The sequence below is a fragment of the Ovis canadensis genome, chromosome 14 (genome assembly GCF_042477335.2).
Source record: "Ovis canadensis isolate MfBH-ARS-UI-01 breed Bighorn chromosome 14, ARS-UI_OviCan_v2, whole genome shotgun sequence".
NCBI lineage: Eukaryota > Metazoa > Chordata > Mammalia > Artiodactyla > Bovidae > Ovis > Ovis canadensis.
The window spans coordinates 14451805-14515408 of NC_091258.1; the positions used below are offsets into that span (position 1 = coordinate 14451805).

General features: G+C 53.8%; 1 protein-coding gene across 2 annotated transcripts; it reads left to right on the forward strand.

The window, feature by feature from the left end:
- Positions 1-16201: 16201 nt before the first annotated feature.
- On the forward strand, positions 16202-45631 carry VSTM2B (V-set and transmembrane domain containing 2B). 2 transcript variants are annotated; one of them, XM_069549542.1, is made up of 5 exons: positions 16202-17009; positions 17547-17731; positions 18675-18704; positions 19598-20039; positions 44935-45631. In XM_069549542.1, the coding sequence occupies exons 1-5, from the start codon at positions 16250-16252 to the stop codon at positions 45021-45023; spliced, it is 1506 nt and encodes a 501-aa protein (XP_069405643.1). In that variant the 5' UTR covers positions 16202-16249; the 3' UTR covers positions 45024-45631. The 2 variants fall into 2 exon arrangements, with proteins under 2 accessions (XP_069405643.1, XP_069405644.1); XM_069549543.1 differs by lacking the exon at positions 18675-18704 and having other exon boundaries at positions 16231-17009.
- The last annotated feature ends 17973 nt before the right edge of the window (positions 45632-63604 follow it).

Below are 63604 nucleotides of genomic sequence, written 5' to 3' on the forward strand. Positions count from 1 at the left end.
TTAAAGAAAAGCCATTTTCCTCACTAGTTTTATTTTGAATGAGCTAAGTGGTGCTAGTTTTTAAATCACGAGAGAAAACACACACACACTAAGTAGGTGACAATTTTCATTTTCAACAGTCATGATCAGGAACAACGCTACTAAAGGCTTCCACAGTGGTTCATATTCATTCACCTAAAAGCCAAACCCCAAACTTCTGTATTGAAGAATAAAAAAAGAAAATGACTTGGGCCATTTAGTGACTGTCTTGTGCATTCCACCAACCCTTCTCTGGAAAGTTATTCTGTACTGTACCCATTTTTCAGAATCATGAGGTGTACTGGGGCTGTTCAGCGGGACATGGAATAGCTTGGGGGAATAGTTTAAATTTAGACCCTCTGGCTCGGGACGTGAATCGAGCATAAAGAGGGGCTTGGCTTTTCCCTGCAAATGACCGTCCACCGACAAGAATATGAAATGCTCCAATACAAAATAATCAAATGGACAGCAAGCAGCGACCAGCATGCTGTGGGAGCCTTTAAAAATAAGGCTCATTGTTCCCCAACTGTCTATTAATAGCTTGAAAAGACATCTGCTCCTAATTTAGTCTTCTCAAATCAAGAAATCTTCCCTTCACTTCCCTCCAGGGCCCGGATGAAATCAATCAAGCAACGAAATTTATCAAGCACCAGGCACATTCTGGCCCAGAGCTCAGAATCAAGCCTGCAACCTAACCCGAGCCACCCAAAAGCCAGGTCTGCAGGGATCATGCACCCTTTCTCCAGACCAACATCCTTCACCCTGCACGCTCAAGCAGGGCAGAAACCACCAAAGGAGACCCCAGTGTTGGTGAGCCCCAGCCCCGTCAGTACCCAAGAGCCATCCGCTCCATCACCAGGGGTCAGCTATTGCACGAGATCCTGACTCCAAGCAAAGCTGGATTCTGTCAGCAACAGGCAGCTCTCTGCTTCTCAGGGCAACTCTTCTCATTCCTGAATATCTACAACCTAAAACCTTTTCCCACCCCGTAGGTATAATTCTGCTCTCAGGGGCCACAAATAGCAGGTCAGTTCATTTTGCTATGATAGTCCTTCAGCTACTTGAGTGATGTCTGCCTGGTACCTGAGTAGCAGGGGGTTGTTATGGACCCAGTGCTCAGACAGGACAACTGAGTTACAAAGCCGCAGGGTGGTTCTGCTTCATTTCAGGCAGTGCCCCGAGTGTTCGTGTGTCCCCCTTGCACATCCACTCCAGTTCTAGACCCACAGCTCACCTCCCCGGCACGTCATGCTCACGTCTACCCAGGGACGCTGCCAGCCCTTCTTTTCACACAGCGTGATTCCTCCGGTTACCACATAGCTCATTCCCATCTTTCAGGTCCCAGGTCCATAAGCAGCCTTCTCCAAGCTCCCTGCTAAAATGCACCCCACATGGTGCCCAGATACACCCTTCTTTCTTAATTCCTATATAGCAGTGAACACTGTCTTCTCTATTTTTCTTCCTTTTTACTCACGTGTTTATTATCTATCTCCCCCTCTAAACTGTAAGACCATGAATAAGCACAGGGTAAGAACTCAATACATGGTTGTCATCTGAATAAAGGAAACAGCTTTCTAGGCAGAAGCAGCAGCAGCTGGAGACAAGGAGCCCAGAGAAGCCGTAGGGTCTACTGATCCTGAGCACGAGCTTTAGAAGAGGAAAGACTCACTTTAGCGAGCTGGGTGGCCTTGGAAAAGTCACTTCGTCATCCTGAGCCTCAGCCTCTACATCTGCAAAATGAGGACAAGAACACAGACCTCCCGACGCCGCAAGTGAGGCAGTGTTTGGGGAGCATTTGGCAAGAGGATGGGTTCAGAACAGACCGTCCGCCTGTGGGACTATGGTGTGTGCTGGGGGCCGGGTGCCCAAGGAGCCAGGCCCCTTCAGGGGGACGAGGCGGGGCTGGTGGGCAGACAGGCAGCACGGTGCAGGAGCTGCAAGCCCGAGGGGCTGAGGGCAGAAGAGCCAGACATCAGGGCCGCCACTGAAGCCCCGACAGGAAGCCAGCCCCGACCCATCAGCTGTCCCCACCCTTCTCCTCCCACCCCTTGGAAGAGCCCGCTGAGGGCATCAGGCTCAGAGAAGGTGGCTAGAGGGATCGAGTCCCCAGCCGTCGCATCTCTGCTCACGGCCCCCGGTCGCGCAGTGGCCCCTTAGAAAAGAGGCAGGCGCAGCGTCAGCACCCCTTTCAGAAAGCTGATGGGCCTCCTCCTTGGCCAGCGTCGGCTCCCATGGGCAGGGCTGCAGAAAAACCAGAGGCTCTGGAGAAAAGGGCTCCCCGCGGGCTCCACCTCCAAGCTCCCAGCCCGAAGCCCCCCGCAGGGCCTGGGCCAGAGCCAGGGCACTTCCGCGGGCCGCCAGCCCCCCGGGACACAGCCAGGATTGTCCAGCCCGCCGCAGGCGTCGGCCGCAGCTGAGGGGACAAGGCCCGGCTGTTCCTGCAGACAAGCGGGCAGCTCTCTTCCCACATGACAAGGGAACCTGTGTCCCCGGGGGAGGAGACAAGCAGAGGGAAGGGGCCAGGGCAGACCCAGGTGGGGCCGTAAACACCCCTCCCTGGAGTCCCCCACGCCCGGAGCGGAGCCAGGGAGGGGAGGGCAGCACCGGTCCTGAGAAGCCCCCCAGCCTGCCACAAAAGGGGGACAGACGGCCTGCCAGCAGGGCCGAAAGACGGGGCTGTGAGCGTGCGCGCACGCGAGGGCTTCTAGAGATGGGCTCGTTTATGCTGAGCCTCATTCAAGACAGCAGCAGCTTCTATTTAATGAGTAGGTTTTAATCAAGGATAAAGACCTGGACAGATCCTGCCAGGACCCTTCCAGCAGGAACCGACAGAACACTGTGCATTACCTAGAGTGTAAACACGAGGGTAACAGCCGTGGAGTTGAGGAGGTAGGGGGTGCACCTCCTTCCAGGTGTGGCCGCACCAGAGGCTCCAGCGACGCCGTAGGACCAGCTGTGCGTCAGCTCTGGCTCCCGCCGAGGGAGGCGCCTCTGGCCATCTGCACAGCCTGCCATTCTGGAGACCAAGGAGCGCTGCCTTCCCGGTGACGCTGACCAGACATCCCTCCATCACACAGACATGTCATGCAGCCAGGGTCCTGTGCGTCCCCGGACCTGTTCCCGGGCTCAGGAGGCAGAGCTCTGATTGGCAAGGCCTGAGCCACACTTCTACCTCTGAAGCTGGGGAAAGAGGTCAGCTCCACTCGGCCAGTAAGGATGGGGTGTGCAGGAAGGGAAAGCTGCAGACTTTTCCCTTTAAACATCAGCCATCGGCTATAAATGTGAAGAGCACACCGTATCACCCTCCCCACATGAAGGGGGAGGGGTTGGGGGTACAACCTGCAAGAATCGAGAGAATGAGGCTAACGTGCAAAGGAAAAGCTCAGGGAAAACAGACCAGAGTCCTAACAAATTCATTTGAGTCCCTGGATCAAGCTCTGCCTGAAAGTCACACCAGATACATGAGCAAATAGATTTCTTGTTTGTGTTACGTAGTGTGAATTGTTTTTCTGTCACTTAGCAAGTGTAAATGCCTTAACGTCTCTCCCACCTAGAAGGTGAGCTCCAAGAGATCAGAAACCATATCTTTTCTATCTCTGTATACCTACCACCTGGCACAGGGTTTGGCATGGAGTAGGTACTTAAAGAGTACTTGTTGAATGAATGAGTTAATGTTACTAATGATGGTGAAATTTCTCACCGTCCTCCGCAAACTCTCAGAATTTGTGGAACATGTTCATTGGCCTCGTTGCACCTAAATATACAGCACCTTCCGCAGTCCCCATAGCATCTGTCAGACTCTGGTGGGGCAGCCGGCCTGGGCCCATTCTACAGGAAGATTGCAGGCTGAGGATATCGCCCAGCCTTCCTCAGGGACAGTCATTTGTCGGGTGCCGATTCAGCCTTCTTGGAGAAGCCCACTCACGACACTAGAGAGCCACCTTTAGGAAAGGTGATGTCTGGGCCTCCTCAGAGGGTATTCCCTCTCCAGGGTCTCCCTGCAGAGCCGCTGAGCACGTGGGACTCCTGCGAAGCAAGGCAGGCAAAGCCTCGGACATATTTAAGAGCGAGTTGGAAGTCGTTAGCTCCCATTTTAATTTAACAAGCCCAATTTTATAAATAAGACTGAATTTTCCCAGGCTATTATTTCTAATTATGCATTTACATCAATTCACATTATGCGGTTGATGAAATGTTAATACCAAAGGCAATTTTCTGCTGATGGGCGGCATGGAGAAGAGCTTTCTTCACATTACGAGTCAATATTTTTGGAAATAATTACCGAGTTGCTCACCAAAGTTTGCACTGACTAACGCAGTTGTTGCATCTACGTAGTCCCCAACTGGAGAGACTAAGAGGGAAATCCCCTGACAGGGAGCGAGGGGATGAGACCGAGGACTCAGGGAGCTGAGCCAGGGACCCAGAGCAGCTCCAAGGGCTGGCCGCTGCTGGCAACCAGGCTTCCCTTAGCTCCACTTGGAGAAGGAAATGGCAGCCCACTCCAGGACCCTTGCCTGGAAAATTCCATAGATGGAGGAGCCTGGTAGGCCACAGTCCACAGGATCGCAAAGAGTCCAGTGATTCACTGGCTCAGCTCTACCACGTACCAGACTAAATGGCTCCAGGACACAGACTTTTCATGTGCGCCACGGGAATGATCATAGCAACTCTCCCACAGGGTGTTAATGCCTCCATGCCTTCATTCATTTATTTGTCCAGGAGGAATCTATTGTAGATCTATTTGGTATTGGTACTCAATAAATGGTAAGGATGCTTATGAGGAGAAGAAGGAAACACTCTGGACCTCCTAACAGAGCAGGCTGGAGGTGCCTCTCACCCTAAGTGACAACACAGGGCCGGTGGAGCCCTGCAAGAAGGCCAGAGGACCAACACTCAGGCCCCGGCAGCTTCACACAGCTTCCTGCATAAGAGAGGCAAGCGCTGGGTTCCAGGGCTGCAGGGGGCTTCAGCATGGCACAGGGGCGGCGGGCCAGCTACTGAGACAGAGATGATCACCAGGACCACCCCAGACCAAGCTTGCGGAGGGAACGCACAAGCTTCAGGAGGACATCCTCCAAGTCCTCCGTGGCATCTATCCGGAAGCCCGTGCAGGCAAAGGACCACTTCCATCTGAGCTAGAGAAGCAGGCCTGGGACTAAGTTGTGAGGAGCCCAGCTCAGCAGCATGGGAAAGACGACCAGTGACAAGGAGACTGGGGGGGGGGGGGGGGCGGTGGCCAGGGCAGTGGGGGGAAGCCGAGATGGGACCTCGGAAAAGCCAAGGGAGCAAGCGCTTCCGGGAGAGGAGCGCGCCCAGCTCTGCCGACGTGTCCACGTAAGGACTAGACAGCGCTCCCGAGGCTGGAGAAGTCGGGCGCGCCGAGGTGTCACCGCTGGAGTGGTGGCGGTGAAGGAACAGGGTGGAGCCGTGCTGAGAAGGGCCGGCGACAGGGACACCGCGGACCGCCCCAAGGCCACCGCTTCCCAACCTCAGCACCTCCCCCGGCGATCTCTGGGCTCAGACACGCCTGCACAGAACAAGCGAGAGACCCCGGGAACCGAAAAGAGGAGAGAGCCAGGTTCAAGGATAACATTCTCACCTCAGCTTAAAATAGACAGAAGACGCAGCAGAGCCGCACCTCATGGAGACCTGCAGCCTCACCAGTGTCCCCACCGCGGGTCCAGGGTGCAGCCCAGTCCTGCGTCGGCATCTGCACAGTTGCAGAAAGCCCACCCCAGAGTGTCCTGCCTCTGGGGTCACTGGAGCTGGTGACGCCGCACACTGGGCCTGGAGCCAGCGTTAGCCTGCAGACCCTGAAGCATGTGTTTCTATAGTGAAATCAACAATTAAAAATTAGATTTCTCGTAAAATCCTGGGTTTCCAGCTTCATCTGAGACTGAAACAGCAGGCCTCTCAGGGTCTGCACCGAGCCATGCCCCCCAGGCAGGGTGTGACGGGGCGCTCTGTCCCCTGCCCCCCAGCATCTCGGAGACCAGCCCCACCCCTATGCACGTCGGCCCGGCCCACAGGCCTACGAGTCCACACGCGGGACCTTGGGCCTCCGAGAGAGACCTGAGACGCAGCACATGGGGAGAGGGCGCGCCTCCGAGAGACAGCTGGGGCTCAGCACATGGGGAGAGGGTACACCCGTGCTGTGCGGGCAGGGGGCGTCTCCCGGCCATTCCAAGCCAGTCCAAAGTCCCCTCCACTGCCCACCCCAGAGCAGCCAGGCAGAAGACAGGACAGCCCAGAGGAAGGGGGAGACGGTGACGCTGGCTCAGACCCACAGTCCCAGGAGAGCGCAAGGCCGCCAAAGAGAGGGCAAGGAGAGTTCTCTCTAGAAATGCAAATCAAAACCACAATGAGGTACCACTTCACACCAGTCAGAATGGCTGCGATCCAAAAGTCTACAAGCAATAAATGCTGGAGAGGGTGTGGAGAAAAGGGAACCCTCTTACACTGTTGGTGGGAATGCAAACTAGTACAGCCACTATGGAGAACAGTGTGGAGATTCCTTTAAAAATTGCAAATAGAACTACCTTATGACCCAGCAATCCCACTGCTGGGCATACACACCGAGGAAACCAGAATGGAAAGAGACACGTGTACACCAATGTTCATCGCAGCACTGTTTATAATAGCCAGGACATGGAAACAACCTAGATGTCCATCAGCAGATGAATGGATAAGAAAGCTGTGGTACATATACACAATGGAGTATTACTCAGCCGTTAAAAAGAATTCATTTGAGTCAGTTCTAATGATGTGGATGAAACTGGAGCCTATTATACAGAGTGAAGTAAGCCAGAAAGAAAAACACCAATACAGTATACTAACACATATATATGGAATTTAGAAAGATGGTAATGATAACCCTGTATGCGAGACAGCAAAAGAGACACAGGTGTATAGAACAGACTTTTGAACTCTGAGGGAGAGGGTGGGATGATGTGGGAGAATGGCATTGAAATATGTATACTATCATGTAAGGAACGAATCGCCAGTCTATGTTCGATACAGGATACAGGATGCTTGGGGCTGGTGCACGGGGATGATCCAGAGAGATGATACGGGGTGGGAGGTGGGAGGAGGGTTCAGGATTGGGAACTCATGTACACCTGTGGTGGATTCATGTCAATGTATGGCAAAACCAATACAGTATTGTAAAGCAAAATAAAGTAAAAATAAATTTTTTAAAAAAAAGAGAGAGGGCAGGGAAGAACCAGGGGACTGGCGAGGGGCAGAAGGAACGAGAGAAGTCGGGGGCCGGGGGGCCTCTCCACCAGCCCCCGCCCACAGCGTGCCTTCCCGCCTGTGTGTGCACACACGCTCCACATGCACACACCATTTACACACACCTACGCTGTCTGCTCACACCAGCTGCCGCTCATCCAAACATCGCCTGTGCACACACACGGACGTCACGCTGTCTATGCACAAGCACCCCACACACACAAGCACACTCAGCACACGCCCACCACCCATGTCCTGAGGGTGCAGCCTGGGACTCCAGTCCCTGGAGGCGGGGCCCAGGGGAGACTTGTGAGCTGAGGGGCTCTAGGACAGGAGAGGACCACAAGTGACAGAGCCGGCCCCCGGAAGGTGCCCCCCAGCCTGGAGGGCCAGGGCTGCAGGCAGGTGTGGGGAGAGCCACGGCCCCCTGTCACTGCCCGGTTACCCCAGGTGTGCCCTGCCACTCTCTCTTACTACAGGGCACCCACAGCTGTCACCGTTCACAGCTGCCACCGTTCACAGCTGCACCAGCCCCTCAAACTGGCCGCCCTGGTCTGTGTCCCGCCTCAGCTGGGCGGGCTCTGGAAGGCACAGCTGCTGCAGGAGCCCTCCACTTCAGAGAAGGCCACCTCGGCCGAGGCCGCGCTCTTGCGGGGCCAGACCTCCCCACCCCCACAAGGCAGCTGCGCACTTGCCCAGAAGCCCCAGGCTGGGCCATGCACACGGCAGGCACTCACTCAAGGCTTGCCAAGCCACCTCTCTTTAAGCACCATGGGACAAGATCGAGCCCTGACAAAAGTTCTCGTCCCTGCTCTCCACCCCAGGACGAGCAGGACTGGGGAGGATGGGGCCAAGGTGAGGGGCACAGGCCCGAGAGGCTCAGCATCTGGGATCGCCCCAACTCAGGCCTCTTCCCAGAGAATCTCATTTTCTCCAGTTTTTTCTTTTTTGGAAAAAAAATGACATTTTGAAACATTATTGTGAAAAATTAATTTAGGCCTGAAGCATCAAAGACATTTTGCAAACAAAACTAAGGCATCTATGTGTGGCCACTGCTTGAGCTGAAAACCCCCGGGGGCCTTGGCCAGCCCTCCGTCCCCAAGGGGAGAAGCAGCCGTACCCACCCGAAACCGCTCTCCTGGGAAAAGCACGGCCGGATTCCAGGGCCCGGGGAAGAGGAGACTAATCACACGCATGCAAAGGCATGGCAGCCGCTGGCTTCCAAGGCAGGGTGACCTTTTGTCAACTTCGGACAGGAACACAAATCTCCCTACCATCACGCTGGATCGGCCTTGATTGGATCAAAATCCCATCGGAAAACAGGGGGGAGGAAAGGCAATAAAACCTCCAGAATTGATATTAAACCACTGACATTTCACAAACCGAGCGGCGCTGGCAGCTGCCAGTCTAACAGCAGGAGGAACTCTGAAGGGGCAAGTCAGGCATGAAGGTCACGGCAGCGCAGAGCCTCTCTCAGGCCCAGGAGTCAGCACCCAGGGGGCTGGGGCCCAGACGGCAGGCTGCAGCAAGCCCCTGCCTGGCAGAGCTGCCCCTGAGCCCTGTCCGCGTGCCTGCCTGGTGCGCCCGAGCCGGGGACACCAGGGGGTCTCAGAGCCTCGCGGACCAGACGCTCTGCGGCTCTGAGGCCAAAGGTGACATGGTGCTCAGAACCTGTGCCTGGGCCCTACTGGACCTATTGTGGCCTCACATGGGGATGGGCCCATCCAGTGCTAGACTGGGAGAGACTACTGGACCTATTGTGGCCTCACATGGAGATGGCTCCATCCAGTGTTAGACTGGGAGAGACAAGAGGTCCTTCAAAAACAGCCTGGGACTAAAACTCTCCGGGAGCCTCCTACGGACCACAGCACCTCCCACTGTCCCCCAGGGCCCCACACGGATGCTCTGGGCAGAAACTTCTCGGTGGTGGCCAAGAAAGATGTGGAAGGATGCCACAACCTTAGGGGCCTAGAAACAGAGCCCAGCTGGCACTTCCTGAGTGGCTCCTGAAACCCAGAACTGCAGAGGACGTGGGGCCATAATCACCGTGAATCCCCACCCGTGACAGCTCACAAAGCTACACGGTCCAGGAGGTGGGGACCCCAGTGCGCTCTGACGGGGGGGCTGAGGCTTAGTGCACACGGCAGAGAAATGGCCATAGCTCCCAGCTTTGACCGTCCCATCGCTGCCTCCACTGCGCCCTGCCAGAGGCTCTGCACTCTGTGCCCACCTGAACTCCCTGACCACGTGATGCTGCCTCTTCAGAAGGCTGGCTGGTCAAAGACAGTGGGAGGGCACCAGAGATGCCTCTGGTCCCCAACAGCATCTCCAGGAGAACCATCACACAACATCTTGCCAAGGGGGAGACTCCCATGGGTCTGGAGCAAGCACTGGCACCACAGCCCTGACTCTCCGGCCAGCCCCTGGTCATTATTAGCCAGCTCCGTGTTTCCTAATCACCATCCTCTTCATTAAGGTGAAGAACACTCATGGGGAAATAACAGAGTTTTATCTCAAGCAGATTGATCCACTCAGATCCGTCTGCCCAAGCCTTGTAATTCTCCATAAAGTCAAAGCAATTTTTGGTTAAGTATACAGTCTGTCCTCTACTAAATTAAACTAATAAGATCCACTGGGAAATAAAACCCCAAGTGTATTGAGAATATTAAAGAACGCACAACTCTCCATGGATCTATAAGATTTACTCTGACAAATAATTGTGAACATAACACACACAGAGACTATAATGAAATCATTAGGGGACACAGAACACCACTTATCACTTCCCCCTGATAACACCACGCTTCCCAAGTGCCCAGGCTCAAGGAGAGCCAGTCCACACCCTGAAAGTTCCCATCCCACACTGTCACGTCACCAAAGTCAGCTAGGCACGCACTTTAAAATATGAACTGCTGCTGTTACTGCTATGCCCAGGTGCTGAGTGATCTGCTGTAAATACTCTCTTAGAATCAATCCTCCCATTGACCCTCTGCAGTCAGCAAAGCTGGTATTCCCTTTTTACAGATGGGAAAGCTGAGTTCCAAGAGGTCAAGGCAAGACCAGGACCTGAACCAAAGCGCTCCTGACTCCATAGCCCTAGATGCCACCTGCCTCTGCTTTGCTTAGTTTTGCGTTTGACTTACTTTCCCATCGAGCAATGGGTAGCGCAATCACCGGGCAGGATTTTGCTCTCATCTGCTCATCAGAGATGGAGTCGAGAGCCCCCTCAGCCTGCCCACCAACTCTGGCCTAGGACCATATGCATCAATCTCAGTGGAAGGTGGAAGAGAGAGAGCAGAGAGGGCAGGAATGAGAACCCACATTGCAGTTGGGGAACCTGAGGCTCACGGTCCCTCCCAACCAAGCCCAGAGGTCCAGGGATCCCAGCAGGTCAAGGACCCAGGAAGACAGGGTGAGGCCCTTAGCTGGGGACTCAGGCACCATAAGGCTCACCTGAAACCCGCACACTTTTGGGCCAGGTGTGGTGCTGTTTGTCAGAGCCAGCCACCAAGTGCAGAGGGACAGGAGAGGTCAGGGACAGGCGAGCTCTCGTCAAAAGGCCTCTCCTTGGAGCCGCGTCCAAACAAGGAGCCGTCTGCGGCCTTGCACTTGCTTCCAGGCTCCAGACCCGTCTCTGAGAACTCGCTTCCCTGCCCCCACCCCCCCCCACGCTGCCTTCAGGGTGGGGCCTCCTCCGTGTCCCCCCAAGCCCGAAGCGTTAGCCCGTCCTCCCCTCACCGCTCCCGGCTGACTCTGTCACTCTGGACTCCTCTCTGTCCCCGGATGCGGATGCGCGCCTCCGGCAGCACAGGCGTTTCTTCCCAGAGCTGGGCCCCCAGAACCCGGCCCCGCCTCTGTCAATCAAATTCCCACTCCACGCTCAGCGCGTTTGGAAACCTTCCGAGGTGGGGTCCACCTCTCTGCCGGGGCTGGGCTCACTCTGGGCTGGATCTGCACCCCATGGGCTCTGAGCCCCACTCTTCTGGGTATGGAAACCCTTACTGTGGCTCCAAGGCCCCCTGTGCCCCCACCTGCTGCCTCCTAGGCCACCTGAGCCCCTCACTGGCACCCCCTGCCCTCTACCAGGCCCCTGACCTTGACCTTGGCCTTGGCCCCCAGCACCCTTCCCCTCCTGGCCTTTGCCTGGCTGATGCTTCACGTCTTCCCCCACCATGAGGACCACCATGATGTGTGTCTGTGTGTGAGGGGTGGGCTGCGGGGTGCATGTTACACGTCGCTGACTGAGCCGATCAGGCTTAGCTTGTGTTTCCTCTTCGCGGGTGTGCCTCTGCTCCCTTCTGGAATGAACTGCAGCTTCTCTGTAGGCAGGTGCTGTGAGCACCCCAGCGTGGTGCCCGCAGATACACGCCGGTGAGATGCATGATGAGGTCCTCCAGACGTGTTGGCTGAGTGACTGTTTGAGGTGACACAGGCTCTGTCTGGAGTCTCTCCCCTTTGTCCACCTCTCCAGGCAGTCCCCAGCCTCAGCAGGCCTGTCTCTGACGAGCAGACTACCAGCCCCAGGCTCCAGGGGCCCAGCGTGGGGACGCTGATCCAACACGGATGGACCAGACCCGCGGGCCTCACAGCTCGTGGTCTCCTACTGCTGCGGGCCCAGCACAGGTGGACTGCACACCAGGCCCACTGTGGCATGCACATGAGCAAGGGCCAGCTCAGCTCCCCAGGAGGCCTGCCAGAGCAGAGGGCCCTCCCTTGCGTCTGTGCCATTCAGGGGCTGAAGCCCCAGGGTCTTCCTCCCGGGATGCAGGGCAACAGGAGCTGCCACCCCCACATCTCAGACACTCGATCCCCCATCACCCGGGACAGAGACCGCCGCGTGCAGGGAGGGCCCGCCTCTGCTGCCCACACTGCCCTCCGTCCGACACAGCTGGCCGGAGCTGTGCCCTCAGGGGACGTCCCCTGGGGCTGGACGTCTGGCCTTTATCCCCAATACTAGTGGCAAGTCAATGACTAAACCAGCCAAAAATGAAAGTCCCCGTAAATCTGATCTTTTCCTTTAAGCTGTTGGGTACACAGAGTGTGGCCAGGATTATTGATAGAAAAGTTTATGGATGGGCTGCATCTTAAAATGAAAACACATTACCCAAAATCAATGTTGCTGGATGTGGTTCCAGGAGGACAGGAAAGGTCAGCGGAGACAAGAATACCGAAACCAAAACTCCAAGAGGATGTGAACATTAAAGCAAATTTTGAAAGTGAGTTCCAGGAAAAACATTTACGTAGGGCTATAATTTAAGGGTGCTTTCACGAGAGGCTGGGCAGTCTTTCTAAACAGCATTTTTGAAGCGTCTTTGAGAGTCCGCTGAGTTCATCCACAAAATGGTATTGACAAGTGCTGCATGCCCCAATCAGAACAGCACGTGCTGGTGGTGGGCATGACTTAGAGACCTGCCGATGGGCACAAGCAGGCCCCCAGGCAGAGCCGGACCAGCGGGCCAGGCGCGCTCCTCTCCAGACCCCTGTACACAATGATCCTGCAGGCACTTCAGAGCCTGTGGACACAGAGAGGAGGGGGAAAACCTGGAGGCCAAAAGGGCAGCTGCCACTGCCTACTGATGAGCACTCGGGACCGGCCAGGCAATAGTTCCGAAACGTTCTGACAGGTCCATCCGTGGGAAAGCAGTTTCATCTCACGTGGCCAACACTCTCCTTAAACAGGGCATCTTTGTGGAAGCCCAGGGGACACTGGCAGCTGGCAGGGCTGAGGAGCTCTGGTCCCCAGAGAGCAGTTTTCCTTTGGGGGAGCAACATACACACTTTGTCACAGATGCCTTCTTTAGAGCTTCCAATGGAGACCGTGGCCCACCATGATTCAGTGAGAAGGGACTGGCTTCCCTGCAGGAGGGGGCCGGCCAGGCTTCGGCCAGGACGGTGGGGGCTGTTGCCTGGCAAACACTAGATCAAAGAGACTGAAGGCCATGAGCTGCCCACCAGGGAAGCCCCAGGAAAGGAGCCACCGCGCCCTCTGGGACACTCCTGGCAGGGCTCCTGGTTCCTACAGCCACAGAGCCCTAGGCACGGGTCAAACCCAGCCTGGAGGTAAAGACACAGAGAAGAAGGGTGCAGCTGCGGCCTCAGTCTAGGAGACAGGAGGGACGAGCAGACCCGCCCAGCACAGAGCTGCAAAGCAGCCTCACCAGGCACCGCCAGTCAAGGGCAGAGGAGCCTTGCTGTCTACACCAATTCCAGGTACGGGACCACAGTCTCATCTGGGGTGGGGCTGTTTGAGCTAAAATTAGGACCTCAGAGGAAGACAGACCTGGTTTAAGCCTTACTTGCCTATGTGACTGTGGGCTAGTTCCTCAAACACTCTGAGCTCCAGTACCACACTTCTAATAAGATGGGTAAAATCAGTCTACCACACAGGAGTAGGTACCCACCATTATAGGGGTTAAATGAGCCCATTCATTCACTCCACAAATATTTACTGAGCACCGACTGTATGTCAGACCCTCTTCTAGGTGCTGGAGACACATCCATGAGTGTAGACTCCACAGATCTCCATGCCATTATAAATAAGGATATTGGATCATGTATTGGAAGGAAGTTGGCGCTAAAGAAAGGAGAAAAAGAAGCGCAAAGTCAGGGACTGGGAGTGCTGGAGGTAGGGATGGAGGAGTGCAGGTTGCATATTAAAACTGTGGCTCCAGTGGGCCTCACTGAGATGTGACTGCTTAACAAAATCAGAAGAACCAGGTAACTGAGGAAGGAGTATTCCAGCCAGAGAAAACGCCTGGTGCAAAGGCTCTGGGGTGGGGGCACACCCTGTGGGTAGGGGCACACCCTGTGGGTGGGGGCACACCTGGGGTGGCATTGTAGGAAGGAGGCCAGTGTGGCCAGAGGATTCTGACCAAGAAAAAGACAGGAAGCAAGAGACGAGGACCGAGGAGGTGGAGGTGGGAGGCAGATGGTTTGACCCTGCCAGTCATTGCAAGGTCACTGATGTTTGTCGTGAATGAAAAGGGAGCCATTTGCAGGGCTTTGAGCAGAGGAAGAGTAATCTGATTTCTGTTTGAGAAGGACTGCTCGGTTGTCATGTTGACAACTAATGCATGGAGAGTGCCTGGTACATGAAGAGTATGTAAAAATGTGTAGCTATTATTCTTATTAATAGTAACACTGATTTATGTGGTGGGGAAGAAATACCTTACCCCCACAAGGTGGTACAGGTTTAGAAGATTCACCAGCCTTAAAGGTAAGTGAGGCATAACTTCCTCTAGCTGCAGGAATCCTCCCCGTGTGCATCCCTGATCACTGGCCCTCCACCTCGCCATGGTCTCAGGACAGGAGACTGCTGCATCTCCGGGCAGGCCACTGCACAGTAGGCTAGCTCCTGCCATCAGAACCCCGCCTGGAATCAGCCCCCAAATGAACCTGGTTTCCTAGAATCCCACCAGCGTCCGGAGCCTGCGCAATATAGTGCAAGTCTCCCCCTCCCTTGCGAAGCTGAGGACAGCAATGGGCCTGGTAGGGTTTTATATTCAGGGATCCAAGGGTGGTTTCCAAAGGAAGGTGGAATTTTTAAGGGAAAGCTCCCAGGGGTGGGGGCTTGAAAGGACAGAAAGCAGCTGGCAACCGCCTCTCTGGGTCCCCTGGAGAGAAACTGCAGGAAGAAGAGGAAGGCCCTGAGACATCCCTCCCTTCTTGGCCAGAAACCTTGGCCAACAAGGGCCCAACAGATGAGCAACAGTGGCCTGAGGACGCAGGAATAACTCCTGGGCCGCAGATGAGATGCTGAAACTCAGGCCTAGGAGGGGGTAGATGGACCTGCCCAGGGCACCCAGCTGGCAAAGACCTAGCTTAGAAAGGGCCTGCAGCTTCCTGGACCAAAGTCAGCTGCTGGAAAGTGTTTGCCCAGTCGTATTCCATCTCCTTGGTTCTTGGGGAACCCTCTGGTGGAGCCTCCAGAGAGGCTGGGGAATAGGGACAGCAGTCACGTGAATTCACAGGGCTCCTCTCATCTCGACCTCAGGTCAGAACTAAGAGGTTAGGGATCGGGGGTGGAAACAGAGACGCTGAAGTCCGCTGTCTGGTTTCCCTTGGTGAAGGCAAGAGACGCCGAGCGCAGGCGTGGGACTCGCCCCTACAACTGTGTGTCCCTCCAAACCACAAGCGCGCCCCATGTTTTCCCTCAGGGCCCAGACTGCTCTTCCGCAGAGGGCTGAGGGCTGAGGACGGAGGAGGCTCTGGCGAAAGCTTTGAGAGGTCCAGGGTTTCGGGGGATGCGAAGCCAGGGATGGGCTCCGAAACCGCCCTTTGCCTCCTTCCTCTTGGGGATCCCGCCGGGCACCGGGTAAAGCGAGGGCTGCGACCCATGAAGAACAAGGCGGCACGCAAGGGCCACGATCGAGGCGCAGGAACCCCACCCGCTCGGAGCCCTCCCGGGCCTGGAGTCGTGCCGGGCGCTCCGCAGCCACCCCGCCCCACCCCGCCTCCGCCGTCACTCACTGCCGCCGCTCCGGCTCGCTCTCGCGCTCTCGGCGCCTCGGGCACCGGCTCGCCCCGCGCCGAGCGCTCCCTTCCCGCTCGCACGCTGCAGACTCCGGCGTGGCCGCCCGCACCGGCCCCGGCCCCGGCCCCGGCCCCGCGCGGCGCTCCACCCTGCTCCCGGGCCCGCGGGGCCCACTTTCCAGCGCCCCAGCCCGCCATGGCCTGGGTCGGGGACAAAGAGCGGGGCAGCTTTTTGTGCAAACCGGGGTAAGAAGTTGAGGGCGGGGGTCTGCGGAGAGGGCCTCGGGCCCCGCGGGGCACAGGGATGCTAAGCGGCCGTCTCGGGAGACGGAGATGGAGAAGGAACAAGGGAGAGTTGGGGTGGGAAGACCCCCAGCCCAGGCGGGGGCGGGGCGGGGCTGCGCTCCAGCCGGAGACTGGCGGTCCCTCCAGGCGACCGGGCGGGGCGTGGGGAGCGCTCCGGGGCGGGGGCGGCGCCGGCTGGGGCAGAGCAAAGAAGGGGAGAGAAGAAGGGGGGGCGCGGGTGATGCAGCGCTGGAGGCGGCCCGGCGCCCAGCCGCTGACCGCCCCCTCCCCTTCCCTTCCCCCTCCTCTCCCGCCCCTCCGGCTCCGGGGCCGCCACGCCGGACCCGCTCTCCCGGCGCTGCGCTGGGTCGGACGCCAGGTCTGCGCCCCGCGGCTGAGCGCCCACTCGCCCTGCGGAAAGAGCCGAGCAGGGACCGGCGGAGGCGGCAGCAGGAGAGCGGAGCGGCCGCCGGAGGAGGCGGCGTTCTGGAGCCGCAGCAGCGGGAGACCGGCAGGCAGAAGCTCGGGGCTCCGAGGCGCGCGCTCTCCTGGCCAGGGATGGGTCCCGGCGCGGCCCGGCCCCCGACCGGCCCGCCGGGCAGAAACTGAATTGCGGGTCCCCAGAGTCCGGCGGACGACTGGACAAAAGGAAGCACGGACTGACTGCCAGGAGCCTCCCGGCGGGACCTCGCGTTCCGCGCACCCGGAGCAGCGCCCCCCGCCGGAGCCGCGCCTGGCGAGCCGGCTAGGGAGCTGGACTGATTGGCGGCCGCCGGCGGCCGGGGGAGGGGGCGCCGCGCGGGGCCATGGCAGGCTCGAAGGCGTCCTAGCCCGAGTCCGACCGGATCCGAGCCCGCGCCGCCGCCACAGCCGCCTCTCCGAGCCCGGGTCCCCGTCGCCGCCGCGCCCCCTGCGGGAGATGGAACAGAGGAACCGGCTCGGCGCTCCCAGATACCTGCCGCCGCTGGTGCTGCGCGCCCTGCTGCTCTTCGTGGCCGAGGGTGAGAGCGGGAACTTTGCTACCGCTGGGGTCTCAGGGGTCCTCGCCGGGGCCGCCAAAGCCAGCCTGTCCTGGCCGCAGCGGACAAAGAGGCGGAGGAAGCGAAGGGGAAGGCTTCACAGTCTCCAGCGATCCTGGTGTGCAGCCACTGCCCGGTGCGGTAGGGGGTGGAGAGCGGCGAACGGTCTCGGCATCAGTGGCGCCCGCGCCCAGGTCCTTCGGAGCCGGACCCGGGCTCCAGCTGCGGCCAGGCGGCTCGTGGGGCGCCGGGAGTTGGGCGCCCCAGCCTGGCGCTGGTAGCGCGGCCGGGCGTGGGGAAGAAGCGTGAGCCGCCCCCCGCCGCCCCGCCCGGACTGGAGGGAAGCGGCCTGCAGCGGCAGCCGGTCTCTGCAGCGGCCCGGCAGCTGCTCGACCGGACTTGGCCAGTGCCTGGGCCGCGCGAGCAGCTGAGGGGTAGGAAGCACACGGCCCAGTAAGCCGGGGTGGACCCGGGCCTCAGCCCCACAGCTGGTCACGCCTCTCTCTCCCCCGCCCCCAGCGACATTCACCGAAGTCCCCAAAGATGTGACCGTACGTGAGGGAGACGACATCGAAATGCCCTGCGCCTTCCGGGCCAGTGGAGCCACCTCGTACTCGCTGGAGATTCAGTGGTGGTATCTCAAGGAGCCTCCCCGAGAGCTGCTGCACGAGCTGGCGCTCAGCGTGCCCGGCGCCCGGAGCAAGGTAACTGGCCGCCCGCGCGGCGCCTGGGGCGACCGGGGTGAGGCAGGCAGGGCGCCGCCCCGTGGTGCCACCCATCTCCTCCCGTCCCCGTCCTGACAGCACCTTCAACAACAGCGGTTGTTATCCCCTAGGTATTTGCATTCCTTTCACGGAAACCTCCCCCGAACTCCACGACTAGCCCTAGGAAGCTACCCCTCATCCAGTTTGCCCGCTATTGCCAGCTGCCGGTCCAGAGGGTGGTGGGTGCCGGGTGTTGAAAGAAGACCGCTTGCTGAGGCCGGGCTTTCCCTGTCCTCTGCCACTCTGAGGTCCCCAGGGCACACGGCCAAGCAGCTAAGCTCCTCCGGGCTGGGATCCAGAGGCTGGCGGAGCACGCTGTACAGGTTACCTCCAGCCGCTGCAGGGTCAGAGGGACTTCCCCCTCTGCCCATCTGCCTCTTAAACAGTCTCTAGCTCTGTCTCTCTCTCACACACACACCCCCACCTCCCCTAGCGCCGCACAAAAACACACACACCGCACACCCACACCGCCTACCTTCGCTCTACCCGGAGTCCCACCCTTTGCTCACATCTCCCATCGGGTCCTGTCCATCCAGTTTTCCAAGGGGTTTAGGGAAACACCATAGGGAATGGGGATGCTCCTCCGGAGGGAAATGGGTCTTCTTTCCCACCCGGGAGGCGATCCAGCCTCCCTTCCTTGGCTGGCAGGGGTGCTCCGGCAGCCCCTCCTTGGCCGGGCGCCATACTAGCTCCAAGCCCTGCTTCCTTCCGGATAAAACTCCTAAAAATCTCGATGTTCTTCCTGCCCTCCGCCGTGGCTATATCCTGAGCGGTTTCGAGTCTCAGCCCGCCTGCGGAGGATCCTCTTGCAGGAGGTGCGTCTGAGTTCTCTGAGCCTGAAGGCCAACAGCCTAATGTCTCTCTCTCCCTCTTTGCATTTTAGGTAACAAATAAGGATGCGACTAAAATCAGCGTAAGTGTGGAGCCCAGCGTGGGCCGCGGGAGACCCCTTCCGGCCGCTTTGCGCCCCGCAGCCTCCTCCCTCTTAGAAAGGCTCCTTGGCGGTGCGGTATAGGGCCCAGCTCACAGCCTGGCATTGTCGGCCGCTTGGCGTGTCCGTGCGCCATCTGTCGCCGGTCGTGGATCGGGTTCTCTTTTGCGTAAATCAAGGGTCCCAGGCCTGAATCTCCTTCCTCCGTGCGCTTGCCTGTAAAGCTCTCCTGCAGGCTCCTTGCCCTAGCTCCTGGCTCAGGGCTGTGGGCCCCACTCCCACCCCGCACGCAGCCCACGCCCTGGCGGCGCCCTCCGCGGCAGCCCTCCGCTCCGCCTGGGTTGCGGGTCGCGGTGCCGGGCGCTGTGGGCTGGCTTGGAGTTGCGGTGGAAGGGAGGAGTCTTGCCAGGGTTCGGGAGGACATGCGCCAAGCCTTCCCCGCTGGAGATGGAGGGATCACGGCCTGGGGATGACCACGGCCTCCTATGCTTGGTTCGGAGGTGAGGGTTCCCTGGGAGCTTGGTGAGGGCCACAAAGCGGTTGCTCCCCGGCATCTCCAGCAGCTCGCAGGAGCTGAGCTTTGCCGTTCCATGCTGCCGCCGAGAGGCAAGTTCCTAGGCAGCAGGGACCCAGTGGGTGTGGCAGCGGCCTCTGCATCCACTGCCTCCCAGCGAGGGCAGAGCGCTCGCTGAGAAGGGCTGGAGCTGGGAGCAGGTATCTGCACTATGGAGGCAGAGCGACTCTCGCCCGGACACCACCTCGGCCCTCCGGGCTCTGGAATGGAGGAGTGTTAGTGGGAGCGGATGTGAAGGCCCCAAGGGCAAGGCGCCGGCCTGCCCGCCCCGGGTCCTGACCGAAGCCCCGCTCTCTTGCAGACGGTGCGCGTGCAGGGCAACGACATCTCGCACCGGCTGCGGCTGTCGGCCGTGCGGCGGCAGGACGAGGGCGTGTATGAGTGCCGCGTGTCGGACTACAGCGACGACGACACGCAGGAGCACACGGCCCAGGCGCTGCTGCGCGTGCTCGCGCGCTTCGCACCGCCCGACGTGCAGGCCGCGGAGGCCGTGTCCCACATTCAGAGCGGCGGCCCGCGCCGCCACGGCCCCGCCAGCGCCGCCCGGCCCGACGGCGCCCAGGAGCCCGGCCGCGGCGACAAGAGCCCGCCTCCCGGGGGCCCTCCCGCCGCCCGCGCCCCAGGCGTCCCCGAGGCCGCCGCCGCCTCCGCGGCGCACAGAGCCGCGACCACCGTGGCGGCCGCCGCCTCGTCCGCGCCGCCGCCGCCCCGCGAGGCGGCCCTTCTGCGCCAGAGGCACTCAGGTAAGGGCCCCGCGGAAGGCTCTCGCCGGGCGGGCCGCCCCGCTGCGGTCGGTCGCGGGCGCCGAGCCGTCGGTGGGTCATCTGGCGGGAGCGTTCCCGGAACCCCGCCTCTGCTCTCTTCCCGCCGCTTTCCCATCCTTACTGTCGGCTGCTGGGGGTGGTCACCACCCACCTTTACGACGGTGGGCGCCGCCCCGGGTACACGAGGCTGGAGGCGGGGAGCTCGCTCTCGAGTTTGGGGAACCGGACCTCGGGGGCTGCACCCCAACAGCGTCGGGCCTGCTTGTCTCCTGAACATGCAGGGTGGGCAGTAGCACCCAGTCTAGAGTGAGAGGAGGCGGTTACAGTTGGGGTCTTGTAAGTCTGGGTGCCACCTTGACTGGACTGAACAGACACACTTTGTTGGAGCCCGCGTGGGTGGACCTGGCTGCGTGCGCTCTGCCCTCCTTGGCAAGCTCCAGGCGGTCCTCGACACCAGTTGGGCTATAATCGCCACTCTAGGCTCCTTTAGGCCCTCATGGGGGACAGGGTGAAGATGGAGCCCTGCCATTGTCAGGAGGGCAGCCGGAGGTTCAGGGCTGCTCTCCCAGGGAGCTGAGAGGATCAGGGGAGGGGGAAGGGGCAAGGAGAGAAGGGGAGAAGGGAGTCAGAGAGCAGAGGGCAAGGATGAGGGACTGACTTCAGGCTGGGAGCAGGAGGGCCGCTTAGCAGTGGTGGGCTTTTAGCCAGGGCAGGAGGGCCTACTGCGCAGGGTGTCCCTCCTCCAAGGCACCCCTCACTCCTAGCACCTGCTCAAAGGTGGGACCTCAGAGATAGCTCAGCTCCAGGGCTCACTCCCTGTGTCTGCCTTTCAGCTTGTCGCTCCCTCTCAGGCTTGTCGAGGCACAGACTCAGAGAGAGCCTCTCCATCAGCCTTGCAGCACTGAGAGTCCTGGGCTCCAGGACAGTCATATAAACCACCACAGAGTGGGCGAGCTGAAGCGCACCGCCCTACTCTCATGGTTCTTTTTTTTTTTTTTTTTTTAAAGCCTCGTGGCACTCTTTGCAACCCCATGGACTGTATAGAATTCTCAGGCCAGAATACTGGAGTGGGTAGCCTTTCCCTTCTCCAGGGGATCTTCCCAACCTAGGGATCGAACCCAGGTCTCCCGCCTTGCAGGCAGGTTCTTTACCAGCTGAGCCACCAGGGAAGCCCTCTCAAGGTTCTTAAAGAGCAGATGCCCCGCCACCACTATCAGCACTTTGTAAGGATGCAGACTCCTGGGCTCCCCGCTGAATCCAAGGACACCAGCATCCTAGCCTCCCTCCCTGGCCGAGCATCTTAAGGCTTCAAACAGTTCAGACCCTGCCAGTTTGTCTTCCATATTAGTTCAATCGTTTCTCACTAAGTCACCCTCCCTGTGGAAGCTTCTCCATGCGGCTCAGGCTCTTGGCTATATCTGGAGGCTTCACCCCTCTCAGGTTCCACACAGGTACCCACAAGACCATTCCCGCAGGCTAGGAGGGAAGGCGAGTCAGCTGGGAACTTGTGAGGGTCCTCTCCCCAAACTCGACCACCTGTCTTGCAGCTTACCCCATATCGGTTTAAGATAACATGAGTTGCTGTGCAGAACTGCAGAATGCCTGAGGCTTAACAGAATTCGAATGTACCGTTTCTGGTTTCCATCGCTGGGAGGCAGGGCTGAGGAGGAATGGCTCTGTTCCATGCAGTCATTCAGAGATTCAAGCTGACAGAAACTCGACCATCTTTAAGAGGTGGCTTCCACGCTCACTCATCAACACACAGCCCGCAAACAAGGGAAGAGAGAATGGAAGCAGCCTTTCTCAACCCAGTTCCCTGAACACACCAAGCCCCAGGGCTCTAAGGCTCACAAAGCATGTGCATCTTTCTTATGCACTTAGAATGGGTCTTGGTATCTGTCATTTTTGGAAGACTGAGAAGATAGCCACTCAGATAATTGTGGTAGAGTTCAGTTCTCTCAGAGAAAAGCTGATATGGAGAATGGCAATGGAAGTTTGTAAAGGCCATGCCTAGAAGTGGTCAATATTACTACCACCCTCATCCATCAGCCAGAACTCAGTCTGATTGTTCAACAGACGCAAGCAGGGTAGAAAATGTAGTCCTTGGCTTGACAGCTGTTCTCCAGTCTCATGTCTTTAGGGTGGAAGAGGAGCCTAAATCACAGGAACGAAGCCATCTCTGCCTGGCACGCTGGAAAAGGGTCACTAGGGATACTGGAAAAGGGTTACTAGGGATACTGGAAAAGGGTTAGCGGCCTAGATAGTGCTGGTTGGCGAAGAGAACACCCTTCTGCCCCATCCCTTGGGCTCTAGCAAGTAAACGTGTGTCTTGGGCTGGAACATTCCTCTGGGATGTCCCATAGACCGTGAGCAGAGCAGAGGAGGTGGCGCGCCAGGAGCCCAGATACGCGTTGTGTTTCCTTCTTTTACTGGCTGTGTGATTTTAGGCCTGTGACTTGCCCTCTCTGAAAGTATTTCTTTTAGAAATACTTCAGTAATCCCTGACCTCAGAGGGAACTCAGCATGGAAACTGCTCTGTTATCACCAAGGCCATTATATTCTCTGAGCGAAGAGGAGAGGATGAGGGAGATGAAGCGAGTGGCTGGTGGTTGGAGGCCAGGCTGCGGAAGGTCTTGAATGCCGAGTGGAGCAACAGGAGCCACTGAAGGTTTCGGTAAAGGAAGCCCCGTGTGACAAGAGGTCATTCCTGCTCGGTCCCTCCTCCCTGGGCAGAACTTGACCCCTGAGCCTCATCGCAGCTGCCCTGACTGCCCAGCACGGCTGTCAGAGCTCCAGTCTCTGGGCCTGACCGCAGGGAAGCTCCAGATGACGCATCGCTCCAGCAGGGACCCAGACACGGAAGTTGGCATGGACAGTGCCTTCTTTCTGGAAGTCCTTAGGTCAGCCCCGTTCTAATGGCACTTGCCAGCCCAGGCGGGGGCTCCTCTGCCCTCCCTGGGGAGAGAAGCAGTACTACTTCCCCCAGAAAGCAGAGCCAGTGGGGCTGGCAGCAGGGCTCCCAGGGCAGCTCGACCAGGATGCGGTGTGCTGGCCCGAAGGCCTCTGTCGCCCCAAAGCCGCTGCTGGCTCCTGCACAGTCAGAAACCACGCAGACACACCGCAGAAAGGAACCGGGTTCCTCTCCAGCTGTGTGCAAGCCCAGGAAGGTGGGCCCTCAGCTGGAGGACCAAAAGGCTTGTGTCCTCTGGGCTCCAGGGAGAATCACTGTGCTGCGGCCCCCTCTGTGGCCCACTCTGGGTGTAAAGAAGAGGGTCAGGACTTCTAACCCACACACGTACCCGACAGCCTGCTGCCAAGGGGGCACCCGTACTGTCTTCAGTGCCCCAGCCTGCCTCACCTGCTGCGCCTGGGGGCTGTGGGCGGGATGAAGGCTGCAGCTGGGTTCTGAGTCACGGGCACCAGTAGCCTTTCTGCAGGGCTGTGTTGTCGAGCAGCTCTTGGTCCTGCCGAGCCTCTCTGGGATGCAGCAGGCAGCCGATCACTCAGAGCCAGCAGCAGTGTGAGTCAGAGAGGGAGCTCACGCGATGACCTCGGAGTTGCTCCCCGCCCCCACCACTCTCTTCACCCCACTCTCGGTTCTTGGCAGCTTAGAGGGGGAAGGACGAGAAAGGATTGTGGCCACTTGGTTACCAGGGAGGCGTGTCTGCAGAGCGTAACAGAGAGGGGGCTGGTGGAACAGATGGCACATTCGAGCAGAGTCTTGGAGGAGAGACAATGAGAGTATTTTTTAAAGGTGTGAACAAGGTTAGGACGGCCGAGGATGAGAACTGGCCCCTGGCTCATAGCAGTGGGAATCATTAGCACCTTGGGCCTGGAAGGGGCAAGGGGAGGGGGCAACTAGCAGAATCCAGAGAGGTCAGGTGGACAGAGAGACCAGAAGAGCTGAGGCCTTGGGAGAGGGACGTGCTAACCCCCGGTGGCCTGGCAAGACCCCCCTCTCCTGCTGACCTCTAGTCCCCTGTCAGGGTCTCCCAGTGACCAAACCCTCCTGGGAGCTGAGGACAAGGGCACCCAGGTGATGCAGCCTGCACAGGCCAGCTTCTCAGGGCTCAGAGCAGAGTGGGGAGAGGTGAAGGGCGGATCTGGAGTGACAGAGGCAACCAGCTGGCTCTCAAGGGAGGAAGACGCATTCTTCCCCAGCCCAACACCAGGACAAACCCAGACCTGAGTTCCTAATTAAAGAGGGCATCTAACCCCTGAGCTGAATGGATACACTGGGTATTTCAGATTGGCAACCTCAGAGATGGTCCCAGCCCAGCTCCCCAGTCACCTGTTAAGCAGTTGCTCCTGGGAGAAAATCAGAAGCCCCAGACAAGACTGTGTCACTGTTTTTAAAGTGAGCCTCTTTGCTAACGCCAGGAAAGGGATGAGGGGACTTACTCAAAGCTTTGTTTTCAGCTTTCTCACAGCCAGGCCAGAAAAGCCTTCCTGTGCCCTGTACATGCCCAACATAGCCAAATACATAGTTGCACTGAAAGTTTATGTTCAAAAACTCATTCATTTCACGTCTCATTTGTCAAGAGACATTTTGATATTTGTGCCTAAAAATAACATGGGCTGGATTAGCACAACAGAGCCAGCACAGGAGACTGGGGTCCTTCTTAGCCATGTTCATAAATCTGACTCCTAATTAATTTGAATACTGACCTATTTTTCATGAACACTTTGCTGCTGGTTGCCATGTCTAGAAGAAATAAAAAAAGAGAGAGAAAACAGAACAGTATCTTCCAGACAAATCCTTCAACTAGAAGGTTGCCACAGTGAAGCCAAGTGAGGCCCAACAGAATAGTTTGCAACTGACTGGCTTGTATGTTGGCAAGAGGTTCCCCTTTGAGGGACCTGGGGATCAGCTCCGTGGTGTGTGAACCTCTAATTAGCCTCCAGGCTCCAGTTCAGAGAAGAGCCACCCTGGCCCCTACAGAGAGCCAGCTGGATGTGGCAAATTGCTGCCTGGTACCCACCCAGAGAACTGAGTCTCAATATTTCAATTAATAATGAGAGAAAGACAACCAAGGTCATAGGTGTGATGGCTTCAGAGAGACTGCTACTGCTGGGAGCCATCAAGGGGAGCATCCTTGGACGTCACCATGGCAACTGTAAACCATGACCGAAGAGGGCTGTGGACAAGGTGAAGGGAGCTCCTCTCAGCCCGGGCCCCTGGTGGACAACAAAGCCAGCAGAAATGCCAGTATGACCAGAGAGAATCTCCACGCGGTGGGGGTTTCCAACCGGGCCGCAAAGGCAGGCGGCAGCCACCCGGCCTCCCCTTCTCCCCAGACCCACAGGACCTGACAGCCATCACCTTAAATAAACAGCCTGCTCTTCCCTCAAGCTCTGATGTGATACAAGGGTCGTAAGTGAAGAGAAAGTAAATCTGGCAGAGGTTTTCCCAGAGAAGAGAAGGTGAAACTCTGAGCATCCTGGAAGAGAACGTGAAGGGACTTCACAAAGTCAACGGCCGAGCCTCACCGCTGGCAGGAGGCAGCCGCATCCTGCAAACGCCTGTGGTTGTCAACGTCACGGCCTCCCGTCCCTCACCAGCCAGTCCCATGGTTGCAGGAACCGGCGAGGACAGCCAGACTCGGCTCAGGGCATCAAGGGTGCCCGCGGGACTCCGGGACAAAGCTATCTGTGTCAGCGGGAGTCCCAGGGAGCACAGCCCCAGCCCAGACGAGGCTGATGGAGGAGGCCTGCTCTAGGCAGTGCGACACCTCAGGCTGGAAGGAGGCGCCTGGGCTTCGTCCACCTCTTAGATCAGTCCTGGGGAAGTTCCCGGGGGGGCCCTCTTTCCCTCCCAACTCTGTGCCCCGTGGATTGAGAAGGTCACACCAGGTGGAAGGGCCTTTTTTGTCTATCATCCAGCTGTGAGTCGGCTCACAATGCAGCCGTTCTCTCAGCACCCGGGAGACCCCAAACTAAGGAAAAACAGTACTGCAGATCCTCATAATGATAAAGAATACTTGCCTTTCACTGAGCACTAGGTGTGTGTCACGCTAGCATCTCACCAGTGTCCCCCGTTTCTACATGACCCCTTCTGCCCCACTCCATCAAACAGCCCCCACCCCAGAGCCCAGATTCCTTCCTTAGCCAGGGGGTCAGCCCCACGGGAAGAGTGGAGAGCCAGGCTTTCTAAATGTCACCAGGAGCCGAACCCACCAAGGAGCTTCTCATTAAATACACCAGGCACACATTTTAAAAGCTCTGAATATTAAGGATTCCCCAAGCATCCATGGGAATAAATGAGGTCAAGTGCTTTTGTAATACGATATTGATTACTGCTGCCCATGTGGACAGAGGCAAGGGCTTGGCTGTGGTCTAAACCTCTAAGCTTTACGGGAGATGCTGACTTGTTTTAAGATACCTTTGCAGCACAGCAGGAAAAAAGAAAGTATCATCTTTTCTATTCCCCCATGCTTTGCAGGCATCTCTTAAAAATTCCAAAGCAGTGAGAAGCTCCCCTTTGTCTTACATAAGGGCTTCAGGAAAGTTTAAGATTACAAGCAAACAGGTCCAGCATCTGCAACTGCTGATCCCCGCCTTTTCCTTATGAAGGACGACAAACCTCCTTCGCTGGGATGGGGCTTCAGTGGGAAACAGTCCGCTTGTTGGTGGCTTTGGTGTTCTCAGGAAAGTGAAGTGAAGTCGCTCAGTCGGGTCCGACTCTGTGACCCCACGGGCTGTAGCCTCCTAGGCTTCTCCATCCAAGGGATTTTCCAGGCAAGAGTACCGGAGTGGGCTGCCGTTTCCTTCTCCAGGGTTCTCAGGGAAGGTGCTCTGAGTGCAGGATGGATTACCCAGTCCAGTCTTCTCTGGGCTAAGGCTTAGCTGCCGGTGAGCTGAGAGCCATGGAAGGGGCTGCCAGGTGCTCAGCAGCAGCGGGCCCTCGCTCAGGTCTTCTCGAGCCACACCTCCGCCAGGTGGCCCTTGAGAGGCAGGCCCTGTGAGTCTCGTCCCTGGTCAGCATCCTGGGTGAGGCCATTTCTGGAAAGTACTGGTGGTTCCATTCCGTCATTACCTCTCCCCAGGCTGAAATATCAGAGCCACGTTGGGCTGGCTTCTGTTCTTTGTGGTTCAAGGAGAGAGTTTTGGGGGCCCCACCATTCATCAGCTCACCCATGCACACGCGTTCTGCTCCCTCCAGCTCAGAAGTGACCAACCCGCTGGAGGGCTCCTCAGGCGTGAAGGCCAGCTGTGCCCAGGGCACCTCTGGAGTGTGCCCAGCTGGACACCCAGTGCTGATAAGGCAGGAGGCCACGGTCAGCCAGGCTTCCCTGCAGTTCAGCTGGTAAAGAATCCGCCTGCAGTGCAGATCCCAGTTCGATCCCTGGGTCAGGAAGATCCCCTGAAGAAGGGATAGGCTCCCCTTCCAGTATTCAAGAATCTGCCCACAGTGCAGGAGACCAGGGTTCGATCCCTGGGTTGGGAAGATCCCCTGGAGGAGAGCATGGCAACCCACTCCAGCTTCCTTGCCTGGAGAATCCCAGGGACAGAGGAGCCTTGCAGGCTGCAGTTCATGGTGTCGCAAAGAGTCAGACAGGATTGAGCGACTAAGGACGCACACACGCGTGGTCAGTCAGGGCCTAGACAAGCTCTCTTGAAGGGGCTGCCCATTATGGTGGAAAAGACAAAACAAACCCGAGAAAGGCTGCCAACAGCTCAGGAGAAAGTGTTACTCACCCCTTTTCCAACCACTTAATTCTTCCTCTGACATTTCAAACATCCCTTACTATTCAGCTAAGCTGGTTCACGGGCAAGCCAGTGTTTGAATGCCAACCCATCTTCCTGTTTCTGGGCCTCACGGAGCTCCAGCCACCCAGAAGTCACAGTCCATGCCTCATTCCCTCGCCCTTCATAAGGACCGTGCTTCTCATTCTCCGCAAGTCCAAGTGCTTGCATTCCAATCCTGACCCATCACTTCCCACCCGCCACAGGCAAGTTCTCGTATCTATCATCTGGCTGACACCAGTGCCCACGCAGGACCAGAGGAGATAATCCACAGAAAGAGGGGAGCTTCGCACAGGCCGGGCACCTGGAACACACCCACTGATGTTGGCTCTATCAGCAGCGTTCGTGGGAATGGCACTGACTGTCCCCGGTCATTTCTTGACCATTCCTGGGGGCTGGACAGGGTGCTCCGATCTGAGGCTTTGCTCTGAGACGCGTTTCCCTCTGTGCACTGAGTGCATCATGGGGCCAAAGGTGAGGAGACAGCCGACGGCGCTTCAAACAGAAAATGCCCTCAGACTGCAAACGGCTCGGCGAGGTGCTATTTTTGTCCCTTCTCCTTGCCATTTGGAGGAGGAGGAAAGGAAGTGCGGGCAATGCCGTGTGCTCATTCTTTCCTGCTCCAGCGGTTTTGCGTGAGTCAGGAGCAAGGTGAGCAAGGACAGGTTCGGTGTGGGTCCTCGCGTCCCACCTGCTCACACCTGCGTACCTGGCCCCTAGTGACGGTCAGGCAGCCGAACAGTCTCCAGGGCCGACCTGGACTGGAGAGGAGGTGCCAGTGCCCTCCTCACTGAGACTCTCGCCACAGGAGATAGAGCCGCTTGTGCAGGGATGGGCATGTCAGGTGATGGGTCAGGCCTCTGCCGCAGGTTTGGGCCCACACTGTCTCCCATGCACTCTGGCACTCTGCCTTTTGTGTTGGCACCTGCTTGGATGCATTCTCTGATGACTGCTTGGCACCCAGGGACCCTTGGGGAGAGGATGGGATGAAGAGCGGGCTATATGCAGAACCAGAAGGCCAGGACCCCTTCAGGCCCACGTGAGCCTCCCTCCCACCAAGCACTGCAGGCTTACCCTGAAGGAGGTCTGCCCACCTTTACCGGATGAATACAGGCAAAGATCCAGAGCCCCGCCCTCTCTGCCCCCTGGCCCCTGCCCATCAGCTCTCCTTGAAGAAATATCGGTTTTCTCTAAGCCAGGAAATCCCAGCTGCAATGTCATATCCTTACAGCAACTCATTACAGCTGATTCTCACATGAGTGCCGCTTAGCGCAGAGGAAGGATCTTTAATAAACCCCCAGGGAAATGGAGCTGACATGGTTCCATGGCTTGTTCTGAGCTGGAGCTGCGGTGGGGGCTCCTGGCTAACTGTGTCTGGTCTGACTGAGGGTGGCCACTGCCCTGGGCATCTGGTAGATGCAGCCCCTGCTTTAGGGAGAAGCTGATGGCCCAACAGCGGTGGCCAGAGAAGCAGGTGCTCTGAGAATGACTCGGGGTCATAAAGGGGACGGCCAGGGTGGGCTGGCAGTGGGGGATCACTCCACAGAGGGGAGGACGCTTCTCTGACCCTGCATCTCAAGGGCCCTTATCCGTCCTGGGCACCCAGGAGGGCCCCGCTGCTGTCTTGGGCCCCCACATTTCCCTCCTGTCCTGGACTGACGCCCTGGGCAGGCAGGCAGAGTTTGTTCTCACGTCTTTGCCCCAGCGCCCCACACTCACATTCCCTGGGCCTGGCACTGATTTGCTCATTCATTCATTTACTTGTATGTTCAGAAAACATCCCTTGAGCATCTTACATGCAAGATCTGTGCTAGGCACTGAGAGCACATGTGAACAAGATCAACAGGGCCCTAGGAGTCTGAAGAGAGGGACACGGCATGACTGTTGATCAGACAGTCACACAGCAAGGAGGAATCTGCGGCCATCGCTAGCACTCTAAACGAAGGGCCAAGGGCCATGGCCCAGTCAGGAAAGGGCCCCTGCTGGAACAACAGTTAAGCCATAATCTGGGGGATAGTTAAGAGTGGGCATGAGAACGAGAGAGAGTAGGGCCTTCCAAGAAGAGGGGCAGCATGTGCAAAGATCCTCTGGCAAGAGGGAGCAGCGGGGTACAAAGGCCTGATAGTTGCTGTGTCTAGGGCACAGAGAGCAAGAAGAGGCACAGGGGAATTAAGTGGAGAGGAGTTCAGGTCATACCCCAGGGAGGCTTTGGCTCTTGGCCATGGATGGGAACAAGTGGCTGGCAGGGTGTGATGCTTTCTGAAACAACATCCTGACTGCAGCTGCGGAGGCTGGAGAGGTAGGGGCAGGGTGGATATGGGGAGACCGCTGCAGAGCCGGTAATCCAGCCAGGAGGTGACAGGGCCAGGACTAAAGGTTTGCATGGGTGAGGGACAGGATGCATGCGGAGATGAACTGGAAAACGAGTGTCTGCTGAATGAGTGAGGGGAAGGATGTGTGGCTGGATGACAGAGGTTGGGGCCAGTGAAAGGAAGGATGAAGGGCCATGTGGCTGGGTGGAAAGAATGTGTGTGAAAAGGCCATGACTGAGCGGCTGGATGGGAGAGGGGGACAGAAAGAAGGATGAGTAGGTACTTATCCTTGGATGAGTAACTTGTTTCATTGTGTGGATGAAACACGAATGCAAGATGGGCCCTGCAGGAGGAGCGGGGCTGGAGGAGGAGATATGCCTGGGTCAGGATTCTCCACACCTGACCTCTGCACACCCAGGCCACATCCTCCAGGAAGGGGAGGCCGAAGGGAGAAAGGTCCCAGGTGGTGGCGTGGGCCAGAGTTTCATGCCAGGTCATGCCTCTACGGGCTGGCCCTGGGCCACAGAGAGGACAGGCAGAGCAAGGGGACCCAGCCAATTCCCAGCCTGCCCCAGCTCCCTTAACCCCTTAGCCTGCAGAAGGCCCTTCTGTCCCTTGCTGTGAGGGGCAGGAGTGGACACTGGGCATTCTGGAGGATGCAGCCTGGCAAAGACTTGATGATGACTGTCCACGTAAAAGTTAAACATTTTTTCAAGCATTTAAAAAGTCAGATCTCTAGGTAGGCAGATGAGTAGCTGTATTTGCATTAAAAACTAATGTAACAAAAATACACAAGGCAATAATTCATAATGCATTCTATTCTACAGAGTCATCTTTTAATGCGTGACATATCCTGGGCAGCTCCTCTGTGCTAATTTTATTTAATGAGCACATGTTATAGAATTTTCAGAGCACTGTCCCCGGGCAATTAAAATGTGTGAACCTTTTCAGTTAAATGTGTTCCTGAAGGAAAGTCCTCAGTGTGAAAACCAAGGGAATGTCCAGGTGTTGCCAAGGTGGACTCTAGAGAAAGGCGCTGCTCTCGTGCTCTGCGTGCTGGCCCTGGGGACCTACAGCCCTCCTCCCCCGGCCCTGGGCCTCCAGGCTGCCACTCCTGCTTTTTCTTGGCCATGCCCAGCTCTCAGGCCTGGACCCACACAGTGAGAAGCCCTCCTTGTGCAGGCACTGATTGAGTGCCCCCTGTTTGCCTGACCTGGTTAAGCTGGGCACACTCTGCACCGAGGGACATAAAGGCTATGCAGGGGACCAGTGGGAGCTAAAGGAGGCTGAAATGCCTCAAAGAGAAGCAGGGGCCCCTCCTCTGAGGTACTGACAGCTCTCCCCTTCCGCATCTGTGTAATGGGCATGCCAGCTTTCTGGCCTCTACAAGTCTGTGAGTCTTAGGTCTGGAAGGGGCCACAAACAGTCTCCAATGAGTAGCTCCCAAACTTTGGTCCTTGGAGCCTCGGGCTTCCCAGCCCTGCCTCCCGCCACAAACAAAGCAGTGCTGCTTCTAATCTTGTTTTCTTTTTTGGGAGGTGGGGGTTGTTGGGGTGTGAGGAGATGAGTGACTTTTTTTTTTTTTGGCCACACTGCTGGGCATGTGGAATCTTAGTTCCCCAGCCAGCGATCAAAACCATGTGCTCTGCATTAGAAGCACAGTGTCTTAACCACTGGACCACCAGGGAAATTCTCCCTCACATGGTTTTAAATATTGAGGTTCCGCAGCAATTAGCTTGAAAAAGGAGGTCTGCTGCTTGAAAAGATTTTAAAACTGATTTAGTCCATATATGGTCTGTCTGACAGAATGTGGTCCACTGGAGAAGGGAATGGCAAACCACTTCAGTATTCTTGCCTTGAGAACCCCATGAACAGTATGAAAAGGCAAAATGATACGACACTGAAAGATGAAGTCCCCAGGTCAGTAGGTGCCCAACATGCTACTGGAGATCAGTGGAGAAATAACTCCAGAAAGAATGAAGGGATGGAGCCAAAGCAAAAACGATACCCAGTTTGTAGATGTGACTGGTGATAGAAGCAAGGTCCCATGCTGTAAAGAGCAATATTGCATAGGAACCTGGAATGTCAGGTCCATGAATCAAGGCAAATTGGAAGTGGTCAAACAGGAGATGGCAAGAGTGAACATCGACATTCTAGGAAGAGGCGAACTAAAATGGACTGGAATGGGTAAATTTAACTCAGATGACTGCAGTATCTTCCTACTGCGGGCAGGAATCCCTTAGAAGAAATGGAGTAGCCATCATAGTCAACAAAAGAGTCCAGAATGCAGTACTTGGATGCAATCTCAAAAATGACAGAATGATCTCTGTTTATTTCCAAGGCAAACCATTCAATATCACAGTTATCCAAGTCTATGCCCCAACCAGTAACGCTGAAGAAGCTGAAGTTGAGCGGTTCTATGAAGACCAACAAGACCTTTTAGAACTAACACCCAAAAAAGATGTCCTTTTCATTATAGGGCACTGTAATGCAAAAGTAGGAAGTCAAGAAACACCTGGAGTAACAGGCAAATTTGGCCTTGGAATTCGGAATGAAGCAGGGCAAAGGCTAATAGACTTTTGCCAAGAGAATGCACTGGTCATAGCAAACACCCTCTTCCAACAACACAAGAGAAGACTCTACACATGGACATCACCAGATGGTCAACACCGAAATCAGATTGATTATATTCTTTGCAGCCAAAGATGGAGAAGCTCTATACAGTCAGCAAAAACAAAACTGGGAGCTGACTGTGGCTCAGATCATGAACTCCTTATTGCCAAATTCAGACTTAAATTGAAGAAAGTAGGGAAAACCACTAGACCATCCAGGTATCACCTAAATGAAATTCCTTATGATTATACAGCAGAAGTGAGAAATAGATTCAAGGGATTAGATTTGGTAGACAGAGTGCCTGAAGAACTATGGACAGACGTCTGTGACATTATACAGGAGGCAGTGATCAAGAACATCCCAAGAAAAACAAATGCAAAAAGGCAAAATGGCTGTCTGAGGAGGCCTTACAAATAGCTGAGAAAAGAAAAGAAGTGAAAGGCAAAGGAGAAAAGGAATGATATACCCATCTGAACACAGAGTTCCAAAGAATAGCAAGAAGAGATAAGAAAGCCTTCCTCAGCAATCAATGCAAAGAAATAGAGGAAAACAACAGAATGGGAAAGACTAGAGATCTCTTCAAGAAAATTAGAGATACCAAGGGAACATTTCATGCAAAGATGGGCTCGATAAAGGACAGAAATTGTATGGACGTAACAGAAGCAGAAGATATTAAGAAGAGGTGGCAAGAATACACAGAAGAACTGTACAAAAAAGATCTTCACAGTGAAAATAATCACGATGGTGTGATCACTCACCTAGAGCCAGACATCCTGGAATGTGAAGTCAAGTGGGCCTTAGGAAGCATCACTATGAACAAAGCTAGTGGAGGTGATGGAATTCCAGTTGAGCTGTTTCAAATCCTGGAAGATGATGCTGTGAAAGTGCTGCACTCAATATGCCAGCAAATTTGGAAAACTCAGCAGTGGCCACAGGACTGGAAACGGTCAGTTTTCCTTCCAATCCCAAAGAAAGGCAATGCCAAAGAATGCTCAAACTACCACACAATTGCACTCATCTCACACACTAGTAAAGTAATGCTCAAAATTCTCCAAGCCAGGCTTTAGCAGTACATGAACTATGAACTTCCAGATGTTCAAGCTGGTTTTAGAAAAGGCAGAGGAACCAGAGATAAAATTGCCAACATCCGCTGGATCATCAAGAAAGAAAGAGAGTTCCAGAAAAACATCTATTTCTGCTTTATTGACTATGCCAAAGCTTTTGACTGTATGGATCACAATAAACTGTGGAAAATTCTGAAAGAGATGGGAATACCAGACCACCTGACCTGCCTCTTGAGAAACCTATATGCAGGTCATGAAGCAACAGTTAGTTAGAACTGGACATGGAACAATAGACTGGTTCCAAATAGGAAAAGGAGTTTGTCAAGGCTGTATATTGTCACCCTGCTAATTTAACTTCTATGCAGAGTGCATCATGAGAAACACTGGGCTGGAAGAAGCACAAGCTGGAATCAAGATTGCCAGAAGAAATATCAAAAACCTCAGATATGCAGATGACACCACCCTTATGGCAGAAAGTGAAGAGGAGCTAAAAAACCTCTTGATGAAGGTGAAAGAGGTGAGTGAAAAAGTTGGCTTAAAGCTCAACATTCAGAAAACTAAGATCATGGCATCTAGTCCCATCACTTCATGGGAAACAGATGGGGAAACAGTGTTAGACTTTATTTTTGGGGCTCCAAAATCACTGCAGATGGTGACTGCAGCCATGCAAAAGATGCTTACTCCTTGGCAGGAAAGTTATGACCAACCTAGATAGCATATTCAAAAGCAGAGACATTACTTTGGCAACAAAGGTCCTTCTAGTCAAGCCTATGGTTTTTCCTGTGGTCATGTGTGGATGTGAGAGTTGGACTGTGAAGAAAGCTGAGTGCCGAAGAATTGATGCTTTTGAATTGTGGTGTTGGAGAAGACTCTTGAGAGTCCCTTGGACTTCAAGGAGATCCAACCAGTCCATTCTAAAGGAGATCAGCCCTCGGTGTTCTTTGGGAGGAATGATGCTAAAGCTGAAACTCCAGTACTTTGGTCACCTCATGTGAAGAGTTGACTCATTGGAAATGACTCTGATGCTGGGAGGGATCAGGGGCAGGAGGAGAAGGGGATGACAGAGGATGAGATGGCTGGATGGCATCACTGACTCGATAGACGTGAGTTTGAGTGAACTCTGGGAGTTGGTGATGGACAGGGAGGCCTGGCGTGCTGAAATTCATGGGGTACAAAGAGTTGGACACGACTGAGAGACTGAACTGAACTGAACTGATATATATATATATATATGAAGTGAAGTGAAGTCGCTCAGTCGTGTCTGACTCTTTGCGACCCCACGGACTGTAGCCTACCAGGCTCCTCCCTCCTTGGGATTCTCCAGGCAAGAATACTGGAGTGGGTTGCCATTTCCTTCTCCAATATAGTTATATATATATGTATATATATATAACTATATCTAGTTATTTGGTCACTGAGTGGTGTCCAGCTCTTACAACCCCATGGACTGGGGCCCACCAGGCTCCTCTGTCCATGGGATCTCCCAGGCAAGAATTCTGGAGTGGGTTGCTATTTCCTTCTCCATTTCTCCGGGGGATCTTCCTGGCCCAGTGATGAAACCCGTCTCCTGCATCTCCTGCATAAGCAGGTGGATTCTTTACCACTGAGCCACCAGGGAAGCTCATATACTCACACGTATGTGTGTGTGTGTGTGTGTGTATAAATTATACAAAATACTGTTGTTCAGTCACTAAGTCATGTCCAAATCTTTGTGACCCTGTGGACTGCAGCACACCAGGTTTCCCCGTCCTCCACTCTGTCCTGGAGTTGCTCAAGTTCATGTCTGTTGAGTCAGTGATGCTATCTAACTGTCTCATCCAAAATATACAAACTACACAAATACCCTTTCCTATACATATGCGCACACACATATATAACTTCTCCCTGGGGAGGGAATTCCAAGTGGTTCACAAAGCTGCGCGTGGCATGACAGAGTGAAAATTGTTTGACGACAAAAGTGGAATAAAGGGGAAATGAAGGGGAAGTTGGTTTGGAAAAAGGTAGACACAGAGATGTGCGCACAGTCCTGGGCAGGTGAAAAGGTCAGCGCTATGTCGGTGAAGACACAGCCTGTGTTTCAGTTGACAGACATGAAGCAGCTGGCCAATGCCTGGTGCATCTCGCCTGCTTAGACCGCTGGGGCCTCTAAGAGCAACTTCTACTCATTCATTCAACAAACGCTTTGTGAGCAATGCAGGTGTGGGCAGGGTGTGAAGCGATTGTGGGTTTACCCACTGTCAGAGGAGAGTCAAAACGTAAGCAGTCAAAACGTAAGCCACCGTGGCCACTCAAACACAGCGCAGCATAAACATGACTTGCTCTGGAGCCCATGGGAAAACGGGCACCTCCAGCCAGGCCAAGGAGGATGTGGTATCTGAGAGACCCCCGTGGAGGGAGGGGCCGGTGGTGGGTGAGAGGACATGGGGTGAGCCGTGTGGACGGATGCTGGACCCAGAAGGGAGGTGTGGAGGGGTGTTGGGGAGGGGCCCAGGGAGGAATCGGCCAGCCTGCATGAAGCCGCTGGGGGCTGGGGCTGGGCTGGGGGACGATGAGTACTTCGCATGTGCACAGAGCTCTCTGGCCTCTGCTAGGTGGTGCCTGGCTGGTGGGTTAGCGGACGTGGACAGGCCCATCAGGAACACTGCGCTGCCCACGTGGGTGCTGGTGTGGCGAGAGGCAGGGTTCAAGGACCAGGGCAGGGCTGGGCCTGGGGCAGGGGGTCCAGGACAAGAAGCAGGCGGATGGACAGTTGTCTTGGAGGTCATGCTGTGGGCGTCTCTGGGCTGATCCATGGAGGGTGGGTGGGCTCTGGCAGCAGGGAACAGGAAGGGCTGTCTAATAGCAGGAGAGGGAGGGCCCTGAGGCTGCTGTGCAGCCGGTCTGCCTGGAGCTTGGGGCACCAGAGGCAGTGTGGACGCAGGTGAGACAGAACTTTCCCCCAGGGTGGGGTCAGGAAGGCGTCCTGGACTGAATTCAAAAGTACTGGGGAGTGAACTGGAGATACCGCCTCTACCGCCTCGCAGCTGTCCATACTTCACCTCTCCGTGGCCCACCTGTGTAAGAGCGCTGCCGTTCCGCCTCCCAGAGTCTCCCGAGAGGATTAAAGGAGCGAATTCTCTTGGCACCATGAACCAAGAACCACAGGCCTGTTAGCACCCCGCAGCCTCAAAGTTTAAAGAACTTGAATGAGCGGGTAGGAAATCCTCCCCTGAAGACTAGGCCCAGTACTGAGGAGCTGGGAAGCTCCATCCGGCCTGGGAAGCACCCTGATCCTGTGGTCAGGGCTGCCCTTGGCCCTGCAGACAGCAGCCGCCCAACCAGAGGGAAAGGCCCATTTACTGTTTTCATTAAGTGGCACCATTAAAGGGTCCTTTGGGGCAAGATTTCATTTCAAAAGAATTAAGGAGCTGGAAAGGAGCTAGCAGCAAAGTTGGCCACATTAAAAACCCATTATAAATGTTAAAATACACACACAAAAAAACCTCATTCCCACATGCTCTCCTTTGGAAGCAGCCTGGGGCTAGGATCAAGCTGAGGTGCCAGGGCAGGGGAGCGCCTGACCTTCGACCCTGAGAGTTGGTGTGTGTGGTGGTTAGGTGTGTGGACAGAAGCCAGATGGTCTGGGTTCATGGCCCAGAGTTGCCAATTATTTTAGAGGGGTCTTGGTAGGGCTGCTAGGTTTTAGCAACTTAAAATATAGGACACCCGTTTAAATTTGAATTTCAGATAAACAATCAATAGCATTTTGTGTAAGTATGTCCCATGCAGTATTAGAGATTAACATATATTATACTTTACATTATCTGTTATTTATCTGAAATTCAGATTTAACTGGGCATCCTGTATTTTATCTGGCAGCTCCAGGCTTTGGGCAAGTTCCTTTACCTCTCTGGATCTCAGTTTCTCCATCTGTAAAATAGGGATAAAATAGTAACTCCTACAGTTAAGAGGACGGGGCTTAAAATGACGCACTTACTGTGGCGCCTGGTCCCAGCTGGGCTCTGCCTTCCTGGGCCCTGGATGTGGATGGGGCCACTTGCTGGGGGAAGAGGGGAGGAGGCCGGGCCCAGCCTTCTGGCACACGGCTCCCACCGTGACTGGAGAGGCAGGATTCATGAGGAAGCTGTTTATGGGGCTGGGGGAGAAGGGGACACAGGCAAGGGCCACAAGAACAGACATTCATTTGTGCAAAGCCCTCTGTGCCTGGGTGCTCAGAGAGGGCTTCCTGGAGGAGGCAGCACTTGTTCCAGGCTTGAGGTTCAGGCCAGACCTAGACAAAGGAATAGAAGTCAGTGGTTCTGCAGGGTGAGCCTGGAGTCCACTCAGGGTGCTGGCAGAGAACGGTGGACTGGAGTACAGGGCTGAGAGCGAAAGAGCAGTGGGGGTGAGGTTGCCGGGGGAGATTCCGGAGCACCCCGGCTGTGGCACTGACGTGGTGGCGCTCTCTCCTGAAGGCAGAGGGAACCCATCAAGGTTTTTGCCCCTCAAGGAGAGTGAACCAGATGCGCTAGAAGGAGGGAGGCAGGCACAGGGTGTCAGTGGAGGCAGGAAGACACTTTAAGAGGCCACCGCCGCACTGGGACCCAGGCAAGGAACAGGGCGCCGAGAGGCGTGGCCAAAACAGGCAGGGACGCTCGTGTCTGCCCCCACCCCGTGGCCTTCCCTGGGGACGCAGCTGGTGAAGAACCCGCCTGCAGTGCAGGAGACCCGGGTTCAACCCCTGGGTTGGGAAGATCCCCTGGAGGAGGGAACGGCTACCCACTCCAGTATTCTGGCCTGGAGAACTCCATGGACTGTACGGTCCATGGGGTCACAAAGAGTCGGACACGATAGAGCGCCTTTCACTTCAGTACCCCATTGAGCCCAGAGCACTCCCAGTCCTCCCAGTCCAGACACGGAGGCTGCCCTGCAGACGTCACCTCCCGTGGACATGGACCCCCAGCAGGAGGACAGCTTGTGCTTGAGCCCAGGAGCCAGCTGCCTGAGGCTGGGGCAGGACCAGCACAGGACCAAGGCACCCACAGCTCGCCCCTCCTCTTGCACCTCCTCAGCCCACACTTTCAGTTTCCTTTAAAGACCAAGGCCGTTGGTTGCTCCTAGCTTTTGCCCTAGTTACCGGCACACATTAATTTTATGGCAGAAATTAAATTCTGTCCAGTCCTGTTAGTGCTCGATTATTCCTTGCTGATTCCCTTTGAATAAATATCTGTGAAGAGGGTTTAATTAAAACTTCAACAAGGGGAGCAGCTTCTTGAAAGGTGGTATCTTCCCACACAGCTGCGGGTGGGCTGCCTGGCCTAACCAGCACAGTGTTCAGGGGAGGCCAGAGAGCCAGGGCAGGATGGGTGCAGGGGGCCATCAGGAAGCCAGGCATGTCCGGGCGAAGGGAGCCAGCCCCGCGTGGTCACCCCAGGGTGTAGGAATGAAGGCGAGCTGACAGCAAGGCCTCCTGGATCCCGTTCCAGAGCTTGCCCAGAGGTTGCAAACTCAGACCCCTACAGAGGGCCAAGCATGGGGGGTGCAGGTGAGCAAAGCAGGTTGAGGAGCGGGCTGACTCCAGGGCATCAGGGAGGAAACAGGCAGCCGCCCGGGCCCGGCCTGGGCTGAGGCGGAGCGGTGAAGCGGAGATCCCCGCAGCTAGGTGACTAGCGGACCCGGAGCTCCTGGGTCGTGGGCCTTTCCAGTTCACATCCCGATTTGTACTTTTATGTAAAAGTCTCCCACGTTTTACCTGTTGGATTATAACTTTCGATTTTTAGAGCTCAGCATGCACCAAGCCAGACCCTTCTGCATTCCAGACTGAATCCTCAAGTGGCAGCTCAGGGCCTCTCCATTGCCCCGGGCTCTGTGCGTGTGTCCCCCACAGATAACGCCCGGGGCCTGACCGTGGCCTAGACAACCGAGTGTTCTGTTCCACAAGCCCCTGCAAATCTCCTTGTACCCTGCCCCCAGGGAGCTCCTGGAGGAAGCCTTTCTCTTTGTCTGGGTTCGGCCACCACCACACTCACGGTCAGGGCCAGTGATGGGAACAGGGCTAAGAGCCAGTCTGTTCCCGGCTGCCCCAGGCAGACAGGCCTCAGTCTCCACGGTAAGTGATGTCCAAGAGCAGCCCACAAAGTCCAGCCAAGCCCAGACTCTTGCTGCGTGGGGGCTGGCCCCTTCTCTCATTCTCACATGGCAGCAAAGGGGAAAAGGAATAGAATCGAACAGCCACGCTGAAAGAAACTCATCCAGGGCGCTCCACTTGGTTTTCTAACATTTTCAACCAAAAAGCCCCTATTCAAAAAACATGACAGCACAGAATGCCGAATGGATGTAAGTGCCTTGCTCTGCTTGACACAGAGGAGGGACCTGTCCTCCAGACCTCCGTCATAGTCCTGATGTTAGGATACCCACGCTCACTGGTGGAGTGGATTTGTCCATGAGGCTGGACTGGTTCTTTTCTGCCTGTGCTCAGCATTGGAATATTCTAATGCAGCACTTGAGGGGGCAAAGGCCAGGCACTGAGGGGTCACCCACAGGGTGAACCTCCAGCTTTGCTTAGGTCACAAGAGCCAGAATCAGCCTGTTAGCCATTTTTGTGTGTAGAACCAGACCGCAAATGTATCTGAATTTTACTGACTCAAACGTGAAATAAATTTTTAGTTTTTAAGCTATGGACAAAACAAAACAAAATACGGCCTCTGAGCAGCACTGGCCTCTGAGGGTACCTTTGCAAACTCCTGACCCAAGCCAGCCCCTCAGCTGCAGCCCTCAGGCCAGGAGAAGACTGCGGTGGGGAGGGGAGGGGCTGCAGACACCACGGGACCGAGAGCCCCTCGATCCCAGACGTGTGGGCGGGGCAGGTGGCGGAGGGCGTGGTCGTCCTGGGCTCACAGATCAGCTGGGGAGCAGCCTACCACAGTCCTGAAGCCTGCAGAGGGGGGTGGTCCCCCCAGTGCCCCGTGCCTGTAGGAGTCCAGGCCAGAGTAGGGGTGTCCTCTGCATCCCGCTCCCAGGAACCGACTGTCAGGAACCTCCAGTCGGGGCAGAGTGAGGATCCCAGGGGGTGACTGGAGCCCAGCCTCCTTCAGTGCCACCATGAGGTGATAAATGGCCCCAGAGATTCCCTGTTGTTTTCTGATGAGGACTTTGGAATTCTGCCACTGCTGGGTAAATAGAGAAGCAGGATTTTCCAGTGGAAGCTGCTCGAACTGGCGCCTTCACTGTGCCTGTGGGTCTGGGTGCACCCACAGCGTTCTTTGGGAAATGGCTCTGGTGTGAGTCTTACCCCACTCGCCACCCAAATGATAAAAGTTAATGTTCACAGAGCAGCTTTGATTTCTGTAAGAATGATTAGCAAAACAGTGCTGTTTGTTTAATATAAAGAGTGAATCAGCTACTACTCCATCAGATGCTTCCCTCACCTCTCAAGCAGCCTAATTTTCCCACTTAACCACAACAGCAACTTCTGTGTGCTGCGGAGCTCTTCCTGGCCCTCCTTAGGAAAGGAGGAAATAGACTGTTAGCAACCAGTCATCACAGCAGCCTGCATGTCCTTAGGAACATTGACCTCTCCACGGCGCATGATACAGGAGACCAGGATAGGAGGGCCTGCCTCAGCTGAGCCAGAGGCACTCTCCTGGTCCTTGCTCTGGAGGGTCAGGTGAGCCCTGGACAGCACAAACAGTCCTGCCTCGCTCCAGGAAGCAGTGAGGACGTGGACTAGGGCAGCAGATGCGGGAGCAGGGGCGGGTAGGGGAGCTAGGTGCTAGACAATTGCCCACGCCCCTCCACTGGACAGCGGTGGGGAGGGGACGGGGCTGCCAGACCCCTGAACTCTGACCCGTCCTGCTGTGAAGGCCCTCTGCTTCCAGGAGCAGCCAAGAAGGCTGTCTTCCCCGGTCGACCCTGGCTCATCTGAGTATCTCGTGAGGGATGCAGCAAGAGGTCCCAAAACCCGAGTCCTCCCCCCCTCAGAGACCCAGGGGCGTCTGTCTGTCTGTCTGGCTGGCTGGTACACAAATGCTTGGGAAGATAGTTATTCTGTTTATTCCATCTTGGAAAATATTTCTCTCAGGAGGACAGCCCTCAAAATTGGTTCTTCTCCAACACTTTTCAGAAAAGGAATTATGTTGTCCTTTTCATTACCATTTTATTCACATGGCTCTTACTCTGAGGCACTTTTTTTATATATGATTGTATCAGTGAGCTTCTGACTCTAAACCATGGTGACTTGGATGTGACGGGCAGCCATCTATTTAGGTCATGGTTCTGTGGGTCAGTGCGTATTTCTCCTGCTGGTGTCTGTCAGCTTCTTCATGCACCTGTGGTCATCTGCCCTTCCATTTGGGGCCGGCTGGTCTAGAGGGACCTCAGCTGGGACATCTCCTGGCTCTTAACCTGCAGCAGGCCAGCCCGGTCTTCTCACATGGCAGTGGGTTCCAGGAGCGACAGAGAAAGGCAAGCCTCAGTGCGCTTTTCAAGCTGTTGCTTGCTTCATGCTTGATAATGTTCATTGGCCAAAGCAAGTCCTGTGGCCAGCCTCGTCAGTGTGCGAGGGCACCGTCACGGAAGGTGAGGGAGGAGGGGCATATGTAGCCGTTTCTGCGACCTACCACTGTCGTCTTACTTAGTCTGGACCCAGCCTGGGGAGCCATGCCCTGCACATACTCATTTCACGGCACCATGCATGTGCCATCCGCATTTTACTGAGTGTGCCCCAGGACCCAGAGAGGTGAAGGGTGTTGCACGGGTCCCACAGCAACCTGGCCGGAAGCTGTCCTGGTTCCAGCCCACTACCCCATCCCACCTCCTCGGGGCCCGTCTGTGGCAGTGCGGGGTCAGGGAGACGAAGACGTGCCACGGAGGAGCCAAACCCGGCTCCCCCGACAAAGACATCCTCAAGCAGAGACATGGACGACGCCGGTGCCTGCCCCCCAGGCACTGGCCTCCGGGAGCACCCTCTCTGCAGCCCCTGTTGCCCGCCGCCTGGCCCCGTCCCGCTCCGCAGCCCCTGTTGCCCGCCGCCTGGCCCAGCACAGGAGCAGGGTGGTTGTTTCAGTTCAAGGTTGTTTCAAAGTCTTCTGCAATTTTACAACTTTTAAACATGAGGAGGTGAGACTGCAATAGTGGAAAAGACACAGTCGCCAGTATTTGGAGGCAAGTTGCCGTCTCTTCTCCAGTCTCCCGCGCCCACAGTTCTGCAGCGTTCGTCCCGCCTGGCTGGCATGTGCCGTGCCTCCTGGCCCAGCGTGCCTTGAGGACCTGGATGTGCCCTACTGCACACACACACTGCTTTTAAGTGCCTCGCATGCTTGTTTCTGTCTTGCCTGCAAGGCCTGAGTGTCAGGGTTTGCGGGAGCAGAAAGATCTGCACCAGGAGATGGGGAGGCCAGTGGGGCTGGGGTGGCCACGTGAGCCCACTGGGCCCAGGAGCCAGTGCCCTGCTGGCCACCCCTGTTTCCACGCCTCCGAGCCTCGGTGAGTCCACCCAGGCATGTGGGCTTCCATCAGCTGGTCTGTTACCACATCCACCCTTGTCCTTCCCAGAGACACATGGCCATGAGGAGCAGCAAAGGAAGACCCAAGCCTTTGGAGTGACCGCACCGTGGTCCTCCCTATGACAGGGGGCAAGAGGGTTTGTCAGCTTGGGTGAAGCTGCAGAGGAGGGCCGGGCGTGGTGATGGCGTGAAAACAGTACCGCAAGGGAAGGTCGCCCGTTAGGGCCCTCCTGTCCTGTGCTTCGCAGTGGGGGCTCAGGGCTGGGTTCAGAAACACCGACCTTGGATAGGACGGGCACAGCAGATGGCCTCTGCCCTCTTTTCTTTCAGATCTTCCAACACAGCCCTCATTTCCTAAAATGAACAGATGGAATCCTGGTATCTTGAGCCAGAATGGGCCTGGATCATTTCTCCAAGCCCCTCCTCGTACAGAGGGGAGACTGCGGCCCAGGTCACAAGAATGAGGGAAACACCTTGGACAGGAAAGACAAACGGCTCTTCCCCCTGGAGTGGGGAAGAAGTCAGGGGCTGAAGCCCGGGCTTGTCAGGGAAGCCACAAGCCTGGCCGGGCTGGTGGCAGCTGCAAGCAGCCGGGTGGAGGGGCTGCGGCCTCTGTGCATGTCTGCAGGCCGGAGGGCCTCCTGCGCCTCCCCTCAGGGTACAGGGCTCCAGCCCAGCTGGCTAGGCGGGGCGAAGGGAGGAGAGGTTTCCATAAGGTGCAGATAGGCAGGGTGTGGCTGGAAACTGCTTCCATGGACGCAGCGCGATTCTTTGCAGGTTGGTAGTGACACCCACATGGTTCGGGCAGGACCAGGGGCATCCATGGTGCCTCTACACTGGCTCCTCCTAATAACCTGAAGGGAGCCTCCCAACCCCCCAGTGAGAAGCCTGGGGTTCGTGGGTGGGCTTTTGCCGAGTTGCCCAGGAGGCCTCCCAAACAGATGAAGAGCTGATGGCTGACAGATGGGGAGCCGGGCAGGCAGCCCAGGAGAGGAGGGTGAAGGCAGTATGTCACGGTCCCAGTAGTGGGCCAGAGGCTTGGGTTAGAGCTCACATGGAAGACACAGATGGGGGTGACCTCCCATCAGGATAGTGCAAGGGTCACTCCAGGGGGGCCCTAGCCCACTGACCTCCACCAAACATTGATTGCTGAGTGCCCCACTTTGACCCCTGGGGCTGGACTGACGGTTTGCGGAAAGAAGACTCACACATTCAGGATGCCTCAGGCAGGGTGTCTATGAATGCAGGACTGTGCGGTTCAGGCGGGAGCTGGAGGGGATGGAGTTGTGTGCGATCAGGGAGTCTCTCCGGAGGAGCGGGCAGCTGGGCATTCAGCACCGAGGGCGCTTCGCAGTGTAGTCCTGGGGGCAGGAGTGGAGAGGGGGCACAGAGTTCTTATTCAACTGAAATAGTGCCTGGACTCGGGATCTGCTGTCTAGTACACGCCCTTCAGGCAGGGGCGCCCCGTGTCTGGACCACGAATGGGCTCCTGCGCAGCTGGTAAAGAGGAAGCCGCCGCAGAGCAGTCGTGTCTGGCTGGGTACCAGCAGGGCACTCAGAGCAACAGCCCAGCGGGGGGTCTCATGCGCCCCACCCCCACCCCCCCACCCCACCCGCTCCCAGGAGATAACCCTGCCCCTTCTCTCGTCCCCTGCAGGCACCGGCCCAAACTACGCCACAGACCCACTCCTGTCCCTGTTCCTGTTGGCCCTCCATGAGTTCCTGCACCTGCTGGCAGGGCCCTGACAGACTCCGCGGCCTGTGCTCCTGAGCGGCCCACACGGCTGCCCAGCCCTGGGTGAGGACCGCATCGCCAGATGGACACAGACAGACTCAGAGACGCATGACCAATCCACGTGGAAAGCAAATAAACCGTGTTTTGGGGGGAAGTTACACAAATGTAGACCACCTAAAATAATGCATCTAGTTTCCAAATAAGATGGAGTTTGGACCCTGCAATATGCATGGGATCAATGATTTCTCTATTTTAATGTATTTTTCTTTTCAAACTTTTCTTCGAAGTCTTCATTTTGCACGAACTGTTGAGCAGTTATCTTTAGGATACTATGTAAAAACGTCAGGTCAAAGCCTTTTTGACAAAGCAAAATATTTTTAGTAGATTGTTGTGTTTAGCAAATTTTTTAATTTACTTTTTTCTTTGGGGGGTTTTCTTTTTTATTAAATTATTTCTTTTGAGACATTTTGATTAAAAAAGATACATCTTATCATAATTAAAATTCACTGTCAATAATATTTATTTTTAAATAAAGATTGGAAACAAGGTCAGACACTCGTTTATAAACTGTACTGTATATTGCTGAATAACAGTTGAATAAAAAACAACTTTGAAATAACCTTTCTACAGACATGTATGAATTTAAGCCGTGGTGCCCCGAGCAGCCCAAATGCCGAGTGCTGTGCCCTCCTGGTCTCTGCTGCCAGCTGCACTGGTGGCTGGCTGCAGCCCAGGGCTCCCGGCCAAGGCCACACTGGGCAGAACAGAGTGCTTGCCCAGCCTCCGCCAGGGACAGGGAACCTTGTGGAATGCACCCCCCTAGTGCTGGTCCTCAAGGAAAGGAATTATTGGAAAGAGGTGTGATATAAATCAAGAGCCATTCTTTCCCTTCCGGCTTAACGACCTGTCAGTGCATCTGCTCAGGTAGAGATTATGCATCCAGGTGTAATTACTGTGGCTGGAGTCACTGCTAGTTTGAGGAGAGAATTTGGGGAGAGAGTGGGGCACTCCACCCTCTGTGTTCATGCATCCAGAGATTGTGTTGAGACCGAAATGTGTGTGTCCAGGGCAGGTTGAACGTGAACGTCGCTCAGTCGTGTCCGACTCTTTGTGACCCCATACAGCCCGTGGGATTCTCCAGGCCAGAATCCTGGAGTGGGCAGCCTTTCCCTTCTCCAGGGGATCTTCCCAACCCAGGGATCAGACCCAGGTCTCCCATGTTGCAGGCGGATTCTTTACCAGCTGAGCCACAAGGGAAGCAGGTTACACATGTCTTAGAGAAACAGACAAGCCCTGGGGAGCTGAGCCACCAGGGAAGCAGATTACACATGTCTTAGAGAAACAGACAAGCCCTGGGGGGTGTTATTCTTCGATTCCATGACAAGATCGCACTAAATTGCCAGATCCCATGGATTCGTTTAAAATCTAGCCAGTTTTTAAACAAATGTGCTTGTCACTGATGTTGCTCACCAGACATTATTACTTCTTCACTGGCTGGCACCCTGCGGCAGCTGGGGCCGTGTTACCTGCTCTGGCCACTGAGTTGAGAACAGAGGGGCATGTATGATTTCCAGTTCCAGATACTGGATCACTAATGCGAGAAGCATTCCTTTCCCCCATAGGACAACTGGTGACTTTCAAGATAATAAACACTCTGCCAGCCTAGGTCCCGACTTTCTACTATGGGCAGAGCCCCCTCTGCAGGTCAGCTTTGGAAATGCAGCACGATGAGGGATTGGCCTTTGCCGTTTCAGGGCACTGAGCTTTGGGGTTGTTAGTTATTGCAGCATAATCCAGCCTATCCCTATTAATTCAGCAAGGTACTGCCGTATTTATTTGAGAGGAAAGAGAAAGTAAGTTTTTTTGAACAGTCCCACGTGTGCAGAGAGCCCCAGTGTGGAGCTGACAGACTGGGATACCTGTGAGAAGATGACCTTGAGCCAGCTGTTTTTAGTGGCTGCATTAAGCTGTTTCACATTTCATTTATGTTGACCAGCACCAATCAAGTTGTGAATTTAATCATTTTGTCTGGTGGACAGTAATTCTGTCCAGAAGGATCATCGCTGTTTATGGTTAACTCAATACTGCACTGGGCTGTCATGTTAAATACAGGCGTCTGTGCTTGAAAAGAAAAAGGGACTTCCTGGATGCCGGGCTGAATGGAAACAATGCGTCAGTGATGGGGATGAGGTTGTGCCAGATCACTCCAGGGGCCAGGTGCCAGGGAGCCATCTTCCATCGCCAAAACCAGACCCCTCTGTACACGTGCAGTCAGCCAGGCCCCTGCCCGGAAGTGACTGGCCCTGAGCGTGGGGTGTGTGTGGGGAGAGGAGGCAGGTGTGTTTGGCGAGCTGCTCCCATGGGCCACCCTTCTCAGCACTGAGGCAGCGCCTTGCAGCCAGAGGAACAAGCCCTTAAGTCTCTCCCTGGAGATCACGGTCTCCTGGGAAGGAAGTCACGGATGAACCTTAGCAACTTCCCTAGAGTGGGAGCTCCACTGCCTCCCCACCAAGAGGTGACAATGAGAAACGGAGGAATCAGGGTCCATAGGTGGCAGCAGCAAATCCCTCTGACCTTGGGACCCCCGTGCGCCAGCCTCCCTGCTGGTCAGTGCTCTGGACTCACAGGAGAAAGGGAAGTCAGCCCCTGCAGACCCACTGAGCAGGCTGATGGGACCTGGGTACATGCTCTCTGGGGTCCTTTATGCCACCCTCCTAGACAAGGACCAAGAATGAGTCGTTTGCTTTGAATATTATGGGATGTATACAAATCGGGAGGGCTAAGCACTCACCAAAAAGAGAAAACGTGGGACTGGACTCAACCCAAACCACCTTTTCCTTTGGATTTTGGTCCCAGCCCCGGGCAGACAGGGGTCCAAGGACAAGACAACTCATTTCAATTTGGGAAGAACACACTGCGGGTGATTCAGGAACTCTGGCCCCAGCCTGTGACAACTACCCGCTCTGCTTGGAGGGACTGGGGAAGAAGGGACAGTCAGCATGGCGACCAACACCAAAATGAGGGCACGGAGGCAGGAGGGCAGAGGAGGGAGATGATGGCGGGCAGCCTGCACCCCAGCCAGAGGTGGAGCGAGAAGGGGAGAGCGCAGGGCAGGGGGGCCAGGTTTGTGGGGAGCCACCCCTGCACCCCAGCTGTGGTAAGGGGCTGGCACCGCACGCTGCTGGCCCACCTGGGCCCTCAGGTAGCACCTCGGGCACAGCCTGGGAGGAGGACAGGAGCCCCCGCGTCTGACGGGAGGGGATGTGACCGGGGCCAGTGCACTCCCGGTTTTGTTTCCACCTCCACCGCCCAGTCGCAGTTACTGCTCTGAGTCGGAAGGGGCGCTGGGTCTGACTGATCTAGACTGGCCTCAGTGGTATACCAGACGAGCCATCTGTGAGCTGCGCTCGCAGCCAAGGGGCTTCTCCCACAGGGCAGGGGCACCCGTTCTCACCCAGTGTTGCCTTGCTTTCCCATAGAGGCCCCTCTCTGCATCAGACATCAGCAGCCCTCCTGCCGGGGCTCAGAGGGCGCAGCCCCTTCATTCCATTCCCCGGATACTGAGCGGCGGGAGGCCCGCCGCCTCTGCCCCGTGTGCATGCCTGCTTAGCAGCCTGCCGCTCTAACTCTCTTCCCAGGTGGGGCGGGGAAGGGCGCAGAGGGACTGGGCGCCAGTTCAATCAACCTGCACAGCGACGCTGCTGGCCCAAGGAGCCCCTGCCCTCCTCAGCCCGGAGGAGGCCTTACCTCCTCCTTGGGACCCCAGGAACGCTATGATGCATGGAGAACCCATGTCCTTTAGGAAGGACCTGCCCTATTTTGTGGCTGCAGACACCACATGAGCTAAAGTCTGGAAACAACATTGGCAGTGACCCCTTTTAAATGACAAAGACCCATGGAGCACTAAAAATACATTTCAAGTCAGAAAATATGACTTCACATCAAGTCTAATCTGCCAGCAACTAAGAAAAATACAACAAAAATCAGATTTGCTCACTGCATCTGATTTTTTTAAGGGGAAAGTGATAAGTAATAATTTTTACTATATAATAAGTGATTACAGTAAGTGATTAGTGATAAGTAATACTCTTAGAAAATATAGATATCTTTTAGATTTTGAAATCAGGGAGGACTTCGTAAATAAGACACCAAAAGTGGTTACTATAAAAGAAAAGATGGATAATTTTGACTGCATTATAATTAAGATCATTTATCAAAAGATACCATAAAGAGAGTGGAAAGAATTCATAAAATACAACTAACAAAGGGTTAGAATCAAGTATGTATAAACAACTCCTGGAAATCAGTAGGAAAACCACAAATAATACAATGGGAAATTAGACAAGAGACATGAACCACCATATCACGGAAGAGAAAATATGTCCAGAAAATATATAAAAGGTATTCAGCCTCGAAGTGATAGAAAGTGAAAGTGAAAGTGAAGTTGTGTCCACTCTTTGCGACCCGTGGACTATAGCCCACCAGGCTCCTCCACCCATGGAATTCTCAAGGCAAGAATACTGGAGTGGGTTGCCATTTCTTTCTCCAGGGGATCTTCCCAACCCAGGGATCGAACCCAGGTCTCCCACGTTGCAGGCAGATGCTTTAACCTCTGAGCCACCAGATATTCAGCCTCAAAGAAATGAGTAATATCAATCAAAGCCACAGCGATTATACCCACTCAACTGCGTGTGTGCAAACTCAGCTGCATCAGTAGTGTCCAAGTCTTAGCAACCCCGCAGGCTGTAGCCCACCAGGCTCCTCTGTCCATGGGGTTTCCCAGACAAGACTACTGGAATGGATGGTCATTTCTTTCTCCAGGGAATCTTCCTGACCCAGGGAGGAGCCCACATCTCCTGCGCTGCAGGTGGATTCCTGTACCACTGACCCACCTAACTGCAGGAGGGTGAACTAGTCTAACGTCACTGGAAAACACTCGGCACTCATTCTTAAAGTCAAACATTCATATACATACCTTTTGACCCAAGAGTTCCACTTCTAAGTAGCGAAAACTCGAGCTCACGTTCATATCCCCAGGGACGGTATAAACAAAAGCACACAGCAGCCCCACTCACGTAACCAGGAAACAGACAGAGTCCCCACAGGCAGGACAACAGCTGGGTCTGCTGTGGAATGTGCTGATGGCACAGTACACACGAGCCAAGGAGAGTGGACTGCATCTCAGCTTCTGTTAGTTGAGAAAAGTAAGTCCCCCAGAACTGCATATACTATTGCTATAATACTCTTTTCATGAAGTTAAAATCCAACTAAAACCGATAGATAGATGGATGGATGGGCGGACTCTTAAAAACACACAAGACGAGATAAAATTATCTAAGAAGCAAAGTAATGCAGTGATGAACATGGATTCCTTGGTGGAGTGAGGCAGGAAAGCGGGGTAGGGGAGAGAGGAGCACACAGGTGGATGTAGGTAATTACCACAACCAGTTTTCGAACTGAGTGGTGGGGTTGGTATTATTTTGAATGAATGAATGAATGAAGCCATACACAAATCAATGATGAGAGCCTATCATAAATAAGGACTGATTAATCAATTCTGTGCAGATGAAATTAAAAACAAAAGAAGGAAAAAAGATTGCAGACTATCAGGGATTTATATTAAAACCAAAAGCAAAATAACTTTCTCTTTCCACAGCCCCAAGACAATGCATGTCTCAATTCAGTCTCCCACCCAGAGGTTGCAAACTGGCAGTCTGTGGGCCACACAAGGATATTTGTTTGGCCTGAACAAGGATTTTTATTATTACTTCACAACATTGGGAACTCTCGTGTAAAACTCAAATTTCTGTCTTCCCCATAAAAAACCGTAGTATGTGGCCCACATTCCCCACAGGGCCCACATTCCCACGCGGTAAATGTAAGTGCCAAGCAGTTGCTGTCTCCTACGAAAACAGTCTCCCCACTTCCCAACAAGCTCCACCACTCCCTGTCGCCTCACCCAGCTTGCAGCATGCAGATACACGGTCTGCCAGCGCCTGCAGGCAAACGAGCATGCACCCAGGAGGCCCTGGGTCTCCAACCCTCCTCTCCCCTCAGCAGCCTCTGACAGCTGTGGGTCCTTACAGGGCCAGAAAGCAGCCATCCAGAATGCTCCTCAAAGAGACTGGGGCAAGTCGAGATTCAGGGTTCACCAGAAACCCATTCCCAAAGCAGGTATTTACATTTTCAAATGACATGTATCCAGGTTTTTATTTAAGTACACATCAAAGAAGTTAAATTGGATTGCAGATACCCTGAGTTTCTTTTTCCATGCAAATGCTATTTTTTCTGTGCCTTTTTTTTTTTTAGTAAATTATAGTACATAAAATTTTCCATTTTGCTTTGAAAGGTCTTCTGTGTGTCTACAACAAAACCTAGCAACATACTTCACATAGGTGACTAATACACTTTGCAACAGCAAACAGATTCCTGCCCCTTCCACCAAAAGACTTGGTATTATTATTCCAGCTCCCTCCACTGACCCAGCCCCAAGCACTTCCATGGTAAAAGTATGATCCCCCCACCAACACTTCCCATACCTTCAAACTGGCCCTAAGGAATTGGCGCTTTAAACTAAGGCAGATCACGGTTACTTTTCAGAACGTTAATTCCCATAAAACGGAGTGTCAGTTTTACATGGACGGCTCTCCTTTATCAGAAAAAACTGATTCCATTTGACTGATTAATTGTCCGTAGACGTGTCAAGGCTTCCAGACTAGAGGTGATGGCTGGGGAGGAGGCAGCCGCACAGTGTTGTGACGTGTGAGGCACTCCTGGACTGGGGAAGCCAGGAGATTACAAATGTACAAATTATTAATTCAAATCAATACAGCAAGGGGTTCAGGCTGAGAGACATTCAATTACATTGTTCAAAGAGAAGATGCTCATCTTCAGCTAGTCTGCTCCGTGTTGCAAATAATAGAACATTTTTAATTTGTGCGGCAGGGATGTTAATCTTTTGCCATGTAATCCAGTCCTCGGGGCCCGCCATAAATATGTGGCACTGAGTGCGTGAGGCTCCCTGCGGAGGGCACTCAATCAAGTCAGCCCTGGCTTCCCTGCCTGTCTCTTTACGTTAATCTCTCATCACTCGGTAAGGAAATATAAGCAAACGGATGATGGATGGATGGATGGATATGGAGGCAGAGATAAAGACAGAAATTTTCAAAAACTGTCAGACACCCAGACCCCCAACCATGAACAGTTTATGACTTCCAAATTTGGCCTCATCCAGTAGCACAAATCAATCCCAGAAGAATTATTCACATCCCAAAAGGAATCACTTTAGAATTCCTTTAAGTAGCAGGCTCCTGTAGCACGTTTAACACAGAATTTGAATTCCAACTTCATTATACAGAGACAGTAAAGCACGCACGCAGAAATAAAGTTTTAGAAGGTTATACCCCAAGGTGTTAAAAGCTTACGTCTCCAGGGGTGGGTGGGATGGTGTTTACGCCTGGCTGTGAGGTTCAATTTTTCTGTGATGAACACTTACTAAAGTGTTTTTAATTAAAGAAAAGACAATTTCACTCACACAAACACACATACACAAAGGAAGATTCAGTTATAAAGGTGGAACTTCCCAGTGGGGTTTCCCTGCTGGCTCAGTGGTAAAGATATCACCTGCCAATGCAGGAGACTTGAGTTCAATCCCTGGGTTGGGAAGATCCCCTGGAGAAGGAAATAGCAACGCATTCCCATATTCTTGCCTGGGAAATCCTATGCACAGAGGAGCCTGGCGGGCGACAGTCTGTGGGGTCACAAAGAGTCAGACAGGACAAAGCGACTAGCTTTCACTTTTCAGTGCTTTTTCACGAACAGCTGTCACAGAAGGAGAGGCCTTATTACACCTCTTTTCAAGGTGTGCTAAGATACAGAAACAAGGACCAGTGAGTCTCAGGCTGTCTGAGCAAAAGGCAGCCCTGTGGGAGTCTCGGAGCCCACTCGGGGACACGGAGCCAGCTCTCCACGGGCTGCGACAGGCAGCGTGCACAGAGCTGAGTCAGCCACAGGGAGGGGCCCTCTCTGAGCGGCGCCTGGGAGACAGAGCTGCACCGCGTGAATCAGAGGGCACCTGTCAAGACAGAGACAGGTGGGGGGGGTGGGAAGTCAACCACATCACAAATCAAAAATAACAAGGAAAACTCCAGTCAAACAAGACTGAAGAAACTTCAGCTCTTCTGCTCTTAGCCTTGCCAGGGCGGGCCGCGGAGACTCACCTGGGACAACAGAAACACGAGGCGCGTGGAGATTCTGCAGCTCCAAGTCAAAGGATGCATTTGTTGACTGTGTAGAAAACTAAAATCAGTCAAATAAATGAAAAATTTGCCATTTCCCTCCTAAATTTCATGAGACAGGGACTAAGAAGATAACTTATCAGGCAGGAAAAACTCCAGCAATTGGTTTTTATTTATTAAAGGGCTGCATGGCGTTCGGCATGCTGCAGCGTACATTTTCTACGAACTAGAGATCAACAGCAGTCCATAAGACCAGGGAGAAAGTTCAGAGACTTCTGTCCTTGTTTATTACCATAAATAAGTTCTCAATTTCCCCATTTACACTGTTGGTTAAGATTAAAAGGGAAGTTTCACTGAAAGATTATTTGTAAATGCCACCTGAAGTGATAAACTCAGCCATGCCAATTTGGGGCATCTACTACATTCCGTTCAGTTAGAACTGGACATGGAAGAATGGACTGGTTCAAAATTGGGAAAGGAGATATGTCAAGGCTGTATATTGTCACCCTGCTTATTTAACTTCTATGCAGAGTACCTCATGAGAAACGCTGGGCTGGATGAAGCACAAGTTGGAATCAAGATTGCCGGGAGAAATCTCAATAACCTCAGATATGCAGATGATACCACTCTAAAGGCAGAAAATGAAGAACTAAGGAGCCTCTGGATGAGGGTGAAAGAGGAGAGTGAATAAGCTGGCTTAAAACTCAACATTCAAAAAACTAAGATCATGGCATCTGGTCCCATCACTTTATGGCAAATAGATTAGGGAAAAGTGGAAACAGTGACAGTTTATTTTTGGGGGCTCCAAAATCACTGGGGATGGTGACTGCAGCCATGAAATTAAAAGATGCTTGCTCCTTAGAAGAAAAACTATGATAAACCCACACAGCATATTACAAAGCAGAGACATCACTTTGCCGACAAAGGTGTATACAGTCAAAGCTATGGTTTTTCCAGTAGTCATGTATGGATGTGAGAGTTGGACCATAAAGAAGACTGAGCACCGAAGAACTGATGCTTTTGAACCGTGGTGTTGGCGAAGACTCTTGAGAGCAAGCAGACAGCAAGGAAACAAACTGTCCTTCGGAAAGCAAGGAGATCAAACCAGTCAACCCTAAAGGAAATCAACCTTCAATATTCATTGGAAGGACTGATACCGTGATGCAGAAGCTCCAGTACTTTGGCCACCTGATGGGAAGAGCCGACTCAATAGAAAAGACCCTGATCCTGGGAAGGATTGACGGCAGGAGGAGAAGAGGGTGACACGATGAGATGGATGGCATAATCCTGACTCGATGGACATGAGCTTGAGCAAACTCCAGGAGATGGTGATGGACAGGGAAGCCTGGCATGCTGCAGTCCCTGGGGTCACAGAGTCAGACACAAGTTCCTGCTTCTGAGCTATTTAGGCACAAGGGTTGTGAGGGGCGGAGGTGTGACTGTCAGTGTGTCCTGACCGTGGAGGTACTTTCTGAGCCACACAGAACTTTCTCTCAGCCCTCTCTGACTTCACAGTGCTACAGTGGATGCTTCCAGACAAGGATTGAGGGCCCTCCTCAAGGTGTAGCCTGTGTTCTCTGCTTTTCTACCAGGGGTTTCCTCTAAGCTATGGAGCCTGTTCCATCAAGAGCAGACACAGCAGAAGCACACTGAGGATGGGCAGTGCCTTGGAGGATCCCATGGGCAAATGCCCCTGCTTCACGGTCCTCAGCCAGATCATTCTGGAAGGCATTCTGCTTGCTTTGCAGTGTACAGGCAAGCAACTCGCTGTCAAACACATTTACTTCGGCCTTCTGTCTACCAACTGGCTCCCTTTACTCAGGGCCCTGCAGCTGGTGAACGGTGATCCACTCCCAAGTTGACCTGTTATACATCAGTTGCCTAAGGAGAAGCTGTACGCCCACCCCAGCACACGCACGCGCGCACACACACACACCCGCACACATGAGTCCTATTCCAAATTCCCAAGAGAAGGGCTCTGATTGGCCAGTCTTAGGTCAGATAACCAGCCTTAACCCTAACAAACATGACATGGAGCTGGGGTCAAGGCATCCAACAGGGCTGCAAGCCCCACTCCATCCTGCTGGCGAGGGAACAGAGTGTCACTGTGATCTGCTAAGTTATTACAATGAATCCATTATATTTGTGCCATGAGCCACTGGAGACTCCTGTTAAAATGCAGGTCTGGGGTACAGGTGGTGCTGATTTGAGTGTACAGTCTGCACTTTTCATAGCCAAGGAGGACATACTCATCCCTCTTCAGTCTCACTGAGGAAGGGCCCACCCTCCCCACCCCCAACAACAGAAACCTCTCTGCTAAGCAGCAAAGACAGAAAGGAAGATGACTTCTTGCTGTTGAGATATGATAGGAGTGAACTGTCAATGACATTTTGATGGGCCTTTTTTTTTACACAGGGACATTTCACTCAGCCTACAAATCAAACCATTAAACTTACAGCCAAGTAATCACTTTTACCAAGTAGTGATCAAAGCAGATCAGCTCAGACCCTGACCCCAGCCCAGCGCTTACACCATCATCTGTCAAGGATCACTGATCAATTAAAAGCAGCGATTTCACATTTTGGCCACACAGCACTTGTGGTGCAGTCGAGTCAGCTGTCTCGGCGGTCCTCTCCCCCAGTCCCTGGGGTGGCCCTCAGCCCCTCATCTCCACCCACGTCAGGCCCACCCTGCCCTGTCTGTGGCCTCAGCGACGACCAGTCCAAGGCACTCCCACGCCTACCGCTCTTCTCAGCCGTGTTCACCCACCCCTCACAGCTCTTCCCCTCTCAACAGCCAGCTGGGAGATGGCCAAACCACCATGGGCTGTGGAGGGTGCCCATTTAGGGCGGCAACACAACGCAGTGGAGAGGCCACCACCCAACTGTGACGGAGCCTGTCCGTGAGACCCCGGGGGCTGGGGAGGCGCACCCACGCTGGGCGCCACGGGTGGGGCTGCACGAACAGTGCAGCCTCGACGCTTACCACTCAGCATCTCACAGTGTCTCTGTTCCCGACCTTTTCATCCAAACATATCTCTCTTCTAGGTAAAGCCACCAATGGCAAGTTTCCCAACACATGCAAAACACCCAGCATACGGACCCAGAACAAGCCTGAAGTCTTCACAGACTTTCATCTTCTGCAGGCCTGGCACCAGAGCCAGAAATTTTCTTCTTAGTAACCACACCCAGGAGTCACCTAGACCTCCATTAAGGAAGCGACTTCTGAGAAGGGAACGCTGTACTCCCCCAGAGAAACCCTCTTGGTCAAGACTGGTTCAATCCCAAGCGACAGAAAAACAGCTCTGGGAGAGTGCTCGTGCGATGAGAAGCGCAGACAAGACCACTACCAGGCCCTGTCCTCCTCTGGCTCCCAGTGCTGGCTCCTTGGGGCTCACAGGTGTCGAGCCAGGCCCTTCTCCAGCCTGTACCCCTCTAGTTTAGCAACCTGTAGAAAGAGACCACCTCTCTCCTTAAAACTTCAGGAAAAGACCTGGGGTTGCCTCTCACTGGTCTGGGTTGGGTTATGCACCAAACCGAGAGGCAAGCGCAATAACCAGGAAGATACGGCACTTTCACTGGCCAACAGGAGTCACAAGCCTCTTACTGGAGCTGAGGCTGATGGTGGGAGAAGAACGCTCTTGAAGGCAAAGCTGAGGGACTGCTCCAGAAGGCAAGCACACTACAGCTTGGCTACAGCAACTAGGTCTCTGGGGACAATGCGTATGTTCTTATAATCACAATGATTATACACAGTGTTATATAAGCTGCTATCCAACATGCCCAAGGAGTAGCCTGTCATGGATAATCCTATATTTCTGGCTAAATGGTGGGCCCACACAGACACCATCCCCATATTACTGAACATCTTAGTTTGAGTCAGCCCAGATGCAGCTACTGGGATGAAGATGTTTGGAAGATCATGAAATATCTCCATGGACATTGGAAACTGGACAGGGAAAGTGAACCAGGGAAGACAGGCAGCCAATAAAGGGTATGACCAGGCTAGTTAACACAATGGAGATGTGGAACTCTGCAAGACAGCAAATCACACCTGAGAGTTATCCCACCAAGGAACGAGGGAGCTGTGGTTTTTAGACAGGAAGTCCTGTTACTCTTGAGAACTCATCTGGAACTGCTGACTCCCTGGCGCTCCCGGCTTATGGTGCGTGGGAGAGCGCATGCTCAGTCACTCAGTCATGTCTGACTGTTTGCGACCCAGTGGGCTGTAGCCCCTCCGGCTCCTCTGTTCTTGGAATTCTCCAGGCAAGAATACGAGAGTGGGTTGCCATTTCCTTCTGCAGGGGATCTTCCTGACCCAGGGATCAAACCTGCATCTTCTGCATTGGCAGGCAGATTCTTTACCACTGAGCCACCTGGGAAGCCCTTGGCTTATGGTGTCCAGTGACAAAGGAGTCCTCCGAGAAAGAGATGTAGGTGCTGTCTATTGCAAGCAGGGCTCACAAGCACAAAAGTGAATATGGGCAGGGAACCAACAATGTCCACAATTTCCAAAGGCTGACTAGACTGAACTGCATTGTCTTGGAGGTCTTAAAGTCACTTGAGAATGCCTAAATTCCTCCAAGTCTGTAATAGGAATATCACTTACCACTGTATCAGGCCCTTTTTACAAGGACATTGTTAGTAGAGATTTTTATAGATAGAAAGTTGAGTAAAGTCACTTTATGAGGTTTAAAAGTTAGAGATTCTCAAAGAATGATACTTTTTTCCTCTTTAATATTATTCTAAGAATTTCGAAACATTTTATTAATAACATGGTCTCTAAGCCACCCTGAGAAGGGAAATTGAATTGATTGAGGTTTTAATTTTTTTAATCAATTTCTTTTTTTAAAAAGATCCAAATTGGTTGCATAACTTTCTGGAGACAATGTAACTGATTGACTTTTGCACTTTCAGCCCAATTGTTCTGACTTTTGAATGAGATGCCACCCTATCAGATACAGGATTGAGCCTCTTGAAGACAACCGTGGCCAGTCCCCAGAGCTGGGCCCCAAGTGTCTTCATCCCAAACAGATAAAAATTGGAGTTTAAAGAAGGTACACTTTGCTCCCTGAAAGTCCAAGCCAAGAGTTTCATCATGACGCATAAGAATCTTCCCAGCTGCAGGTCATTAACCCGCATGCACCGGACACTACCACTTAAAAAGCATGTGACCTGTGAGATGGGAACAACATGAATTGTGAGTTCCACTCCAGAGACTCACCCAGACAAGGGAGTTATCAGGGTTGGTGGAAGAAGTAAAAACCAAATTCAACTTTGAAAGTGAATGTGAAAATCATTCAGTCCATTCTGCCTCTTTGTGACCCCATGGACTATATAGTCCTTGGAATTCTCTAGGCCAGAATACGGGAGTGGGTAGCCTTTCCCTTCTCCAGGGGATCTTCCCAACCCAGGGATCAAACCCAGGTCTCCTGCATTGCAGGCAGATTCCTTACCAACTGAGCTAACTGGGAAGCCCAAATTCAACCCTTAACCCAACCACTCCTGGCATGAAATTCTTTCCAGCTGTGTCACAGGGTCCCAGATGTTTAGTTTCCCAAGCATTAGTAAAATTACTAGATTGAATTATCCAGAGTTGCTGTTCCTATTGATCAAATGACGAAATAACAGCAAATTTGCCATTTTTATAGTGCAGAACAGTCAAATATTAGCAATTTCACATGATTCAACTGAATACAAAACAATTTGGGTAACTAACTTTAGTGAGCAATAACACCGGGGAAAAAAGCTCCATTTCAAATAGGGAAGACTATCATAACCAGTAATACAGGCAGGTCACTGCCTCACAATGCAGGACGTGGTGCTCATGAAGCACTTGCTGTGCTGCCTGTCCTGTGCTCATCAGACCAGCTTGGGGAGCCCGGAGCCCCGTCACTCTGGAGTCTCCAGGGCTGACTTTCTCCACCTTGACAAAGAAATGCCAAGGAATCCCACTGCCGTGGAAACCTTGTGCTGCAGGAATGACACTCTGCTTTGCCGGCCCCTCCTCCATCCCACTGACTCAGCACCCCCTCCCTGGCCCCAGGAGAGGGAAGCAGGTGGCAAGTACAAGGGAACTGCCATCGGGTCCCCGGCACTGCGTAGCAACACACTGAAGGGACTGCACAAGTGGCGAGAGGCATGCTCTGCCTGCGCAAGCAGCCCCGCTGCACGGTGGGGACAACAAAGCGGTACCACAAGGGAGCGACCGCGACGCATCTCACAGCAGAGAGCTGCAGGCTGAACAGAAGTGATGACGCATAAAACCCACAACTGTTTTGAGACAAATTCCTTTTTATGTTAAAAAAAAAAAAGAAGAGAAAGAGCAACATGTCTGTTTATTCTTTCCGAGCACTGAGCTCAACATTTAGATGAAGCATCTTTATGAACGGGCCCCAAAGATCATCATCTCTGCTGCGTTAGTTCTAATTGCATTATTGCTTAATTGCAAAGCAACAGAGTGTGTAATTCGGAGCTGCACTGCCTGGGGACGTGGGCATGATTTAACTGTTCATGCGAAGCCCAGCCTTGGGGACACTGTCCTGAGGACAGCAGTGAGAGGCCAGAATCTCTCTCCCACTGTCTCATTGGACAGTTCAGCTCCCTCCATCAGGGAGATGACAGAGAACAAAGATCCTCTGGGTCGTGCCTCATGTTACCCCTGCAGCAGAACCTCATGAAGGGATGCAAAGTTTAGGAACAGAGTGTCCACTGCGCACGTGCTGCTGGGCTGTGTGAGCACAGCAATGCACAGATGAATGTGGCTAGATTCCTGTCTGCAGGAGAGCTAGTCCAGGGAGGGGAGACGGACATGTGGACAGAGCCATTCAGGGATGGAGACAAGCTGAGGAGGTTTCTTCACAGAGAAGCCTCGACCTGAGTGTCCAAAAGAAAAAGCCAGATAAGTAAGGTGCTGTGAGATAGAAGTGCTCACTAGTTCTTGCTTCTCTTGAGTGCAATTGATTTGTTAAAAATATGCTGCTGAAGGTGCTCGCAATGGGGTGGGGGGAAGAGCAGGGCTGAGAAAGGGAGAAGGCAACAGACTGTGACTGATGCGGTTGCAGGTGAAAGCCCCAAGCCTGATCCATGGGAAGTATAAATTACCCCTTGGAGTTTGACCTGCCTCGAGGCAAAGATACTGGTCTTTTCTTCTCCCACAGCAGTCAGTCACGTTACATACTATTCTCTACATTCACGGGAAGAGGCTCTGGTGCCCAAGAGCAGCCCACAGAAGGTTGCAGGTTCTACCTGTAAGCAGAAAGCAGACAGATGTTCAGAGATAGATGCATGCAGTTGATGAAAATGACCCTCGAGGATTAAGGTGCCAACACCAGTTCTATAACATGAAGGGACTCAACTTTGACAGTCAGATGTGGATGAAAGGAGATTTGCCAATCCAGCCTGGTCATAAACCCTGGGCACAATTAGCCATTTACCTGCTCCCTTTCCAGTTTGTGCAAGTCCTCTAAATTTGTTCATTCTTTTAAAAATTATTCTATTTTAGGACTTTTGTAATCCCAAACAAATTTTAAAGCTAGCATGTCAGTTTCTTCAAAAAAAGTTTCTGGACTCTTGATTGAATTTTTGACTATGCTGAATCTATAGGACCAAGCTGGAGAAAATTAACATCTTAACAAGGGCTTCCCTGGTGGTCTAGTACTTAAGAATCTGTCTGCCAAAGCAGGGGAGGTGTGTTTGATCACTGCTCCAGGTAGATACCCACGTGCAACTAATGGGCCACAACTCCTGGGCCAGCCCTCTAGAGCCCCTGAGCCACAACTCCTGAGCCCACGCACGGCGACTGCGGAAGCCCTTGTGCCGAGAGCCCAGGCTCTGCAGAGAGAAGCCACCGCCAACGAGCAGCCCCCACTCACTGCACCTAGAGAGCGCCCGCAGGCAGCGACAAAGGCCCAGCACGGCCAAAAGTAAACAAACAGATAAACCTTTAAATAAATCTTAACAAGACGGAGTCTTCTGATCCACGAATGTGATATTTCTCCCTTCATTTACGTGGGTCTCTTAATTTCTCTCAGCAGTGTTTTGTAGGTTTCGGTTTACAGGATTTGTGCTTTTTTTCCCCCAAACTTATCTCTAGATGTCTCAAATCTTTAATGTTAATGCAAATCATACTATTTTCAGTTTAAATTATGATTACTGCTAGTATGTAGAAATACATGTGCTCGTTAGAAGCGAACAGAAATGAGTAGAAGTGGGTAGAAATAATAAGAATGGACCCCCTAGTCTTGTTCATGATCTTACAGAGAAGGCACTTTGTCTTGCATCATGAAGTATGACGTTAGCAGAAGGATTTTCATAGAACCCCGTTATCAGGTTGAGAAAATGACATCTATGCCTGAAGGTTTTTTTTTATCATGTTTGGATGTTTCATTTTATCAAATTATTTTTTACCTCTATCGAGATGATCATGTGACTTTCATTTTTAGTCTGTTAAAGGTCAGCCACATTGATCTATTTTCAAATGTTAAATTGTTTGGCATTCCTTAGATAAGCTCCACTTGGTCATGATGCATTCTTTATATTTTGCTAAATATAAAGGATCTGATTTGCTAAAATTTTGTTAAGAATTTTTGAATCTACGTTCATGAGAAATAATAACTTGCGGTCCCCTTTACTTGTATTGTCTTTTTCTGGGTTTGAAATTAAAGAAGAGAATGAATTGCGAAGTGTCCCCTCATCTTAATTTTCTAGAAGAGTTTGAACAGAATTGATATTATTTCTTCCTTAAATGATTGGTATTAATAGAATACCCCACTAAAGCCATCAGGGCCTGAGGTTTATTTTGTGGGGAGGTCTTTAACTGTAAACTTATTTTCTGTGAATGATGCAAGGTTCTTCAGGTTATCTTTTTTCCTTATGTAAGCTTTGGTAATTTATGTCTTTCAAGAAAGGCGTCCATTCCGCCCATGTTGTGGGATGCAGAGTCTTTTTCTGCTCTGACCACTGGGAACACAGGCCTGTATCAATTCCAAGATTGTTCTACCTGCTTCTTCTGATGGTTCTTCCAGCGGCCTCAAGCACCTTCCTGATACTGACACACTGCTCAGGACTTGACGAGAACCTGCAGGCTTCCAGGGCCCTCGATCATGCTCTCTCCATCTCTTCTCTGGTATTCTTCCGCCTGTAAATTTTAGCCACTTCACCTTCCTGAATCTTCCCCTCAGTCTTTCAATTCAGGGAAACCACTGGGCTCTGCATGGCCCCTCTCCCTGGAAACTTGCTCCCGGTAGGAAGCTCAGGCACTCCAGCCTCACCTCGTTGGTCTTCCTTCTCTCCTAGATCATGGCCCTGTGCTGCTTTTCATTCAATGGCTGACGGCAGTTACTACATGTATTTGGTCTGTTTTGTTTTTTTTAAGTTGTTTGTGATAAATCCAGTCCTTTTTCTCTGTCATGGGCAGAGGCAGAAGTCCATTTTGGCCACTTTGAAATTGAGGTTTCCTGTAGAATACCCAACTGCAGATATCTACCCAACAGTTGTAACAGGAGAGACTGTGACCAAAAAGAAATATTCAGGAGCAAGTGCACAGAGCTAGTAACTAAAACCAAGGTGCCACAGGAGACAGTCTACAGTGGAGGAAGGACAGGATCTTACAGGCAAAACCCACAGAGACGGGGACAAAGAGGAGACCATGAAGCGAGAAGTGGACGCAGAAGAGAAGCCGAAGAAACTCATCAGAGATGAGGCTGCCGCACTCAGGGCTTGGAGAGTTTCCCAATACTGAGGGGCTCCCCGGGCCCAGGGCCCCAGAGGCCCACACACAGGCACATACACAGAGCCACTTTTGCCTTGACTATGTGCTCTGCTGTGATTCTGGGCACACTGGTTCTACTAGTTCCGATATGGCAAACTGGTTCCTTTTATCAGAGAAGGCCAAGACGGGCATGAGCGAATGAGATAGGAGGAAGTGGTATAGCTGATAAGGGAAAGGGATTAGCAGCTAGAGGATCGCACAACCAAGGCTGGGAGAGGCCTTGGTCGTGGCATCTGTGCACAGGAGGAAAAGGCAATCAACAGGTAGAGCCGGGTGGTGGCAGAAGAGATAATTGGTGGGTGAAGATCCCGGAAGATGGGAAGGAGAGAGGAGGGAAGAACAGGTACCAAAGCAACGAAGGCTGAAGACTGGAGAGGACCCAGATCTGCCAAGGACCACTCCCTATTTACTAAGAGAGACCGTGAGACACAGACAGGTCACATGCTGGACTATGACGGCCTGACTACAAGCCTCAGGCTTGTTTCTACTGGCCTAAGCCTGCAATTCTGAGACCTCTCCCCATGGCTGGTGGCGGGAAGCCCCATAAATGCATGGCGGCAGTAAGGCCCAGTTTAGGACTCCTT

Excerpts from the sequence above, each read along its gene's own strand:
- VSTM2B (XM_069549542.1), top strand. The coding sequence starts at position 16,250 with ATGCAGCGCTGGAGGCGGCCCGGCGCCCAGCCGCTGACCGCCCCCTCC. Across the intron at positions 18,705-19,597 it reads AGGATGCGACTAAAATCAGC|ACGGTGCGCGTGCAGGGCAA; the intron begins GTAAGTGTGGAG and ends GCTCTCTTGCAG. Across the intron at positions 20,040-44,934 it reads TCTGCGCCAGAGGCACTCAG|GCACCGGCCCAAACTACGCC; the intron begins GTAAGGGCCCCG and ends CGTCCCCTGCAG.